At 40.0% G+C, this 72,089-nt stretch overlaps 1 protein-coding gene across 1 annotated transcript; it reads right to left on the bottom strand.

The window, feature by feature from the left end:
- Nucleotides 1-13,263: 13,263 nt before the first annotated feature.
- Nucleotides 13,264-70,036, bottom strand: STMN2 (stathmin 2). The gene is made up of 5 exons (XM_010588365.2): nt 69,961-70,036; nt 42,622-42,717; nt 38,422-38,594; nt 25,779-25,970; nt 13,264-14,692 (listed from the first exon to the last, which is right to left on the bottom strand). The coding sequence occupies exons 1-5, from the start codon at nt 69,977-69,979 to the stop codon at nt 14,633-14,635; spliced, it is 540 nt and encodes a 179-aa protein (XP_010586667.2). The 5' UTR covers nt 69,980-70,036; the 3' UTR covers nt 13,264-14,632.
- Nucleotides 70,037-72,089: the final 2,053 nt, after the last annotated feature.

Below are 72,089 nucleotides of genomic sequence, written 5' to 3'. Positions count from 1 at the left end.
TTGCTTACAGGTCTGACTTTCCTACCAGACTGTGAGTTCCTTGTGAGTGGGACTGTGGGTTATTCATATCCCTCTTGCTTAGCATGATGTCTCACACTTAGGTGGTTCGCTAATGTTCACTGATAAATTGGATAAACTCTTTACAACTGTACTGTAAAGTCCACAAGGGCAAGCACAATGTCTTTCATATACACTCTTGCATCCCATAGTGCTTGACACTTAGTAGGTGATCAACAAATATTCATTAACAATCTCTGTTGAACTCTGCCACACAGAAATATAATATGTCTTATATTATGATTTACAAATGTTTTTATGCATATATGCCATGTTCTCACAATTAGATTTAAGTTCCTTCAGGGTAAAGGAAATATTTTATACACTGTTATCTCCCAGAATGAGAAATGCTGTGCTGTTTAATGAATGCCAATTAATTGAATAAACAGATAGAAAGCCTGGATTATTTCTTTCCAACTTTTGTAGCATTTTATTTCCTAGAATATAGTACCTAATCTCTCCCACTATTAGTGCCTAGTGAAGATGTTGCTGAGGCCTGTGGAAACACCCTTCTTTGGGCCAAGTAAGGGCTCTGTGCTCTTCATACACGTCCTGAAGCACTCTGACAGGAATAAAATCTCTTGGTATGTCAAACAACGTGCTCCTGAAGGCACCTGGTCATTGACATTTGCCAAGAAATGGCAGTGTTAACAGGGCCTGTTCAGTGTGGCTGACAGGGGGCCTGAGCAAACACCAGGTATCCTGTCAAACTTGGGTGGCCATTTTCAATCCTGCCCCCAGCAGCAGAGAGCTCCTCTGTGTTTCCTTATCTGCCAAGCAAAAATGATAATTGCCCCTCATCTATCTCAATGAGTTATGATGAGGCTAACAAGGCTATTCAGTATGAAGGAAGCACTGGTGGGAAGTGCTTGAGCAGCATAAACGCTGAAGAGAAACCGGAAAGCTCCTTCTTATCCAATATTAATACCTGCTGTGACCTATAACTGAGTGATGAAAATTACCAATGACTAGGAAGTGGAGATTTGTTTCATTAGATAAAGATAATTATAGAATTATGAATACGAAACTCATCTTTTTTCTTCTGCTTTAATACATTTTCATCCAATTACGGTATTTGTCATCTTGGAGGACTATGCATGTTATTAGTAATATAAAAGGAATGAATAGCATTTTATATCTGGGTCCTCCATTTCTTAACATACGTAGCAAACAGAAGCGGCTTCCATGCCAAAGGATTGCTTGGGTCAAAACAGTTGTCGACACACGTAATTAGACATTGCCCCCTGGTGGTCAAAAGTGATCTCGTATGTCTTCCAGAAAGAAACAATTCAAATGAAATATCCTAGCCTTTTTTTTTTTTTTAACGCCTGAGGGTGCCTCAGGGTCTGGTGTATCTCCTCCCACCCCCTCCCTTTTTCTCTCATTCCTTTCCCCTTTCTCTTGTTCTTTCTCCTGGGCCCGCAACTTCTTTCCACGTTTTTCTTACTCTCCCCACCTGGGTATTTTACACCACCATTACTTCAAATTGGCAAACTACCTACCACATGTACTGTTATGGATTGAATTGTGGTCTCCCAAAATACGTGTTGAAATCCTAGCTCCTATATCTGTGATTGAAATCCTATTTTTTCATAAGGCCATATCCGTAATAAAATCTGTTAACATTCTGCATCCCACTTTGGAGAGTGGCTTCTGGGGTCCTGAACGCTAGCAAGCGGCCATCTAAGATGCATCAATGGGTCTCAACCCACCTGGAGAAAAGGGAAATGAAGAACACCTAAGACACAAGGTAATTATGAGCCCAAGAGACAGAAAGGACCACATAAACCAGAGACTACATCAGCCTGAGACCAGAAGAACTAGATGGTGCCCAGCTACAACTGATGACTGCCTGGAAAGGGAACACAACAGAGAACCCCTGAGGGAGCAGGAGAGCAGTGGGATGCAGACCCCAAATTCTCATAAAAAGACCAGACTTAATGGTCTGACTCAGACTAGAAGGACCCCAGAGGTCACAGTCCCCAGACTTTCTGTTAGCCCAAGACAGAAACCATTCCCAAAGCCAACTCTTCAGACAGGGATCGGACTGGACTATGGGATAGAAAATGATACTGGTGAAGAGTAAGCTTCTTGGATCAAACAAACACATGAGACTATGTCGGCATCTCCTGCCTGGAGGGGAGATGAGAGGGCAGAGGGGGTCAGAAGCTGGCTGAATGGACATGAAAAGAGAGAGTGGAGGGAAGGAGTGTGCTGTCTCATTAGGGTGAGAGCAATTAGGGGTATATAACAAGGTGTATATAAATTTTTGTATGAGAGACTGACTTGATTTGTAAACTTTCACTTAAAGCACAATAAAAATTAAAAAAAAAAAATGCCATATCAGTGTAGGGCATGTCCTAAACCTGATCACTTCTGAGTGATATAAGGGGCAGTGTTGACACACCCACAAACGAGCACAAACCGAGGAAGACGGAAGAACATGTGAGGGTCGCCAAGGAACTGAGGAACACAGGGGCTATAGAAGCTGAGACAAGGATCTTCCTCACAGAGACGACAGAGAGAGAAAGCCTTCCCCTATAGCCAGTTCCTTGAATTTGGACTTCTAGCTTCCTGGGCTGTGAGAAAATAAATGTCTGTTTTTCAAAGTCACCCACTTGTATTTCTGTTACAGCAGCATTAAGAAACTAAGACATACACTTTTGTCATTCCAGTGTGGGCTTAATAGTTCAGTTCAATGGTGAAGGAAACATTTATTGAGCATCTACTATGTGTCAGGCATTGCCGCCACCTCAGATGGGGGTTTTTAGACAACTCTGTCTTAGCACCCAGCCTCGTCTCCTGTCACGCCCATTTAGAATTTCACCCTCTGACAAACTGAACAGCTACTATACACCCCTTGTTCTCTCTGGGGTCCATACTTTCGCTCATGCTGTTACCTGCCTGGAATGCCTTTGATCTCTAGGCTTTGTTTGCCTACCTATGGCTCAAACATCCGACGGCCTCCTTTAGAAACCCACCTGGAACCTACACCTCCATCTCCTCCCGCTTCCCCAGGATGGGTGGCTCTCCTCTCTGCCCATGTTTGCACTGTCAATAATTACCACATTGTGATTGAAATGACTTCTTTACATTTTTTTTCCATTCACTCTACAAACTTTATGAAGAGATTAAGCGCCAAATTCTAAGCTAAGTGCCAAACATACAACAGTGAACAAAATGGACAGGTTCTATGCTTTCATGGAGCTTACGCGATTGTAGGAAAGACTGGCAACAAGTAAGTATAAACATATATATACACATTCATAAAGATTGAGAAAACTGCCATGAAAACGTTGAGTAACATGTTCTGCTAGAAACAGAGTCCCTGGGTGGTACAAATGGTTAAGAGGTTGACTAGTAGCCAAAAGGCTAGTGGTTCGAACCCATCCAGGAGCACCTCAGAAGACAGGTCTGGAGACTTGCTTCCAAAAGGTCACAGCCTTGAAAACCCTATGAAGCAGTTCTACTCTGCACACTTGGGCGGCCATGAGTTGGAATTGATTTGACAGCAACTATCAACAATACTTAAACACAGCAACGATTGTGAAGATGGCACAGGGCAGGGCAGTGTTTCGATATGAGTTGCTATCAGTGGGAACCAACTCAATGGCTCCTAACAACAGCAACAATAGGCATCTGCTGCTAGAGAATAAAGGGAGAGGTCCATTGTTGCCATCAAGTCAATTCCAACTCATGGCGACCCCACATGCTTCAGAATAGAACTGTGCACCACAGAGTTTTCTTGGCTGTAATCTTAAGGGCGCAGATCGCCAGGCCTTTCTTCTGAGGCCCTGCTGGATGGATGTCAACCTTCTGATTAGTAGCTGAATGCAGACTCTTTACACCACCCAGAGATCTTCCAGTAAGATAGAGTTGTCTCAAAATTCTTCCTGGCTGCTGTGTATAGGACGGATTGGAGATGGATAAAATTTTTTCTTTGCAAAAGACTGCCGGTTTCTAGCATTTTTTTTTTCTTATTGTTCACCTGCATTTGGTGCTAACTTCATTTCACAAAAACAAAAATCTGGCAGCAAAGAGAATATAAGCTAGTTTAATTAAATAGGTTGCATGTGATTCCATAATTATCAGTAGACAATGTTTACATTTAATAGATTTTTTGCACTCTTTTTATGAAAATAAATAACAATGCTTGGTTTATTATACCTCTGAACTAGAACTGATGTTTCATTTTCTGTAGCAACCTTTTCACATAGAACGTGCTAATATTAGCAGTTTTCCAGATGGATACTACTCAAAACGTTAAACTCTGGGGGGGTCCTTGAGTTACTCCATTACTCCCCATTATTTCTTTAAAGTGTATAATTTTCTCATTTGTTCATTTCCCAGTAGATAACGAAATAGGTTTATAAGCAAAAATAGCTGCTAAAGGAGTACTGGCTAAATGAGTAAGTAACGGAATTACAGGTGGAAAGCTGTTGGCAACTGCTTGAATATGTAACTAATTCATGTTGTTACATTGGGTGATGAGTTCCCTCATGGAGTTAAATGCCTGTGACTAATATGTTTGGGCTTTGTGGCTTCAAAAAAAGGTGAGTGGAGACATATTTATAATCCACTCTGTCCCCAAAATCATCCTTGATGGATGTATGTGAATATAGGCCCTTGTTGCAGGCGAGAGGGTACTGAAAAATGAAACCTCTAATAAGACTTCTATGAGAATCTTAAGTGGTCTCCCAAAAAAATCTTTTTTTTTTTTTTAAATAACTGTTTGGGATGAGACATAATATAAAACTCATGATAGAAGGCTTGCACTTCAGTTACACTAAAATAACCACCACCAAAAAAAAAAAAAAAAAATCTTTGCCAATCAAGTCAATTCCAACTCTTAGTGACCCTATAGGACAGAGTAGAACTGCCCCACAGGGTTTCCAAGGGGCACCTGCTGGATTTGAACTGCCGTCCTTTTGGTTAACATCTGTAGCTCTTAACCAGTACGCCACCAGGGTTTCCAAAATAACAACAGTAACTATAATTTATATTGTATTTACTAGGTATCAGGCATTGTTTTTAGTGTTTAAACCACTAATCATTTAATCTCATGACAACTTTATGAGATCAATATTAGTGTCATCTCCAATTCATAGATGAGGAAACCGAGGCAAAGGGTTGAGCAATTTCTTTATTGTCACATGACTGATAAGTGACAAAACTGGGATTTGAACCCAGGTACTGTACCTCCAAAGTCTGTATTATTGTTTAGTAAATCATATCGCTTCTGTAGAGTTGGGAGGCTAATTTAACAGTTCAGACAAGATATAATGGTGACTTAGACATGCATGGTAGCAGTGAAATTGTTGAGAAGTCACTTGATGTATTATTATTATTATGTATCTGTCAACCAATTGGTAGACAGATAAACTGGCATATTTTGAGGATAGAGCCAAAAAGATTATCTGATGTCTGTCTGTGGAGTGTAAGAGAAAGAGGAATCGAGACAACTGCAAGGTTTTTGGATGAACATTTAGAAGGATGGAGATGCAAGAGAATGGGGAACCAGGTTTGGAAGAGATTATTGGGAGTTCTACCTTGGACCTGCTAAGTTTGAAAAGTCTATTATATATACAAATGGTGATGTTGAATAATAAAGTTGGCTATATGAGTTTGAAGTTCAGGTGAGAAATCTAGAGATATAAATTTGGGAATTGTCAGCATATAAAGGATGTTTAAACTACAAAACTGGTGTAGATCACCAAGGGAGTAAGAGTAAGAATAGGCAGAGAAAAGAAGCCCAAAGATCATTCCCTGGGGCACTTCGATATTTATAATCTGGGTAGAAGATGAGCATCCAGCAAAGGAGGCAGAGAAGCAGCAAAGCCAAGGAAGTGTGGGGTAGTGAAAGCCACCTGAAGAAAGATACCAAGGAAGAGCAATTAGCAGATGTGTCAAATAATAGATCCCCTAAGATGACGGCTGGGAGTTTGCCATTGGATCTAGCAACATGAAGGTCATTGGTAACCTGACAAGAATAGTGTGGGTACAGTGGAGTGGGGTAAAAGCCTTACTGGACGATACAGTAATGTCGTTAACTGCTGTCAAGTCGGCTCTGACTTATAGCATAGTTATGTAAGTAGCCACGCGCCTCCCATCCCTGGTTCCGATTTCCTGGGTTTCAGTTATTCACTGTCAACCAAGGTCGGAAAACGAGTGGCTGATGAAACTTGGAGCTGTCTAGCTCCATCCTGCCTGGGGACTACATTCACATGACTTCTATTACAGTATATTATTATAATTGTTCTATTTTATTATTAATGTTATTAATCTCTTACTGCCCTAATGTATAAATTAAATTTTATCATAGGTATGTATGTATATGACAAACCATTGTATACATAGGGTTTTAGTTTGGACATGTTAGGAGGGATCACTACCTGGAGAAGGACATCACGCTTGGCAAAGTACAGGGTCAGCGGAAAAGAGGAAGACCCTCAACAATGTGGATTGACAGGGTGGCTGCAACAATGAGCTCAAACATAACGACGATTGTAAGGATGGCGCAGGACCGGGCAGTGTTTCGTTCTGTTGTGCGTAGGGTCGCTATGAATCGGAACCAACTCAATGGCACCTAACAACAACAACAGATAGGGTTTGGTACTATCTGCAGTTTCAGGTATCCAGGGGGGGCCTTGGAACATATCCCCCTCAGATAAGCGGGGACCACTGTACAACAGAACAAAATATTGCCTGATACTGAGTCACCCTCACAGTCATCAGTATGTTCAAGCCCATCATTGCAGCTGTTGTGCCAACCGTCTCACCTAGAGCCTCTCATGCCCTTGTTGGGCCTCTACCTCACCAAACATGATGTCCTCCTCTAGTGATTGATCCTCCTGGTGACATGTCTGCGATAACAGGAGGAGAGAAATAAAATACAGTGAGTGGAGACAGTACTTTAGGAGCTTATGTTGCAAAGGAGAGTAAAGGAATATTTAATAGCTGGGAGGGAAAAGAGAGTAAAAGAGGTTTTTTTTTTTTTTTTAAACATAAAAGAAATAATTAAAAAAACCTGATGCCTTCGAGTTGAAACCGATTCATAACGATCCTATAGGACAGAGTAGAACTGCCCCATAGAGTTTCCAAGGAGCTAATAGCATGTTTTTATCCTAGAATTGTAGAAAAAAAAATGAAATAAGGGAGAGAGGAGAGAATTCCTGGAGCTATGTATTTGAGACAGTGAGATGAGATGGGACCCAGTATAAAAACAGAAGGACTGGTTTTAGAAAATTCCTCTCTAGTAATAGCTGGGGAGGCACAGCCTACGGGTTCAGATGCTGGTAGGTGGATAGATGTCTTGGTGGGAGTCTATGGCAATTCTCTTCTAATTAATTTTCTTAGTGAAGTAGGAAGCAGAGTCAACAGCTGAATGTAAGGATAGGGGAGAAAAGTTTGGAAATTTTGAAGAGGAGGGAGAATTGGTCTGAGTATAAGAATAAGATTAGGGAAATGTAGTGTGATTATTGGGAAAAATTAAGGGTTTACTTGAAGTTGATGTTCATAAATTAAAAGACCAATCAGCATAGCTGTGTGATTTCTACAACTATGTTCATCTGCATGGGTACAGGCATGGACTAAATGGAGAGTTAATTTAGGCAGGGATGTGGGTTTGGCCACCTGAGAATTACACATTAAGAGAGGGAGTTGGAAGGGCATATAAGAGAGACATTACAATGATTGCCCGTGGAATTTAATCTGGGTAACGAGGGAAGTGATGACTAAGAAGGGTAAAGGACATACAACGGATTCTACTGCCTATATGTCAGTTTGTCATACAGTGGTGACTTGCATATTGCTATGATGTGCTAAACTATGTCACCAGTATTTCAAATACCAGCAGGGTCACCCATGATGGACAAGCTTCAGTGGAGCTTCCAGACTAAGACAGACAAGGAAGAAAGGCCTAGTGATCTACATCTGAAAATTAGCCAGTGAAAACCCTGTGGATCACAACAGAATATTGGTTGATATAGTGCTGGAAGGTAAGCGCCCTAGGATGGAAGGCACTCAAAACACACAGGGGATGCAACAATGAAAGGAAAGCATATCAACAACCATGAAGATGGTGCAGGATTGGGCAATGTTTCGTTCAGATGTACACGGATTTGCCATGAATCAGAGTTGCCCCAACAGCAACACCAACCAATGGACTGGAAGTCCCAGTGTGGGTGAAGGATAGTTGGGATCAGGGTACTTGAGGGATTTGTCTACAAAGACAGGGGGTGAAGGTCAGAGGGTGGGATGCATGGAACTGTGATATTGGAGGGATTATATTTATTGATAATGATAAGATCTAGGGAATGACCACAGACTAAATGTCTGAGGAAAAGTGGAGGAGCAAGATTGGTAGAAGAGGAGAGACTAAGGAACTCAGAGCAGGATGTGGAAAATTCACCTGTGTGGATTTTGAAATGGTCGGTCAATAATTAGGACAGAAAACACAGTTGAAGAGACAGTGAGCCAGGAACTAAAAATCATACAGAAATCATGGGACCTGACCTGCAGGTTGGTAGAGAACAGCAATCATGAAATGATAACATGGGATTCAAGATAGAATGATCTGGAAGTGGCAAACAAAAGCAAGGGAGATACTTAGCACATCTCCTTGATAAGCCTGCAGTGGGAGCAGTGCCTCAGGGATGAGGGTTCTGTTAGTGAAAGACGTTTACGGAGGGAATTTAAGGTTTAAAAGACGTAAATGAATGCACAGTGTTTAACACATAACAGCAATTTTTTCTCGTTATCAAACCATGAAGAGCTGTGTTGGTGTTTTGCTTTTCCATTTTCTGAAGATTAGTTCAGCTAGACTCCATTTCCTCAGGAACAAAAGGGAGTGTGAGGCTTCAAAACCGTGAAATCGCTGCTGCCGTAACTGTGTGGTCTGTTGGGATCAGAATTGCTTTGAAGGTATGTAGCTGAAAGGGTTGATACTAAATTCCTAGTCAATTTAGCTGTGCCAGGTAATTTTATTCTGTTGGTCTCCACGGATAGGTGTTAGAAAGTTTTATATTTTTCACAGAAGCATATTTTTCTGATCATGTAAATGGTCCTTTGTGTAATATAAAGCTTAATTTCAAGCTCAAATAATTTAAAAACAAGCAGATACTATCCAGACTGTAGAGGAAGAAGATGAAACTAATATTTATTAACTGCCTACACGTGCCAAACATTGTACTAAGTATTTTTCTCATTTGAACTCATTAATTGATTTTGTTCATTCATTTACTCAGCAAAAGTGTGTGGTGTGTATATTGAATGCTTGCTAAGTACTAGGGATTCAACACCAAATTGGACAGAGACGTGCCTTAGATCTAAACAAAACTTAAAATACAGTGTGATTCATGTTAATAATTAATAATTATTATGTGGGAAACCCTTGTGGAGTAGTGAATAAGAGCTACAGCTGCTAACCCAAAGGTCGGCAGTTTGATTCCACCAGCCGCTCCTTGGAAACCCTATGGGGCAGTTCTACTCTGTCCTGTAGGGTTGCTATGAGTCGGAATTGACTTGACAGCAGCGGGTTTGGTTTTTTTTGGTTTATGTACTATGTGCCAGGTGCTGTGCTAAGGCCTTTTATTTCATCTCTTTTAATCTTCTCAGCAATATTTTCAGATATTAATCAGCTATTGTCACAACGGAAACCCTGGTGGCATAGTCGTTAAGTGTTACCCCTGCTAACCAAAATGTGGGCAGTTCAAATCCACCAGGCACTCTTTGGAAACTCTATGGGGCAGTTCTACTCTGTCCTATAGGGTCACTGTGAGTCAGCATCGATTCAATGGCAACAAATTTTTTTTTTTTTTATTGTCACGATAATGTGGTGTACAAGCCATCCCACACTTGAAAGGTATCTTGCATATGGTAAGATAAGCCAAATATTTGGGGACCAGTAGGGTGGTATTCATTTGTGCTGTTTGCTAAATACTTCTGGCTTCCTTCTTTCTTAGCTCAGGACGGGATTTCATTTTCCTGCCCGTTTAAAGTTAAATGTGGCCATATCACTTGCCAATGAAACATGACATGTGTGTTACTTCTGGGCAGAAGCTTTTAAAAAGCCAGTGCATGGATTGCTCTGCTCTCACTTTCCCTCTTCCACAGTGGCCAGCGATGTTCTAGACTTAGGCAGCTCCACCAGTCATTGGCCCCAGAGTGAGGAATGACACAAAGCAGTGTCCACTGTGGCCCATGTTGGACTTGGCAGAAGTAGGAAATAAACCTTCCTGACCTTGATTCACTGAGATTTTGTGGCTTTTAATCACAGCCTGACCTAGCTTTTCCTGACTGATTTTGTCATGAAGATAATTCTAGACAGAGTATGACATGCGCTGGAGACCTGAAATTTCCTGTCACTGGCATGTCAGAGTGAATGGTTTTGTGTACAAGGAGCATAGTGTTCTCAAGGAAATACAGGGATGGTGCCATGTAGAGAATACAGATGTTATATTTCAGGTAAAGGGGAGGGGACAGTAGTGTTTGAGGAAGACTTGATCAGAGTGTGGAGGAGACTGTAGGTTAGAGAAAAGGAGACTTGTTAGGAGCTGTTGTAGGGGTTTAATAGGGCTGTGGTTGTGGAAGTAGAGAAGTAAGGAAGGAGGGACAACTTGAGGTCAAATTGATGCTGCTTGATGATCAATTGGAGGTGGGACTTTGTCTCACGTACTTTGGACATGTTATCAGGAGGGACTGGCCCCTGGAAAAGGACATCATGCTTGGTAGCAGGTCAGCAAAAAAGAAGATCCTCAACAAGACGGATTGGCACAATGGCTGTAACAAAGTGCTGAAGCATAGCAACAGTTGTCTGGACAGCGCTGGTATTGGGCAGTGTTTCGTTCTGTTGTATGTAGCGTCTCCGTGAGTCTGAACCTACTCAACGGCACCTAATAACACAACAACAAATCCTGGGGGCCCACTCTCCCCCTTCTCATTCTCAGTGGGAAGGGAGTGCATGGGGTGGAGAGTGGCTGTCAGCACATTTTTACCTTTGTTTTCTCCTCTTAAGTGTTGTGAAGGCTGGTGCCTCCACATCAAGGGTTCTCAGCAGAGAACTGAATTTGTCAACATTCAGTTGTTCATACATTTTGGGTGTAGAAGAGACAGGAGAGGAGGGTGAATCATCAAACCAATGTGATTTTGTGAATTTTCACTGAACTTTTCAGTCGTATATACAACTTAAACACAGCCCTGAAAAAATCAAGAATTTCTGTAAAAAAATCTTAAGGTAGAACCAGGTTAACAAACTGGATAATTCATGAAATGGCGTCACCCTTGCAAAGAGCTCTTTGCTCATCTCTTAGCAGGTCAGGAGCATCTTCAGATGTTTAAAGCTCTATTGAAATAATGTTGTGTGAGAGATGCCAAGCATTGGTTCTCTGACCATTTCTGAGCCCCAGTCCCTAGGTGCATTTTTCTATTATCTTAGCACCCTGCAATGTATAGTTGTTAATTTTTTCCTTCTTGGATTCCTTTGCACCCTGCCTCTACTTTTTGAGGAAGACTGAATGGGCTTCAATTCACCTCCCACCCACAGGAAACATAACCTGATTGAAACAGATACCCTCAGTGGGGAAAGGAATGAGAGTCCACACATCTGGATCCATTTCAATGTTTGTAGCAGGGCTTCTCAGGCAAGGTGTGTAGACAGCAACATCAGCATCCCCTGGGAACTTGTTAGAAATGTCCATTCTTGGGTTCAGGACTGATCTAAGGAATCAGAACCTGGGGCCGGGGCCCAGCAATCTCTTTCCCACAACCGCTGACTCTGAAGCATGCTAACATTTAAGGGCCACTGGTCTTATGAACGGAGCCCTGGTGGCACACTGGTTAAGAGCTTGGCTGCTAACCAAAAGGTTGGCAGTTTGAATCCACCAGGTGCTTCTTGGAAACCCTCTGGGGCAGTTCTACTCATCCTATAGGGTCACTATGAGTTAGAATTGACTCAGTGTCAGATTTTGGATTGGTTGGTCCTATGAAGCTAGGGAAACTTCACAGAAATAATCCATATTTACTCATGTGGTGAGATTTGGAGATGGCCTGCTGATGAGCTACTCATGAGAAGTCATGAGATGTGGATATTGTGACCTGAAACAAATCATGTCTGTGTACCTTAGTTTCTTTACTTTGAAATGAGGCAGTTAGACTAGTCAGCAGTTCCAATTTAGGGGCCCACAAAATAGTTTAAGAGGTTTGCTAACCACTTTTAATATTTTAGAAAGCATAATAGAAATTATATGTTTTCTATCAGTATGCTACATCCACCCACCACCACTGCCGTTGAATCGATTCCAACTCATAGTGACCCTATAGGACAGAGTAGGACTGCTGTATGCCACATAGGCTAATCAAAATATCCTGTTTGTTAGTTTGGTGCCAAAATTAGCTACTAGACTGTGAGGTTCCTGCAGTTATTCATTTTCAAGGGTCCAGGGCTTATCACAGGGTCTGGCCAATGAAAGTCACTCAAATAATGCTTTTTGAACTAAGTTTTGTAAAATTAGGATGAAACTACAGCTTTTTTTTTTTTGCCAACTAGGAGCTCTGAGGACCCCCAGAGGAATGTAGTAGAGTTCATGTGTTTGAGCAGGTATATAATTTGTTGCAGTGTTAGATTCCCACAGATAAAGGATATCAAGACAGAGACCAGGTGGCCTCCAACCTACACTTGGCTTGTTAGTGCTTCCGTGGATGACAGCCAATTACCTTACTCATAAATCTGTGTGGTTTCAATTATTTATGACTTTCTGCTCAAACTGGATGTGGTTCTTCTGGTCTTGTAGGATCCATCTGGGTCCTGACAGAGCCCTGCTGTGTCTATGTGTGCAGTATGTTCAGTATATTTATTGGCAGTGCAAAACTCAGCAGTGCGGCAGGGGGAATCACAGTTTAACAGACGGCCTAGGCTAGGGAAGGTGTCCTTTGGGCCACATGGGGGAACCTGAGGTCAAATGAGATGGTGCCAGGAACTTCCAAGTGGTTTGAAAAGGGCTCTCTTCCTCAGAATTATTGAAGCTATGGTACCTCATTCAGTCCTGAATGGGTTTAAGGAGAACAGGTTGATGACTTCTCCCACTGTGAGGGCCTATCAGAGGGAGAGAGAAGAGATGCCGCCCCCACCGTTCCAAAAGGGAGGCAAATCAGCGAGGCCTTGGTGTCCTTTGAACGCTATTGTCTCTTTGCTTCTTGGATCGTCTTATTCAATAGCTATCTTTTTAAAATCTGCTAACTCCAGGGCCAGACATATGAAGGAGCAAGAGAAGAGACCAAACCTTTATTAGTTCACAGAACTCCAATTCTTTATTAATCACAGCTTGCTCACAATGACATACAGGAAAATAGCACTAATGAAGAGTAATATGCAGGCAGCAACCTTCAGGAGTTGGGGGAGAAACGACTTCAAAACTGCGACTAGGTACTTAAGGTGGGTATCTGGTGAGTCTCTTAATTGGCACAAATGCCCTGCTAGCCCCCTTAACTGCATCGGCCCTCACAGATGGAATTATTATTTTTTGAAACAGGCAGGATTGCCTCACACTGGGGAAGAAAGACCAGCTTGAATGAAAGTCCACAGTGCTTTTGATTTTGTTTGTGCGCGTGCGTGTGTTTAAATGAAACAACCAGCTCACAGTTTCCAAGTGGAAAAATATTCAGTAGCATCATCAACTTGTACTATAGGTAAGAGCTTAAAATGAACATCATCAATCATGGCATCCACAAATAAGCCACCTGACACATTAATTAATTCATTCCATCAAAAGAACTTAAACTAGAGAATTAAGCCCACTTTATGAAGAACATTTTTGTGGCTGCTTTAACCATTTGGGTTTGGTCTTATGTTCAGCACTTTCAAAGGTTCAGCTTTTTGCTTCTACCCAGGTTGAGATCTGTCCTCTCATCCATCCCTTTCTAAAGTCAAAGCACATTTGTAGCACATAATCCAGTAGAAGCAGAAGTAAATGCTACGATTGGTGGTTTTTCTTAGCCTTGGTGGTTTTGTAGTTTCTAAGTGGTAAGTAGATTATGAGTAAACAAATGTGGAGGTTCATGTAGAGTTATAATACCTGTGATCTAGGCATGGTCTTGCTCAAACTCAGATTACAAAGCCGTTCAGGTCATTAGGCAATGGTGGGTTTCTAGCACCATAGACTGTCTACTGACCTCATTGTTCTGTTGGAATGAAAAGGGCAGGGAGTGGAGTCAGACATGGGGAGCTTCAAAAAGAACAGACCTAGCAAATCCATTTGAGTGGAAAGACACGACATCAAAAGCCTGTTACAGGACATGTAAGATTATGAAATAACTTGCATAATGCAATACTTGTATTTTTTAACAAAAATGTAAGTATTTACAAAATAAGATCCAAGGTATTTTTTAAACATCAAGCAAAACATTCTGCAAAGAGACCGCGTTGATTTTTTTTATTTTTGATTCTGTTTTTTCTTAATTTTTTCATAATGAGTTCTTTTTTTAAACCATGTCATACATTTCCCATACTGATATCGCATGATCCATTATAATATAGGCAGGGGGATTTACTAATGTGGGGCGTGCCATACCCTCCATCGCCTCAGCCAGACAGTTCAACCTGGAGCTCCTTGTTCCTGCGCACCTCCGCGGCATGCCGCTCCTAGAAAATATCAATGGGAGACATGTCACAGTGGCTCCTCGTCCGGTCACGCAGACAACCAGGAGAGCTGGCCCATTCCTTTGTAAGCCCTGTGCTTGACTGGAAGTAACTGCATTTGATTTCTACCTTTAGGAATTTTTCCCATGTTATAAGAAAGGAAAACATCCATTCATCTGTTTATGGACATTTAGGTTGATTCCACCTTTTGGCTATTGTGAACAATGCAGTTGTGTACAAGTATTTGTTTGTGTTCCTGCTTCCAATTCTTGGGTGTTACTTCTTGGGGGCACTGAACTTCTGTTAAGGGTGATGGAAAAATTTGGAAATAAATAGCGGTGATAGATGCACAACACGATGAATGTAGTTAATGTCACTGAATTGCATGTGTACAAATTGTTGAGATGGTGGCGTAGTGGTTAAGTGCTACGGCTGCCAAACAAAAGGTCAGCAGTTCGAATCCACCAGGAGCTCCTTGGAAACTCTATGGGGCAGTTCTACTCTGTCCTATAGGGTCGCTATGAGTTGAAATCAACTCAATGGCAGTGGGTTTTGGTATATGTATGTGTGCGTATATATATGTGTATATACATACACACAAACACACGTATATATATATATTCACCATAATACAAAAGATTTAAGAGCAGGGGGAGAACAAAAAGGAAAACATGAGATCAAAGAGGTATCATGTGTCATATTAAAGAAGATCTTACAAGGCTTCTATTGCCTTTAAAAAAAATTTAATGCTGTATTTATTTAAAACACATGAGATCATCATGAGTCAGAATCGACTCAAAGACAATGGGTTTAGTTTTTGTAAATGACCAAAGGTCATACGATTAAGAGAATTTTGAATGTTAATAATACTGTGTAAACCCAGAGGATAGCAATAAAATATCACATTGCTGTTTTCCTATCAGTTTTAATGTTGGTATTTTTCCTTTTCTATAATAATTTAAGGACTTTAGAATTGTTGAAAACAAAAATCCTCACTACTGGACCAATAAGCAATATCATGATAAATGGAGAAAATATTGAAGTTGTCAAGGATTTCATTTTACTTGCATCCACAATCAACAGCCACGAAAGCAGCAGTCAAGAAATCAAATGACATATTGCACTGAGCAAATTTGCTGTACAGGAACTTTTTAAAGTGTTAAAAAGCAAAGATGTCACTTTGAGGTCTAAGGAGTCCCTGGCCCAGGCCATAATATTTTCAATTGCCTCATATGCACAGGAAAGCTGGGCAACAAATAAGGAAAACCGAAGAGTTGATGCCTCTGAATTATGGTGTTGGCGAAAATATTGAATATACCGTGGACTGTGAGAAGAGCAAACAAATCTGTCTTGGAAGAAGTACAACAAGAATGCCTCTTAGAAGCGAGGGCAGCGAGATTTTGTCTCACGTGCTTTGGATGTATTATCAGGAGGGACTAGTCCTTGGAGAAGGACATCATGCTCGGTAAAGCAGAGGGTTGGCGAAAAAGAGGAAGACCATCAATGTGATGGATTGACACAGTGGCTGCAACCATGGGCTCAAGCATAGCAACAATTGTGAGATGGTGCAGGCCCGGGCAGTGTTTCATTCTGTTGTAAAATTGTTCTTCCTCCACGAACATTTTTGTGAAATAAAAAACTAGATAAGTCACATTTTCCATTTGAACACCTGTGTAAAAATCTTTTTTGTGGCAATCATTTTATTCTAACTTGCATTATGGACATTTCTGCTCTTGTCTCATCTGCTGTATTAGACTATAAGCTCACTGAAGGCCATGGCTGTGTTATTTCACTTTTGTTCTACTTGCAGTGAGTGCCTAGCACAGGGCTGTGCACATAGCAGGGAACTGCTGGATATTTACTTACACGAGGGTCTGAGGCTCTAACCTTCTGACTTGAGAACTGAACTTGCTGAGGAGGGAAAATGATGGGGGAAAGGTGGACCCAGTAGTTTTTGTCCAAGGTTCTACATCAGATGACTGTTAAGTACATTGCCTTGCATGTCACAGGTGCTAAATAACTTTTGTTAAGTTGAAATGGAGATTTTAAAATGTTATGTATTAGTAGTATTGTTTATTTTACTATGCGGAATATTGTTTATATTGCTTTTTTTTTTTGCCCCTGAAGCTCCAGAAATTTCCTAGGTATCTTAAGAGTCTTAGTTCAGGGGCAATGACTTTGACCATCTATAAATAAATCCTATTAATCTCAGGGAGTCTCTGCTTACAGAGCTCTTTATAATTTGTTGTTGTTTGTTGGTAGGTGCTGTCGAGTCAGTTCTGATGCATAGCGACCCTACGTACAACAGAACGAAACACTGCCTAGTCCTGCACCATCCTTAAAATCATTGTTATACTTGAGCCCGTTGTTAAATTACTGTGTCAGTCCATCTCGTTGACAGTCCTCCTGTTTTTTGCTGGCCCTCTATCTTACCAAGCACGATGTCCTTCTCCAGGGACGGATCCCTCCTGATAACATGTTCACAGTACATGACACTAAGTGTCACCATGCTCACTTTCAACAAGCATTCTGGCTGTATTTCCAAGACATACTTGTTTGTTATTCGAGCGGTCCATGGTATATTCAATATTCTTCGCCAGTACTATAATTCAAAAGCATCAAATTTTCTTCAGCCTTCCTTATTCATTGTCCAGCTTTCACATGCATATGAGGTGATTGAAAATACCATGGCTTGGGTCAGGTGCACCTTAGTCCTCAAAGTAATATCTTTGCTTTTCAACACTTTAAAGAGGTCTCTTGCAGATTTGCCCCATCTTTATAATGCGGAGCATTTATTAGGCACTTAGGATGTATCAGACATGCATAAATACAGATGTTCTCTTTATTAATTATTTTAATCCTCACAACAGTCCTATGGTGAAGGCTCTGTTATCATCCCCATTTTACAGACAAAGAAACTGAGGCAAAACACAGAAAGCTAATGAACGTGTGTAAGATCACATAACTAACAAATGGCAGAGCTGGAATTCAAACTCAAAGAACCTGGCTCCACAACCCACCCTTTTAATCATTGCTGTATAATCTCAATGTTAACGCGAGGAGAAAATTTTCCAGTTGTGTGAAAAATGTGTCTTTTCAAATGTAGGCTTTGAGAAAAAAGGCATATCCTTCTCTACACTTCCTTCTAAGATACAGAATTGGAGTAAAGAGGAAGTTGACTCCGATCAAAGAATTTACAAGTAATTTTCTTTAATTGGTTTAAATGAGCTTTTTGTATATGTTCGGAAGCCCTGAAGAGAGGAAAAAAAGACATGTGTAGAGAGAGAAATCACGTTCTGTTTGGGAATGGCAGGGGAAATTAGCATGGATGCAGCTGCTTCCTCTCTTTTTATTCTGCTATTATAAGGAAAAAGATGCAGAGAAATCTTTTTCTCAGACAGAAAGAAACTAATTACTGAGAGTGGAGCTCTGTTGAAAAGCGAGAAAAAGCCCAGACTGTCACGGTGCTAGGGAAAAAACAGCACCTCAAGTCTAAAGATTCATATAAACTCGAATTTATAACAGGAAACACTGTTGTTAGTATTACTAGGCTGCTTGAGTGATTTCTGACAGTTTTGGGGTACACTTTCTATTGAACTCCAAATTAGTTATAAATAAATGGAGTTTTCCACAAGGAAAGAAAAGATATAATCTGTGAGCTTGAAGTAGCAATGTTAGCAAAAGGAAATTTAAATGACTCATTCTTAGTTTTTGGGAAAAATATTGTTTGCTTTCAGGCATTTAGAACATCTACTATTGGAAAATTTTACATTCAAATAATCAAATATGTGCTGATGAAACCGTAATGTGACTTTATATCAAAATGTTGGAGAATCAAAGGCAGACAAGCAAGAAGCATGTAATTTTCAACACTGCTTTTCTTATCAGCAAACTGTTTGCAATTATCAGAAGATCTTGAATACGGAGGTTACAACGATGGTTGTGATGGTCTGAGAAATCTCATCAAGAAGTCAAGGCTATTCTTTGATAATACTCATTTCTCTGTTAAGCTCCTAATAGTTTCCCAGCACCGTCAGAGGCACTGGGCTAGAATTATAGTATGTTCTGCAGCTTACCCTCTACCTCCCATCAATATAATGAAAAACCCAAGTGTAATAAACAGTATATGCAACATTTGCTTGGATATGACAATATGTATACAAGGTGGTTTTAGACAAAATTCTGGTTCCCTAAGAAAGGGTGAAGGAGCCCTGGTGGTGCAACTGTTATTAAAGCAATTGGCCGCTAACTGAAAGACTGGTGGTTCGAACCCACCTAGCCGCTCCAAAGGAGAAAGACCTGGTGATCTGCTCCTGTAAAGATTAAAGCCAAGAAAATTCTATGGGGCAGTTTGCCCCTGTCACACGAGGTTTCTACTGGTTGAAACTGATTCAACACATCCAACAACAAGAAGTTGTGACTTAGTAGGGAGATTTCTGTGTTGGAAGCCAAGAAATATGAAGTCTTTTCTTTTTCCTTTACTTTTGAAGTGCCCTCAAATTCACTAGGTATCAAATGTAAACAAGGGGCTTGAACTAGATGAACTAGAACACCAATTCCTTCTATGAAATTCTGTTACATGAGTCTGTGTAAATGCAAGATGAGGTGAACATCATCAGAAACCCTTCTTTTTACTAACGACTATGCACTGGGAAACCCTGGAGGCATAGTGGTTGAGAGCTACGGCCGCTAACTAAAGGGTCGGCAGTTTGAATCCACCACGTGCTCCTTAGAAACCCTATGGGGGAGTTCTACTATGTCCTATAGGTCACTATGAGTCAGAATCAGCTTGATGGCAATGGGTTTGGTTTTGGTTTTGGGTTATACTACAAATGGGGGTCAGGAGTGAGTAGCCAGGGCCAAGAAAGCACATTTTCAGACTTCAAGGTGACAGTGGTCATGGTCAGCCACAACTTCCAATGCTCTTCCCATGGCTGCAATGTTTGTTGACTGACAAAGTATTGTCGCATAGCTTAGTGTGCAAACTTAGTATAAATGCTTGGTGTTAAAGAGACTTGGGTTCAAATTTTGACTCTACAGCCTACTTAGCTTTGTGATCTTGGCCAAATGGCTTAACCTCTCTAAGGACCAGGTTCCTTAGATGTGAAATGGGGATAATAACAGTATCTCCTTTTAGGGTTGTTGTTTGGATTAAGTGTGATGGTACATGCAAAATGCCTGGTCCATGGCAAGCATTCGATAAATGCTAGTTTTAACCTCCTTCTCTCTTTCATTATTCATTCACTAGACATGTTCAGTAGTAAGTATTTACACAAAGGACATTCATGAATGACAAGAAAAACAAATAATCACATAAGAGAAGGAAAGGTTAAAATAGATGTAAATTGAAATCCAGCTGAATAGGTACATATCATCAAAGTCATCTGAGGAAAGTAACCACTGAATCTTATTCCCTTAAGAAAATATATTTTTATTAATTTAAACTGCATCATATGTGATGCTATTACCACTAAGGAGTCCCTGGGTGGTACAAATGGTTAACACACTTGGCTGCTAACTGAAGGGTTAGAGGTTCATGTCTACCCAGAGGCACCTCAGAAGAAAGGTCTGGCCATCTACTTCTGAAAAATCAGCACTGAAAATCATATGGAGCAGACTTCTACACTGACGCACACAGGTTCCCCCGAGGCAGAGTCGGCTCGATGGTAACTGGCTTTTGTTATTATTACTAAAATAATGGCTATAATGTTTTCACTTGACATTTTCTGTATTATTAGAGGTAAACTTACCAATTACACTTTTATTTACTAAATGCTATACTTTGTGGTTGGATAGGGTAAAGCAGTTGTCAAGGCTGTCTGGGTTTCTTGCTTATCTCACTCCTGAATACCACTGAAAGCTACTTCAGTATTTATTACAATATTATGAGTTGGGCAATGCTGGCATTGATTAGTGGGTAATGCAGTCAAGGTTATAAAAGCAAGAAGACATGATACAATCTGGATTAGGTAGAGAATTCCGCAAGGTTCAGAAGTTCTCTTAAATGACTTACTTCGTTAATCAACCCTCTGCACTCTCAGTAAAACCTACTGACTATGCCTTCGAAATCATGAGTTCTTGAGGCTACCAAGCTCTTCCCAGTAGGTCCACATACTTCTCCTTACCCTCTTCCTGGCTGACTTACATGCTTGATAACTCAGTGGTATTTTCAACATATTTGGCTAGTTATGGTTGAAAATTTAAATAGGTTATTTGTTAAATATTATATAAATGGAAAAATGTGAGGGTAGAGAGAAAGGGGAGTCCCTGTGTAGTGCAAGCAGTTATAACATGCTCAGCTGCTAACCGAAAGGTTAGAGGTTTAAGTCCACCCAGAGGTGCCTTGGAAGAAAGGCCTGGTGATCTACTTTTGAAAAATCAGCCACTGAAAACCCTATGGAGTTCAAGTTCAACTCTGGAATACATGAGTTGGAACTGACTCCACGGCATCTGGTTTAGAGAAAGGTTTGGAAATACTTGGGAAAGTGAAACATTGGTGGATCAACTTAGCTAGGGAAAACTTATAAAAATTCTATATCCAGATTATTTTGTTGATGTCTGTAGTTCTTACTGAATTGTAAAGAAACTGAAACTATAAATCACAGCCAATATGATACTGGTGTGGATAATGCAAGAAAAAAAGACATTAGAATCCCAATTAACTGATCTGTTTCTCAAAAAGGCCTTGGCCTTCATAAAAAAATTACCACATGAATGTACATTTATATATTTGAAGTTAAAATTACATGTTTAATGAATCTATATATTTTAAAAATTATTATACTTCATTAACTGATTTTCTAAGATTTTAATCAGCGATCTCTTTACCATTTCCGGGTTGGGTGTGGTAAGAGAGTTGCTACTACTTAGGCTTCCTAAAAGGGCCAGGGGGTGAATTTTATGCAGGAGGTGGAGGAGGAAGGGACATGCCAGGGGAGAAAGTGTCCAATTTTTCCTGTATGGCAAGAACAGCTATTTTCCTCTCTCTTCCCCTTCCCACCTTTCCCTCTCTCGCTTTCTATTTATTACATCGTTTCAAGGCTAAGAAGAAATTTAAGTTCACTAGAGCAGGATGCAAAAGTGTCAGTCATAATCCACAGGTTGCAGTTCTGAGTCCTGGGGGTGACTATTTCTGTCACTCAACTTGACTGACGAATAGATCAGCCTAAAGCAGGTCTTTGTGACCCTCCTCCCACACCTCTGTCCACACTTGATTCTTTTCAATATAATGAGCTCAAGTGTTGGGATGAGGTGCTAAGGAAATAGGAAATTGAGATAATGAAAGAGTATAACATTTGTATTTGGAGTGAGGAAAGGCACTTTTCTGGAACAATGATGGTAAATACTTAAATATAATTTCTGGCTACTTAACAAGGTATACTCAACTCTGATTCTCAACACTGGCTAAATATTAGTTTCTTCTGGTGAGTTTCAAAAATAATACTGATTTCTGGGTCCCATCCAGACAATGAAATCAGAATCTCTTATTTTAAAAAGCTCCTCAGTAGCTTCTAAAGTACAGCCAGAGTCGCTTTTGCCATCAGCTTGAGCTAAAAGCTGGAGCTAACATGGCTGCGACTCCAAGGGGTTCCTGGGAATTGACACCAAGGACCACGGTGAGGATATGCTCTAATGACTCAAACCTCTGATTAAAGAGATGAGGAACTGAGGCTGGATGGTAGGCCAATAGCTGCAAAAACTCATGTGGCATTGTATCACATTTCTTGCCTAATTGATAGGTCTTGTGAGGGCCGTCAAAGTGGTCAGCATTTAATGTGCTCGCATTGGTATGGACTTAGTTCTACTGACATTCTTTAGTGCCTTTGCACTTACTGCCTGTATTGGATCATAATAAATGTTGTCTTATTCTCTAGTTGTTGATGCCATGTTATTTGTGGCTGGATTTTATATCGTAAGCATTGGGAAAGAGATCGTAAATGCCTTTTGATGTCACATCCCCTTCCGGGCTCCTAAGCATATAGAAAGTACTCAATAAATACTCATTGAATGATTAATTCACTGGTAGGTGTCATTTCAGTGGTAATCACCATTCGATGTAGAAGATTCCAGAAGAGTTTGTTATACTGGCAGTTTCATGCATTTTCAGCCTTACTATTATTATTGATTCTCTCTTCAATTTCTAATTTCTAAACAGTAATTTCATTCAAGCACTAGAAATTGATTCAACTACTAGATAATGATCATAGGAATGCACTTTGTCATATTTCAGGAAAAAGCAAAGTAATTTTGGTACACATAAACAGTATGCAAACAAAACATTTCTACCAAATCTACAACATATTTAAAATAAATCAAATGGAAGTGAACTTCATACTCCCTCAGAAGGCAGAATTCCACCTTATTGAGGAGATAATAGATCTTGGCTGACATTAGCTGAAGATGCGATTAGATTTGATAAGTGTCTCCCCAGCTGTGGAACACCAGGGAAAACACGGCCCTAGAAATAATCTCAGCTGCATCATTTAACACAAGACAGAATACTGTCAGCTGATATTTAAATCAGAACAGGCTACAAAACACTGATTCTCAAGCCTGGCTACATATCGGAAATATCTGGAGAGTTTTAAAAATATATGGATGTCTGGATCCTACCCCTTGAGATTCTGCAGCTTGGTGTTAGGAATTTTAAACACCCCACAGGTTAATTTATTTTCAGGAAAAGTGTGTGTCAGGGAATCAGCACACCACAGTTTTGGGAAATCTATGTATATATATTCTGTCTGTGGAAGCTAAATCTGGGTGGGAGTTGGGAAGAGTACAAAAATAAGATGGTGGTGGGTGAATGAATATAAAAAAAAGCACATAGAGAAAAAAAGTTGCTTATTAAAGGCCAACACTTCTAGAAATACTAGCTAAAGGTGTGAAATTTATTGAACTGTTTTACAACTGAAATCAAGAGGGATATGCTGTATGTGTGTTTTTGTATGTGTACTTTCAAAAACATTAATGTTCCCTTGCTGCCAAAGATCTAAATCTTGCACTGGATATTGAAACTCTAATTGAGAATCCTGAGATAAGATTGGCACGGCCCACTCCTAGCAACTCCGTGTGATTTTTTGGGCCTCGGGTGTAAGACAGAGGTCAAGTCATAATTATCTCAAACGGTACACAGCAGTTCTGTGCCATCCCTGGTACCAGCACTTGTCAAGCAAGGAACAACATCTCCTCAAAACCAGAAAACCAAACCTGCTGCCATCAAGTTGATTCCAACTCATAGTGACCCTATAGGACAGAGAAGAACTGCCCCATAGGGTTTCCAAGGAGCGGCTGGTAGACTCAAACTGCCAACGGTTTGGTTAGCAGCCAAGCTCTTAACCACTATGCCACCACACCTCCAACATCTCCTCAGTCTTCTAGAAATGTGTGAACTGAAGGCAAAGGGACGAAGACTGACTGACCAGGGGAGCACATTTTAGTCAATGGAACTTTGCTCTGCTGCATCTCAACAAAGCCCTTGTTATTGTATCGTCATATGCAACCTGCAGAGCGCTGAATTCTGCTGCATCCTCCAATCCTGACCTGATTCATTTAGGTGAAACACAGTGACGTAGCTCTGGGAGTATGAAAACACTAGCTTATAAATAAATTTAATCTCATCTTTAAGGTTTGGATAAAGTGTCCAGTGGCTATTCCGGCTCCTGCCAAGTGACTAAGTGCTTCTCTCCACACCTCTGAGAGCCTCGATGTCATACTGCTGTGTCTGAACCCACACAACTTTCCCCAGTGATGCTTTTGGAAATGCCTCAAGAGCACAAATGCCCATGAAAAATTTCCGGGTTTATTATATTGTTTTAGGTTTGGTATTTTTTTTCTTGTGTACCTTTTTTGGGGAGGTCTAGCCTGATATGGGGCCCTGGTGGTGCAGTGGTTAAGCATTCGGCTGCTAACCAAAAGGTCGGCAGTTTGAGTCTACCAGCTGCTCCTTGGAAACCCGATGAGGAAGTTCTACTCTGTCCTATAGGGTCGCTATGAGTTGGAATAGACTCATTGGCAATGGGTTTAGTTTTTTTAGTTTTAGTCTGATATTTGTAATCAGAGAATGGGTGTGAAAATAAAGTATTTCCAGTAATTCAGGATGAGGCTGCCTGAACCAACTCTAACAGAAAACAGGGAGTTCCTAAGAAATACTCAGAAAAGGGGGACTGATGTTGTCTAAAGTCTCAGTACCCTGATGACAGGGACGGTTCTGTCTCTGAATCTCCAGTGCCTAATGCACACAGACAAAGCTAAACTACTCTTATCTATGCTGCACTTTTTATAAGTGAATATTTTTTTGAGGGGGATAGACTGTATAGGGCTTACAAAGCAGAAAGAGGATATTTTCCAGAGAACTCTAGCACTGCTCATCCTGACTCATGGGAATGAGTCTATGTTGAGGTTGATGAAGATAAATGCACGAAGATATCAGAACTAGCTCCCCTTTCTTTGATTCCATGCAAGATTATTATTATACCCTAGTTTATATAAAAGAGCCCTGTTGGCGCAGTGGTTAAGAGCTCAGTTGCTAACTGAAAGGTTGGCGATTTGAACCCACCAGCTGCTCCACAGGGGAAGGATGTGATAGTCTATTTCTGTAAAGATTTCAACCTTGGAAGCCCTATGGGGCAGTCCTATACTCTGTCCTATAGGGTCACTATGAGTTGGAATTGGCTCGATGGCGATGGGTTTGGGTTTTTTTGGGGGGGGATTAGTTTTCCTAAATGGAGAGAATGGGCTTACAGGTAAGCATAAATATTCTGGTCTTTTCTGACAAATACATTTCCAATTTAAATAACAAGTTGGTCCTTAAAGTTTATATAAAAGTCTTTTATATATTTGAAAAGCATAAATCAACCTCTCTGAATCCATTTGCCACTGGAGAATTTGACAAAATTTCAGCTTAAATGTTGGATTCCTACTTCTCTACCATGTTGTTACCCCTCTCCACCAACCCCCGTGAGACCCACCCATGGGGGTTAGCTGACCTCTGCCTCTGCAGTAAAAAAAAAAATGCCCGGGCATATGAGAGATCACCCAGACAGGGTTGCATATGAACACACCCATCTGCTCAAGACTCTACTGTGGTTACCTTTTCCTGGAGACGTTCAATAATAGCAGCTAGATTAGCCTCACGGTTTTCCTTAATTTGTTCCATTTTCAGGATCAGCTTTTCCTCCGCCATTTTGCTGAAGTTGTTGTTCTCCTCCAGAGCCTTCTGAAGGACTTCTCGCTCATGTTCCCTCTTCTCTGCCAATTGTTTCAGCACCTGGGCCTCCTGAGACTGGAGAAGAAAAACATCTTATAATCACCCAAATGCAAATCTGGCAGAATAATGGCCCGCTACTTTCAGGAACCCTGGTGGTACAGTGGTTAAGTGCTTGGCTGCTGATGAAAGGTTGGCGGTTAGAACCCACCAGCTGTTCCTTGGGAGAAAGATATGGCAGTCTGCTTTCATAAAGATTTATAGCCTTGGAAAAGGTTTATGAGGCAGTCCTACTTTGTCCTACAGGGTAGCTAGGATTTGGAGCTGACTCAGTAGCAATCGGTTTGGTTTTGGTTTTTGGTTAATTTCAAATTGAGTTCTATTCGAATGAAAATTACTTCTGGCCGTGAGCACCATTGTCAATTCTGTACTCATCTGCGTGGCTTAGAGTTTTCCATAGAATGTGGTTAGTTGGGAAATGTGGTTAGCTGAATTTTCAGCTGCAAATTTTATTTTGGACAGACTGTTTTAGAAGAAGCAGCATTTAACCCTCATTGAGGAGTATTTTTTTTAAGTTGCTGCCCAGCATTTATGCCACATGAAATGCTGTAATTAATCACTGGATGGTAACATTCCATGGAAGCCTCGGGAAAACAGGCAAGGACTAGGGTGAGTTCTGTCTAGTTCTTGTCACGTTTTCTTATGTGTAGGCTGCACCCTACCATGAGATTTCAAATGTTGCCAATCAAATTATCAGCCAATTCATTACGTCCTTTTATTCCACTCCCCTTTTCTTCTCATGAGTCATATTCTCTTTGGAGACCTGAGAACAGGACAAACTTAATTTTCACTTGGCCACAGACAGGACAAAGTCCTTGTTCTGATCATTCTCCTGACCATGCTGAGGTCACCTGGGTAACCACTGAAACCCTGTGGTTTCTCAGTGGTTAGAGCAGAAACATCAGAGCCAGACTCACCCCCTCCCCCAACACTCCCACACTCAGCGCACTATTATTCTCCTGCAGCATCAGGAGACCACATGGCTTTGTACGGTGTATGCTAACCATCACCGGGGAGCTTGATAAAAAAGCAGATGTCTGGTCTCCACCCCCACAGGTTCTGTGGCCCATTCGTTGGTGAGGCCCAGGAATCTGTGTTTTTCACAAGCAGCCCCAGTGATTCTAACGCAGGTGGTTTGAAGCCTACCTTTTGAAAAACACACTGGCATGGGCTTTGGTGTCAAGCCTGTGTTAGCTCTGCTGGTGATCCTAGATGTGCTATTTAACTTCTTTGAGCAGTCATTTTCTCCTCCACAATATGCAGCAGAGAGATGTCTTACCCAGTACTGACCTACCGAGGTTTGAGATTAAATTATCATGCACTCATTGTTCCTAGGCAACTCTTTAGGATTAACTGATGCTCTGAGTTCAGCCTTCAAAGGAGTAGTTGTAAATATAAGTATCTAAACAATGGTAGATTAAAAAAAAAAAAATTCTGTGGCCTGTTAAGCATTGCTTATTTTTGAAAGCATTAATAGGAAAACATTTTAGTTGATGGTCGTGGTGGTGGGGTCTTACTGCAGAGACCCTGATGTATGAACAACATGGGGCCTGACAAGGCAAGAGACTTATCATCAGATAAATGCTACAGGAATGGTAAAATCCAACAGCTTCAACAGATTTTGTCGATATGTTTATAAGGAAGTTTGTCAGGAACAGGTCTACTGGTTCACTGGAGATTAGACAGAAAATCCTGGGAGCCAGTCCCATTTCTTGTATTAACCCTACAATGCTTCCATTGGCATCTTTAGTGGACCTATCACATTTCTGCTAGGTTTTAGCTTTCAGAAAAACTAATATAAATAAGGATAAAATATTATCATAAAATATGTTCCAAACCAAATAGAGCCTTTCTGGAAGAAACATGAATGAAATATTTTCTAGCTAGTTCATCCTCCTGCCTCTAGATGGGACTGTTGATAAACCATCCTAGATAGATTTTGCTTATTTTCTGTAATCAAGACTACTGAGTGTGTGTGTGAGAAAGTGAGCCAGAGAGAGACTGACTAAAAGTGTGTGCACGTTTAAAGTTTCTCTGGAAAAAGTCTTCATGGAATTATGTTTTGGATGGTACCGATCTCATAGGGTTATTTGTCAGGATCAAATGAAATAATACTTGCAAGGTATTCAGCACTGTTATCTAACATGGAGTGAGTATTGAGTAAATGGTAAAAAAATGGTAGCTATTATTATTTAAAGAGAAACTCTAGGAGATGATGTCAGTTGGGATCTACTGACACAGCTAAACTCAAATATAAGATTTTAGCTGTCTCATATGTCCATAGTATTTGTTCAAACTCCCTTACCTGTGGACAGTTAGTGCACTCATGGGCCCTCATGGCTGATGTCTGAGTCCCTCCCTAACTCTCTCATTCTACCCCACACATGTCCAGTGAATGGGCTGTAAACACCACAAAGTAAACAAACAAACAGATAGATAAATAAATAAATAAGAGGAAACGACTTTGATAGTTCATTTCAGAAAGTCGAATCTCAATCTGTATAACCTCCAGTCCGGAAAACCTTCTGCAGGGAGAAGCCTGCTTATCACTAAACAAGAATTAGGGATTAAATGGAGCTCTAGGTTTCTCTTGTTATGGACATAAACCCATGGGACGGCTTCAGAAAACAAATCAAAATAAAGCAAAACAAAATGTAACATCTCCAAAATTCTCTACAGCAGTGCTTTAAAATTGTTTTGCCACCTTAGCACACAGCTCATGTTCCTCTGTACGACACATGCCCGTAAGTCGCAGCCACTAAAGTCAGGTAATAAAAACCAGTTGTCATGGAGTTGACTCTGACTCATGGCGACCCCTTGTGTGTCAGAGGAAAACTGTGCCCCACAAGGTATTCAGTAGTTGATTTTTTAGAAGTAGATCACCAGTCCTTTATTACAGGGTGCCTCTGGGTAGACTCAAACCGTTAACCTTTCTGTTAGCAGCAAGGGCATTAAACATTCACAGCGCCCAGGACAGGTGTGAGATTTCTGCTCAGTGTGTTAGCACTTTCTCCCCTTCCCTCTCCTAAGTGTTTCTAATTCTGCCCCAGTAAGGATCCATCTAGATTGTTTACGGCCGTTCGTTTCAAGTGGCCCTTTTATAGAACTCATGTGGCACAGTGAAATAAGCCCCAACCTGTATGCAGAAAACCTGGGTTTGAGTCCTGCTTTGTTGAGTGTAGGGGAGCCTTGGTGCTTTGGAGGTGGGCTCCCTGGCAAAGCCATGTGTCCTCTGCTCTTCCCACTGTATCAGTTCACAGATCGTTCCCAAGAGGCCAGCTCAACGGCCTAATCTTTAATTTTCAGATGTTCAGATTAACTTTGGCATTCTGTTAAACTGAGTTCTGACTTGATGTTCATATTTGAATTCTTAATTTTCCACGGTGAAAGAGCCAGAAAGGAACACCTTGGAATTAAAAGGGTAACCTAACAACCTGTATCTTTTCAAATTTCTTGCCTTGGTGAGACACATTTGGTCTGTATGCACAAATGCTCCCACAGCTCCCATTATGAGTAATGGAAAGACGCCTATTGCATTTACTGGCGTGCAGCATTTGGCTCAGTCTGCCGTGCTTCACTGAATGGGGTTAATACTTTTGCCATCACTGGGGTTCAATGAGATTATATAGCATAGGTCTCAAGTGCATTTCTTTAGCATAGTTAATGGGGTGAAACAGAAACACAAGGCAGTATAGAACTTGATCGAGTGGGAGTCTGCTGCTAACCACAAAGTCCTGCGGAACGGGGTCGGACAGGGAAGCAGGAGAAGTGGATTTGCTGAGAAGTTATTAAAAATAAATTGTTCAAGGGAAACGTATCTGACCTTGGAAGGAACATTTCTGAAAAGCACGTACCTAACATAGAAAAAAAAAAAAAAAAACATAGAAGGTCATTAAAATACTGAAATGGAAAATCAGGGCAAGATAATTATCAGCTGATATAATACAAATGTCAAGGCTAAATATTTCTAGATCTGAGACACTCATCGTGACATTCTGGGAGGCCAAGGAACCTTCTCCGTCTTGATAGTGCAGAAACAAGGGCAAATTATTGGTGAAAGCCTTGTCGAGGCATAAATCTCACACTGGACTTAATTTCGCTGAAATAATTACATGAGCGATACGGGAAGGAGAAAATAATGAGACAAGAGAGAAAAGTTATTACACATTTAGGAACACTTTAGCATTTTCTGAAGAGGTTTACTACCGTTTGTTCTATTACTGAGTATAATAGTTTAATTACTGTAGAAATGAAATGGAAGATAAATTTGAGTTAAGTGGTATATAAAACTCATTCTACTTTATGTACACACATGAGATTTAAAGCCACATTTTAGATACCACTACCTCTCCACTTGTTTCTGAATTAAACACATTTCTACCACTTTATTTTCTTTTCTCTTGCCATCATTTAGAAGGTATGTTAAGTGCCATACTGAACCATTTATCAGGCGCTAAATCTGGTACTGAGGTCCCTTTACAATAGTAAATGAAATGATGTAAATGAAATAAGCACCAGCTTTACTTTTGATAATTAAAAAAGTATTATTAACCCAGCTAAAGTCACAAATAATGCTTTGGAAAAATATGGCAATTTAATTATCTAAAGTAAAAGGGTGCTATATTCAATTATGTCAAAAAGCTGGAGGTACAAAAAATTTAAATGCCAACTAAGCCAAAGACCTTTAGAACGAGCCCCTCTACTAAAGTCTGTAACGGGGCTACTACGGTTAAGTCCTAGGAAAAGAATCATGACGGTGCTATTCACTGAGGGCTAGTACACGGGAGGATTCTGTGGTCCATGTGACACATTCTCTAAAGAGCAAAATGATTCTTGCATGTCCAATTGTGAATAAGCCAGCAAGGTGTTACATAATCCATTGCTATGCAAACAACTCCTCCCCCCAACCAGCATCCTGGATTTGACATGGGTTGTCATTGGCGATGTGAGATGCCAGCACATGGAAAAGCAAAGTCTATTAGGTTCAGTGGCTAAGAATTCATTTTTACACCATTGTATTAAAAATAAACAGCACAATTTTCTTTCAAAGGTTAGGTGATTTTGGAGTTGATTCTGCCAGTAATGCCAGTATGCCAATTAAATCTCACTGGGCTGGTTTGAGTTAGGTGTTTTTTAATTTAACAAATTTTAGGGTATGATTTTATAAATGTCATTAAGATCCTTAAGCTGTCATCATTTTTTGTACTATTAATTCTGGTTGGGCTGACCTATTTATATGTCCTATATTATCTATTAGGAAACCCTGGGGGTGTAGTGGTTAAGAACTACAGCTACTAACCAAAATGTAAGCAGTACAGATCTACCAGGTGCTCCTTGGAAAACCTATAATTCTATTCTGTCCTATAGGGCTGCTATGAGTTGGAATCGACTCGACGGCAGCAGATATGGTTTGATTTTGGATATTATCTATTGGAGCCCTGGTGGTGCAGTCGTTAAGAGCTACGGCAAGCTATGGCTGCTAACCAAAAGGTCAGTAGTACCAATGCACCAGCCGCTCCTTGGAAACCTCATGGGGCAGTTCTACTCTGTCTTATAGGGTTGCTATGAGTCAGAATTGACTCGACGGCAACGGGTTTAGTTTTTTCTGGTTTGTATTATCTGTTACCTAGCAAACTATCATTTCTTGTAATTTTGATAGAAGAATATTTTATAATATTTCAAGATATTTGCAAAGTATATTGAGGTAACATTTCAGTATTTGCGGTAAAGAGATACTTCTTCATAAAATCATGAGGTTTTTTTGGATGCCTTTTTTACATAAAAATTGCTAACCCTTTCAGAGTGCTTGTTATAGATCTTGATGTAAAACAACTCTTCTAATTCTCATAATAACTTCATGATTTAAGTCCTATTACTAGTCTCATTTTACAGATGAGTAAAATAACACATAAAGAGACTAAGTGATTTGGCAGAGGTCACACAGCTGTTTAGTGGTGAAACAAGATTTGATCACAGGCATTCTCTTAATCTTATATTCCTAACCACCATGCTTTTAAAGATACTTTTAAACACTGTTTTCTGTTCTGGATGGCCATGTAGTTTATTGTCTAAACTGGGACATTATGAGAGTGTTAGGAGAAATCGTTAATAACGATATCAAAACAGCAAAAGTAAGCTGGGGTTTTCCTGGGTTATTCAGGAAATATGGTCAGCTTAGCTCTGCTGCTTCTCAGTGTTGTTATTGTTAGGTGCCATGGAGTTGGTTCCTATAGGACAGAGTAGAGCTGCCTCATAGGGTTTCTAAGGAATGGCAGGTGGATTTGAACTGCTGACCCCTTGGTTAGCAGCTGAGTTCTTAACCACTACACCATCAGGGCTCCACTGCTGAATAAATGTTTGTTGTATGAATGAATAAATGGATAGGTGGTGGATGGATGGATGGCTAAAGTGTTCATATCATTTCACCCATGTGAGTCAACTGTAGTATGGAAACTGTGACTTCATGAGCTTCAAGGTCTCATGGAGGTGAACACTGATTCTCAGAGATAATCAAAGAAGGGAGGAAAAGCAGGAAAACAGTGGATATACTTTATAACAAGCTTCTACCATGCAATCAGTGGAGCATTAATTCTATTTCAAAGGATACTGAGAGAGTATTGTTCAACCTAGTAACCAGATGGTCAGTGCTATAAAAATGTCAACAGATGGAGTGAGGAGCTGCCAAAACATTTACCACCAAGTGTATTCAAGCCCACGTGAAGATGGCTCTGTGGCGGCCTTCCAGGCAGAAATCCAGAAGGTCCCCAACCCAGCCCAGGTCACTGGTTCCCACCTGGGGTCTGTGAACATTCAGGAGCAGGTCTTGAAGGTACTAATGGGGGTGGGGGACGGTTCATAAACTTTTTTATGTTTTAAAAGTTCCAACAGAAATCATATTTCACATCTATATCTAACATCTGTCTTCATTTTGAGTTAGAGTTATGTCAATTTAGTGAGAAAAAGTTCATTATTTTATGATCATAAATATTGATAGGAAGTTATGGATTCTTTTGATTAATAATCATGGGAAAAGAAATTATTAAAACTTATTTAAATGTAATGTACTTGATAGGCAGAATTTTTAAAAGCTTATAACTTTTAAAGTTATATGTTCACGGCCACTGGGCTAGGTCGTACATCGTATATTTTTTAAAAACCTTTAGTGACCCCCATTTCTTTCCTAATTGAGTCTGAGTGACTAACTTGCCATTCAAAGCCCTCTACAATCTCATCTCACTATCCTCCAACTCTCTACCTACATCCTCTAGTCCAACCTGCTGGTCTACCCACTGTCTCAAGAACACAGTTCCTGCATTCTCACCTCTGTGTGTCCTTGGTTCTAGACCATTCCCTTAATCTAAAACACTTTCCTGTTCTCTCTATGTATCTAACATTATTTTTCTACTCACCCCTTTTTTAAAGCAAATATTTCTCTAAAAGGATGTAGTGACCCACATCAAATCCTGGGAAGACCTTATTTTCCTCAGTGACTTCCCATGTTACTTGACGTCAAAGGCCTTAAAATGCTGCTTTCTGACCTCAATTCTTACCAGTCTTCCCTTGCTCTCTCTGTTACAGCCACACTGGCCTCTTTATTATTTCTCACATACAGCTAGTACACTCCCACCTCAGGCCCTTTGTTCTGGCTATTCTCTTTACTAAGGAGCCGTGGTGACACTATGGTTAAGCACTCAGCTGCTAACCGAAAGATCGAAGGTTTGAACCCACTAGCTACTCTGCAGAAAAGACCTGGCTATCTGCTCCCATAAAGACGCTGGCCTAGGAAACCTTATGGGGCAGTTCTACTCTGTTCTATAAAGTTGCTATGGGTTGGAATCAACTGGATGGCACACAACAGAGTTCTCTTCACTTAGAATGTTGTGCCCCCAGAGAAGAGCTGCATGGCTTACTCCCTCACTACCTTCATGCTTCTTTCTTCTTTCCAAATGTCCTCTTATTCAAGGGGCCCTTCTTGACCACCCAATATAAACATCCCCTTTCACCCCAGAACCCTCAATTCCCTTTGCCTTGCTTTATTTACTATCATCAGAAATTTTATTTGTTCTATCAACTATCCATCTATCTACTATTTCTCCCCACTGGAATGTAAGGCCAATGTGGGTTTCCCTAACACCTAGAACAGTGCCTGGCAAATAGAAGGTACTTGATAAATATGTGTAGAACAACCAGTTTCCCTCAGACTAAGAATTCTCTGGACTGTATAGTTAGTTCACTTAGTGCAATTTCAGATGTCATTTGGAAACTTACTGACTATACTTTTTAGGATGGGAGGATAAAATAGAAAGTCAAAAGAAGTTACATATTGCTATGTTAACATTTGGCCTTAAAAGTTATAATTTATTTATTTACTTAAAAATATTTGTAGGGTACTAACTATTGCCAGGCACTAGTAAATAAAAAAAAGTCCCCGGGTGGCACAAGTGGTTTGCAGTTGGCTACTAACCTAGAGGCTGATGGTTCAGACCCACCTAGTGGCTGTATGGAAGAAAGGCCTGGTGATCTATTTCCTTAAAGATTAGAATCAAGAAACCACATGGAGCAGTTCTACTCTGTAACACATAGGGTCACCATGAATAGGAATCGACTCAAAGGCAACAGGTTTGGGTATGGTATTAAACAAAAGACATAATCCTAAATCCCCACCTTTGTGGATATTATAACGTAATGGAGGATATAACCCTGTTGCCATTGAGTCAATTCTGACTCATAGTGACCCCATAAGACAGATTAGAACTGCCCTATAAGGTTTCCAAGGCTGTGATTGTTGTAGGAACAGACTGACACATCTTTCTCCTGTGGAGCGGCTGGTAGGTTTGAACACCTGACCTTTCAGTTAGCAGCCTGAGCACTTAACCACTGCACCACCAGGGCTTCTACAGGGCTAGGCAAATAAATATGCAAACACGTGTCTACAAATTGTACTAAATTCTACAAAGGAAAAACAAACCTGGGTACCATGAGAGAGAATGACAGATGAAATCTGGGCTTGGAAAAGTCCCCCTCTGCACAGTGAAGGGTCAACATATATGCTGAGATCACAGGTGGTCGAACAAGGACGTGTGGGTCTGGGTTGGTTCTAATATAAAGACTGAAATCATAGCAGGGAAGTTTAGTTTTGACTTTTTGAGTTTTTAAAGGATTTATAAAAAAGCAAAGTTCAACCTGAATAATTATTTAGTACCAATTTGAAAAACCGAGGCCTAAAGTTTCCCCGTTGTTCACTAGAACTTTGCTGGTCTAATTGTGTGTATCTGTGCTGTCCAGTTTGGTAGCCACGCGCTGCATGCGGCTATGGAACACCTGAAATGTGGCTCGTCTGAATTGAAGTGAGCAGTAAGTATAAAAGGCACAGAAGATTTCAAAGACTTACTATGGATAAAAGTATATGAAATATCTTACTAATATTTTATATTGTTTACATGTTGAAATAGTGTTTGGTTAAATGAAATATATTATTAAAATTAATGTCATTTATTTCTTTTTATTTTTTAAAATGGTGACTGCCAGAAAAAATTTAAAAATCCATATGTGGCTCACATTATATTTCTTTTGGACAGAGCTGTTTTATACAGCTGTAAATATTACTTTTTTTCATTCTATTTATATGAAGGTACCATGGGCAAGGTAAAAAAAAAGAAAATTTCAAATTGAATAATGTATGAGATAAGTAATTATTGTAATTTCTATAGTAACACTGAACATTTGCAAATAAATATTGTGGACATCTGTTGGATTGCTTGGCAAAGATTCATTTTCCCATCTTCTAGGAAGAACAACTCAATTTTCTTTTGGAGAGCTACCGTTCCACATTTCTTCCTCCAGAGATTTTAGGGCAACTCCTACATATGCTAATGGGGAGTCTGTAATCCAAGCTAGCAAATCCAAGTACTGCATCATGTTGGCCACAGTGATTGGTTCAGAGATATGCATGTGATCTGAGCTAACAAATCAAAGTACTGCATTGTCTTGACCATAATGATTGGTTCAGGGATGGGCATGTGATCCAGGTTAGGCCCATGAAACTCAATTCCAGGATTTGTGTTAGAACTATTAGGAAAGGGAATTTATCTTTCTCCTGGAATTGCTAAGCCACCAGGAAAGTAATTTGGAACTGAGACTAAACTTTATTTAGTTTATTGGGAATGAAACTAATTAGAGTCAAGATGACATGATAGCAAAAAAAAAGATTTCTGACAATATTCCTTGAACACTTGGATCCAACTACTCCTGAAGCTGTACCCACTCATAGACATTTTAGTCACATAAGCTAATAAATCTTCCTTAATGTTTTTACTGGTTGAATTGGGTTTTAGTTATACGTACAGGAGGGTTCTCATTAAAAAATTACTGAGATATATGTACTTGCTGAAGGCTCTTTAAAAGGAATTAACAGCTTTTCAAATGAGCACTAATTACATCAGTATAATCTAATAGAATAAAATCAATGAATGATTCAGTTTGCACTTTCTATTAATTAGTTATGTTTTCTTCTAATTAAAACCCTGCCACTAGGGCAAGCCCTATATAGTGAGCTTTGCATTAAAATTTTAATAAATATCAGAAATATGAAGGAATGGTAATTTTAAAGAGTTTCAAAGAGCATTATTTCTGGATGACATTTAGTAATTAGTTACTTTAGGGAATTTTTATAAGAATGCCTACTTAGTTTTCATCATTTTTGTGTTCTTCTTTCCTTCTAATAATTTCCTTCAAATTAAATTCATCCCCTAGAAACAGCAGCAACATCCTGAACCATGATGTTGAATTTTAGTCTCTGAGTTTGAATTTCAGTTCAGTCACTGGCTCTGTATTTTAATCAAGTCATTGCATCTTTCTCTATCAATTTATAACCTACACCCATAGAAAGCCAAAGCTCAGGGGAGAACTAAAACCGCCTTGAGCGCAACACACTGTCTCCTGTTGTAGTTAGTTGGTTACATTTGTTGTCAACAAAGTCTTGATGGGCTGTAACTCCAGAAAGAAAGCTAAACATAACAAAACAAGCTGATAAATTTCTTTTAACGTACCTTGAAACTATATTCCTGTACATATCTGGGTTATGATCTGTTTACCTTCTCTTTAAATTTATATCTATAACAGCGGCAATTGGTAAAATACAATAAATGTACATACATAAATATTCATTAGACACTTGGAGAACCTCACTGTTTAATGAAAACTGAAATTGTAATCCGTATATTACTATCATAGGGAGACTTTTCTACCACGAAGTTTAAAACAAAAGTATTTTCTGTATTTCTGTGGAAATACACGCATACATGCACACATGCACTGTGTATACACCCACACACAAATTTGTGTTTGTCTTGCACTCCCTGTTAGAGAATTCAAATTTTAGGATAAAGACTATCTTCATTCTCTTTGTAACGACCAAAGGGGGGTTGATGTGTTGGCTGACTTTGTATATATATCTTTGTAAAAAAAAAAAAATTACTGAAGATGTAGAGTGCATGAAGAATATTCTTAGTGACCACAGGAGTCTAAAAACATAAGTGGTAGATATAATCCAGGGAAAAACACCAAAAATAATTCTAGTTTTGGATGATCAAGGGGATCTTAATGGAAACGCACTCCTATAACAATACAGCTGGTAGATATACTCAAATATAACTTCTGTCTCTATGTATAGAGTCCCTGGGATGTATGAGCGCCCCTGATTTTTTAATATCCTTGGCTTTTGTTAGCCGTCTAACTGTGGAAAATTCAAGATTTGGTAAAAGAAAACTTTTCTAATACAAACTGGAAGCACTGGCATAAAATAAAACAAAACAACCCCATCAGGGCTCAGAATTGGATAGAAGAAGATACCCAAAGATCCCAGGGAGGGTTCTGGTCTTGGAAGCATCAACCTCAAGGGCAGGCAATGAGGCCCTGAGAAGGAAAGGGGAAAACCCTCGGCCCTTATCCTGGAGGTAAGTTGCACGTGGGCAGGAAAGATCTTGGAAGGAGGATCTGATACTTTATAGTTTCAAGAAAAACCACGTGTGCAAACTTGGGGATGACACATGAGGGCATGACGGGGAGGAATCACTACTCCTGCCCTGCTCCCCCCTTCCCAGAGTTACCTAAGGCTGAGGTTTCTTGACAGTGTTTACGTATGATGGACTAGGGCCAGGGACACTTTTATGATAAGGGAATCCAAGGTAGGGGCGAGGGGTATTAGGATATTGAAGCTCTTTTAGGTTCTGAGATCCTTGGTTTCAGCCAGTTTAAAAGGAGTACTTACTACAATTGAGACCGTTTCACCTAACTAGCCTGGCTCTATCTATTGAAGACCTACTATGCATGTCGGGATGGTGTAGGTTCAGGGTGTCACTATCTCCCATGACTTCTGCTCCTCTGCTAGAAGTGTGTGTGCGTAGTGTGTGTGTGTAAGAGACAGTGTGTAAGGTAGGGGAAGAACTTAAAAACATATGGAAAAAGTTACCTTTCTTCTTTCCTCTGCAGCCTCCAGTTTTTTCTGGATCTCCTCCAGGGACAGATCTTTCTTCTTTGGAGAAGCTAAAGTTCGGGGGGCTTCTGAGATAGGAGATGGAGGCTTTAGGATCAGCTCAAAAGCCTGGCCAGAGGCACGTTTGTTGATTTGCTTCACTTCCATATCTGAGAAATGAACATTTGAGAATGTTAAGCACACAGACCATGAAACATGGGTTTATTTTAATAACCAAATTCCAGCATTTGAAAGAATCATTGTTATTTTGGCAAATAGGAATAAAATGCGGTATGTGATCCTTTCTTCTACGTTGTGTTGAATGTACAAGACCTCTCTTTAGTATAACTGGAAACCCTGGTGGCGTAGTGGTTAAGTGCTACGGCTGCTAACCAAAGGGTCAGCAGTTCGAATCCACCAGGTGCTCCTTGGAAACTCTATGGGGCAGCTCTGTTCTGTCCTATAGGATCGCTATGAGTCAGAATCAACTCAATGGCACTGGGTTTGGTTTGGTTTTGGTTAGTATAATTAGGGATCTATTTCAACTGAATACATATTTACAGTGTCAGAAAATTCAACAGTATCTATAGAGTTGAATAATGAGGGGCATACTTAGAAAGATAGTCTAAATTGAATTTTAAACTAAATTTTGTTTATTTTCCTTTCGAATAAAAATGAGTGTCAGATGAAAATCAAGTAGCACAGACTTGTTTTTTGGAAATTACCATAGCTGGAGGTATTTTCATGCTGACTTATGAGGAAAATAATACAGTTTTCCAGTTTTCAAACATAATCCTGTGGTTGGAAACTGCAGAATATGTTAGAACCAACCTAACTCCTTGAACAGTTGCAAATATTTGGCAAAGTTAACAGTGACTTGCAAAGCATCCTGTTGGTTCCTACTTTGCTCTTCCTAAAGCTTTCTGATTTGCATCATCAAGCATGTGTAGTGTCTACTCTAGGGAGGATGGTGTGGTGAGGGTCCCTGTATTCAAGATGCTTATAGTTGAATGGGGAAAAGAGACAAGATCCCATCTTTGGGGTCTTCGCTCCTACTTTGTAATATCTTTGTTCCTGTTTCTTCGCTACTTAGAACACCCTCCTTGAGTGTAACTCAGCAACAGACAGGAGCTACGGAACAAGACATTGTGGTAGAGGAAGGGAGGGGCAACATCCACTTAATTTATACCCTGTTTACATTTTTAAAATTTTATAATCAAAGAACTGAAGAATGGTTAACCATTTTTTTTTTCCTCATTGGTGGCTAAGGTGGTAAAGATAAGATTATCAGACAGTCAGGTTTGAACTCGGCGTAGTATAATATCATTTATTATATAAAATTAACACAATTTATAACACAAAATAGAGTGATAAGTCACCACCTGCTTGAACATTTATAATTACAGGAACTCACAACTTAGTAAAACATAATGATTATTTTTTAAGACTTCAGTAGACAAGCCTCATTTTTAGATGGGTGTTCTTTCGTTTGAGCCCAAAACGTCATTCCTTTGACCTCTGCCTTGTTTTGTCTCTGAAACTAAACAGTCACCATGTTTATTCTAAATTTCCTCTGCCAAGCTAAACTTGCCCAGTTCCCTAGAGTGACAGTGCTCCTTGACGTTCACCACATTGGTCACGAACCTCTAAGCGTTCTCTAATTTATTAAGGTTCCCTGTGCATTGTGACAGCCAGACTGGCCAGGTCTCCAGGAGAGTTCTGACGCAGGCAGAACGGGGGAGAAATATCACTTCTCTTGATGTGCACATTATGCTTCCCTCAATGCTTCAGCAACCTAGTTAGTACACCGATGTTGCCGTCAAGTGAAACTCCAGCTTTACAGTAAAAGACCTTAGGACCTTAAATGACAATACGGGCTAAGAGATGATATGGGCACAACAAATTCAATATATACAACACTGGGAAAAGCATTTTTTCACAAATGTAAAAATACTTTAAATTTGTCCTGAAAGCATCCAAGATTATATCTATATTTTGAATACAACTATAAAAATTATGTAAGCATATGGAAAATGATTACAAGAGAACATGGGCAAATAAAAAGATCTTATTGGATAAAGTGCTGGGATTCTGAATGGCTCTGGAATGAGAAAAAAAGCTACCTGTATTTGTATCCAAATAATAAGCCCCTCTTCCTAGCCTTGTGGTATTTGGAAAGTTAATTAACTTCTTTAAGCTTCCATTTCCTCATTTAAAAGATAGAGATAAAAACAGCACCTTCCTCATAAGACTGTTCTGAAGACACAAAGACAAAGGACGCAGAATGGAACGTACGAGCTGTAGCATTTAGTGTTTATAAATGTAAAGTATTATTATAATTAGTTCTTGTTATAATGTTTTATCTGTGATAAACACTTCAAATTATTATGTAATATAGAAATACAGGAGCCCTGGTGGCACAGTGGTTAAGAACTCTGCCGCTAACCAAAGGCTGGCAGTTCGAATCCACCAAGCAGCTCCTTGGAAACCCTATGGGGCAGTTCTACTCTGTCCCATAGGGTCGCTATGAGTTGGAATTGACGCAACAGCAGCAAGTTTTTTGTTTTTAACAGAAATACAGGGCAAGGTTGGAGACTTTAGAAATTTGAAATTCTCTACCAGCTCTTTTACATGGACAATGTGAACGTCTATTCATTGTCTAAGACTCAGCTATGATGTAACTTCTGAATTTTCCTTCCCTTCCTTTCTATTCCCAATCAGTCAAAATGGTCACTGCCTCCTCCGGCCTACCAGTATGCTCTGTATAAACCCGGGTCTCAGAACTTAGCCATACTGTGTTCTCATTACCGATCATTTGTACCTTATGTCTCTCCTACTAGGCCCTGGGTTCCTTGGAGGTGAGGACCGTGTTTTACTCATCTTTGGATTCTCAATGACCAACGCACAGTGAGAGACTCATGAGAAAGACAGCTGAGCTATTACTTGCAGTGGCATCTAGCAGATTAATAAGGATCTGGCTAGTATATTTGTGAATGAACTTATACAAAGTAGATATTGGGCCTGAATTCTTATTGAAGTATTCTAATGTAAGTTTCAGTTTGAAACAGAAACGCTTTCACATGGCAGGGCGTTTCCTGATGAAATAGGATAACGCTTATGATGCTTGGGCCATGTTATAGTAACTTTGAAAGAAAAAAGCCTTTGAATCCTTTTTAAAGGCACAGAAAGAGTTAATTGCCAGAGTCCCTTCACCTTAATGTATTTCTTTATGTGTGGCGAAAAAAAAAATTCTGAGCCAAATGGGCAGCACGTTATGCCTCAGGTCTGTCTACGCATGTAACAGTATCAAACATTTTGATTAAGTTGACTGAATTATGTGAGGATGATACTGTTAATAATGATAAAAACAAACAAACCAAAAAACCGAGAGTCAATTCTGACTCATAGCAGCCCTATAGGACAAAGTAGAACTGCCCCAAAGGGTTTCCAAGGAAAAGTTGGTGGATTCAAACCACCGACCTTTTGGTTAGCAGCCAAGCTTTTAACCACCGTGCTACCGGGGCTCCCAACTGAGGCTCAGAGAATCTAAGTAACTTGCCCAGGGTCATGTGGATGGTGATAGAGCCAGGAAGGAAACCAAATTAAGCATAAGAATCAGGAAGAATTAAACCTAAAGGGTACACTTCTAAAAAGTTAATTGCCATGCCAATTCTTTAGGATTTTCTTTTTAAATCTTTTTATCTGGGGTCTCCGCTGTGAGTCAGTTTTATTATTAACACTTATCAGCTGACTCATATTCATATATAAAATCTGGGAACTTTACAAAGACTACAATAAAGCAGAAACAGTGATAGTTGTTGATTTTCTTTCTCGAATTTTCTGACTATGAGGGTTTTTCCTGCAATTTATGATCTACTCTAATTACATTTTAGCATATTACATTATTTGTAAAGAAAGGCCCAAGGCGTATTATTGATGTTGATACGCTAGACACAGCTGCTAACAGCAATTCAGCCCTGTCTCTTAAAGGACATTGATGTGTTGTTATTAGGATGAAACCCAAACTGTTTTGAGCAATAGGCAATCAATAAGACCTAACAGCTAGATGCAGCAAGTCAACGGTGAAATCTAGAAAACACTGACTTAATGACACGAGGAGCTATGAGAGAAACCAGAATATCTGAGCTCTGCCAAACGATCTAGCCAGCAGGGGTACTTCTAATGCGGGCAACTCACCATCATAAGTATAGATGTTGACATTGCGAGGTTCCGGGTAGAAGCAAGAGCAGATCAGTGACAGCATGGACAGCTCCTTCATTTTTTCCTTGTAGGCTGAAACGAGAGACTGGAAATTAGTACCTTTCTTTTTCTGAATTTCCTCTGAGTGCTTCTTTTAATGCGGGTAAAATTATAGCCTCCAGCAGAATTAATTTTGCAGCTACACTGCTTCTTTGCTTTCTTTCACAAAACGTATTTGAAATCTGCAGTACACATTCCTTATTTTATCAGTAGCATAAAAAGACAGAAGACATAAATTCCCTGGTACAGTAGGTTGGGTAACAAGTGAGAGAAAAGGAGTTAGAGAAGGAAAGGAAAGGAGAAGAAATCAAGAGCCAGCAGCACAGGGAGGCAGAGAAAGGAGAGCTGTAGAGGAAGCAGAAACAGACAAAATTAGTAGGGAGATAAACCAGTCATTGCTGAGTCGACTGTAGATCATGCCGACCCCACGTGTGTATGAGTAAAACTGTGTTCAATAGGGTATCCAGTGGTTGATTTTTCAGATGTAGATTATCAGGCCTTTCTCCCAGGTGCCTCTGGGTGGAATCAAACCTCCAATCTTTCAGTTAGCAGCCAAGTGCATTAATTGTTTGCAGCACCCACGTACTCCAGCAGGAAGACAGGCCCATTCTAGTAAGTGTGCATGCAGGTCTATAGTATATAAGTAAAATTCAGTAAGTATCCTTTGGCTGGTTCAGCTTGACTGCCACATATCCACGTGGGAGACAGAGAACTCGTCAGGATAGATATTAAGCAAATACATCCTTCAGAGTCCTTCACTGCTGCTTTCTCTTTATTCCCAAGTGCATTTTGTTATTTCCATCTCTTTCTACACACGCCCAAAACCTGCATCCGAGACATAATAAGGATCTTACTCACTCTCTGCATAACCCAGTTTGGGTGCACACCTTCCCAAGGAGCTGCATAAATTCAGATTAGATCCCCAACTCCCCTGCCTTTATTCCTCCTTCTTCCTCTCATTTTTCCCTTTTCATTCAAGAGGACTCCTGCCCAGGGAAACTTGTTGGTCGTCACCAGGATTAAGTGTCTCCAGACCACCAGATGGGGATAAGGAGGTGGGATCTTCTCACTTCTGTTGATAATTCAACAAAATTAATAAATTAAGGAAAATGGGAAATAATTGTAGAGCTATTTTGCACTAATTTTGAGAAAGTATAAACAGACGATGACGGCCTAATGTATCGAACCTCACAGGTAACATTTGCTCTTTGGAAGGGTCTTCTGGTCATTACTTTAACCCAAGGGCAGGAATTCCTAGAAAATCAGTCTTGGGGTTATTTGCAAGTGCACCTTCTGGAGCCAGCAGAAAGTAGACTTAACATCTAGATGCTTTAGAACCACAGATGTTCAACTGGGAAAGCTCTCAGAGACTATCCAGTCAAATGACCAAGACTAACCACCTCACCCATTTTACAAATGAGGAAACCGCATCCCACAGTGGCCAAAGTTGTATCTGGCCAGGGACAAAGCTGGGACCTCTGGATAAAATGCAGTAAATCAACCTTTCTCAAGACTGCTGAAAGACTTTCGTCTACCTTACTTTCAAGGTAAGGTTCAGTGTGTTAACTGGCTGGGCATGTTTGCATATAGTTGAATATGCAAAAATTAGGAATTGTCAATGGCAATATAGCTCAACCTAACACTTCCACAAACCAAGAAACCAAACCTGCTGCAATTGAGCCTCATGGTGATCCCATGTGCCGTGAACTGAAGAGGGGAACTGCACTCCATAAGGTTTTCTATGGCTGGAATCTTAAGGAAGTAGATCACAGTCCTTTCTTCTGCAGCCCCACTTGGTGGATTCGAACTGCCCTAGGCACTGCTAAAGGAATTTTTCTCCCTATTTAACATATTTCCCTAAAATAAGCAAAATAACATTTTGCCTGGTACCAGGCAATACCCATTCTGAGCTGTTATTCAATGCCTTTGGAATTTTAGAAGGCCAAAGCCATATTTATTTGTCTTGTTTGTTTTATTCAATTAATTAATGAAATTATGTCACTTATAAAGGCCCAAGCAGATCTTTACAGGGCTGTTTAGTGTGAATCACAATTTCTGTCAGAGGATAGAAACATTTGGTGGTTTAATACATTTTTTTTCATGAACTGACTGAAAACAACAACAGCATGGTTTTGTTGGCTGTTGGGCCCTTGACGGTTCTCGCCTTCCATGCGGGAGACCTTGGATTGATTCCTGGCCAACGTACCTCATGAGCAGCTATCACCCATCTGTCAGTGGAGATCTGCGTGTTGCTATGATGCTGACCGGGTTTCAGCGGTGCTTTCAGATTAAGACAGAGTAGGATCTATTTCTGAAAAATCAGCCAATGAAAACCCTATGGCTCACAACAGTCTGTTCTATCGTGCATCGGTTGCCATTAGTTCGGGCCGACTCTAAGGCAGCTAAGAATAATCCTTTTTTGTAAGAGAATGCTGTATGGTATCCAGAATAAATTGCAAAATTAAGCACAAATTTGAAGCATACAATAAACACACCAATTTTATTAGGGAGCCAAAAATAACAACAAAAAACAAAAAAACCCATTGCCATCAAGTCATTTCTGACTTGATAGCGACCCTATAGGACAGAGTAGAACTGCCCCATAAGGTTTCCAAGGTTGAACATCTTTACGGAAGCAGACTGCCACATCTTTTACCTGTGGAGCCACTGGGAGGTTTGAACTGGCATCCTTTTGGTTGGCAGCCAAGCACTTAACCACTGTGCCACCAGGGCTCCTTTTATGAGGGAGGGCCAATAACATAAAAGAATCCCACCTCATAAAGTAATAGTAAAGTTGTAGACCACCATGACTCTCCACTGAGGGGGCTCCTCTTCAACATCTGTCCTCGGTTTCTTAGACATAAAATTTAGTGATTTTCAGCAAGCTAGTAGAGTCGGAATCAATTCGACAGCAACAGGTTTGCTTGTTTTTAATAGAGAAATGGAGGAACAAAGATCATCACGGACCAACATATTTAGGGTCCTGTGTGCAACATGTAACCATAACTGATAAAAAATGTTTGCTTTTTTCCTCTCCTAGGTCATCTGGGGACAAAACCCAGGTACCTCGGTGGGTGATTTCTTTAACAGAATCCTTCTTTGGTTACCTTCTTCATCAAGGACTATGACTCGACATGGCACGACCCCACCGGGAAACAGCCACTGTGTAGCTTCTCATGGACGTAATTGCTCTGAATCCTAAGTAGCTCTTTACAACCAAGTGCAATCACAGCCACGAGCGAATCCTGCTTATTTCCCTCTAGCAAAGGCGTACTCTCATGTGAAGAGCTTCCTCTCTACTTGGTGCTGTTGTCCAAACTTTCCTTCAAGCAACACTGCCCTCCCCGATTCTCTCCTTCCACCTAAATCTTCCCAAAATTTGATCACCAATTCAGGTTCCACCTCCTCAGTGCTTCCCTCTCTGAGGGTTACCAGGCTGTGTCTTAATCCTTAGTGGGCTGTACTATACAATCTTGGACTTGACTATACACTGTTTAGGGTCATTCGATACTGGCTTTTTGATGTACAATTTTTGTTAGCTAAACCAGAAGTTCTATTACATCGCAATCATTTATAATTCACAGCATAGTTTTGTACTGAACAGAAAGCAACTGCTCAATAGTTAACTGTCTTGCTCATTGATTTTAAATCAATTTCTCAGTTAAGTATATATGATCACCACCTATAGGCAGGAGTCTGAGAGGCATTATTGAATTACAAAGAGATATAAGAATGTCCCTGTCCTCAAGGAGTTTTCAAGTCAGGGTGGTAGAATATAGGGTACAAAGATGGATAAAAACAGATTCAAAATAAGGTAAGCGTCAAATGGGAGCAGAGATGACTTGTACTAGTTCAAAAGAACCCCAAAGCCCTGAAGTGTGGAGGAGGGGACCCACAGGTGAGGAATGGCTTCAGAGATAAGGTAGCCAGATTTAGCAAATAAAAATACAGGACACCCAGTTAAAATGGGATCTAAATATTGCATGGAACATGTTTATACTCAGATTTATTCGTTGTTTATCACAAATTCAAATTTAACCAGGTGTTTCATATTTTATCTGGCAGCCAGAGCGAATGGACTGGATAACCAAAAAACCAAAACCAAACTGTTGTCATTGAGTTGATTCTGACTCACAGTGTTGAGGAAATCAAGGAAGAGGGGAGAGGTATATTATTGTTGTTGACAAGGAAACGGAGTTCCGAATAGACTATGGAAGGCTTTTATGGGTTGGTCAGTGAGTTCCCATATGGAATGATCACTCAACTCCAGGGGACATCATTCACTTCATGGTCTATGTAGATGGTGTTCTCGCACACCAGGAGCCAGCAGTTTTGTAGAGGACAACTCAAGTGGGGTTTCCAGGAGTCATGTCCCGATAGTAAATCTTCCTGGGAATCAACTTTTCTACAAGATTTTGGGTAAGACATTTTTAATCTTTGCTCCTGTGAAAGGTTTGTGATTTAAGAACGTTTATGTTAAAGCAAAGATAGATGTATTATGTACTAGAACGTCAGAGTATCATGAATTTTAAACAGGTAAACTTAAACAAAATTTTAGGCTTGAGAGTTCACTTTTGAATTCATTCACCCTTAGGACTAATTCTGTGAGAGACTGTGTAGCACAGAGGTGGTATTGTTTGCCTGCAGTTATACCTATTAATAACATCCCCTTTCACTCTCAAAAATTTAGACATTATGATCATCCTTAGCAATAGGGAGCCACTGAACAATCTGAAAAGGGGAGTTACCTGATAAAAGCCTTTTCATAGAAAGATTTATCTGCCCATTTTATGCAGGAAAGACATGTCACAGGAGACACACTAAAGATACAACTGTATAAAGTTCAGGAGGTGATGTGGCATGGCTTAGGAAAATGGGAGTGCAAAGGAAAAAGAAATGGAAGATGCAAGAGACCTTATGAGAGAAGAATTGATAGGAAATAATGACTGCATGTTGGGGCCAAGGTGTTGAGCACACCAACAGAGTCCACAAGAGTGCAGACAGCAGAGAATAAGAGATCCTGGTGGATGGGGGGGTCAAGGGAAGTTTTGCAGAGGAAGCGTCACTAAAGCTGAGTCTAGTAGGATGGGCTGGATTTGCAGAAAATGTGGTGTGGGTTGAGGGTCCAGAAATACAAACAAGTTGGTATTTTCTTATAAGCAATAAAGAAAAACCCAGGCAAATGCGAGGTCTGTGAAAAACATGCTAATAAGGTCTCACTGTTAATACCCATGATTTGAATTGCTGATAGTTTCCTCATTGGTTTTTGGGAAACAGCATATATTAATCTTTTCTCTATATCCCAGCATCAAGCAGAGATGTATGGATGTTTGTAAGGATGTGGGAGGTGATAAGTAATTTCATATAATAATTTTCATTGTTGGTTGCATTTGCTATTAACTCTTAGTGTTTCCATTTCCCTAGCGAATTCATTTGAAATCCAACCCACAAAAAGCATAATGATTTTACAGCAGTATCCACTTAACCTAATGATGTATGAACTCTGTGATGGTTAAGGTTATGTGTCAATTTGGCTAGGCCATGGTTCTCAGTGGTTTGGCAAATATTATGTAATCACCCTCCATTTTGTGATCTGTTGTGAGCAGCCAGTCAGTTAAAAGGGGAGTTTCTTTGGGGGTGTGGTCCACATCCAATATATAAGGATGCTCTGGCAAAACTTGCCCTCTCTCAATCCTGTATCTGACTCATCATCCTCTGACCTCTGGGTGTTGGGACATGAGCCAGCAGCCTACCATCCGACCTGCAGATTTTGTGTTCATCAGCCCTTGCCACCACGAGTCCGGAGAAGCCGCCAACCTGATGCTTGACCCATGGATTTGGGACTTAACAGTCTCTACAACTGCATGAGCCATTTCTTTGAAATCAATCTCTCTCTACATATATATATATATTACATACATATATATACATACACACATCTCGGTGATTTTGCTGTAGAGAACCCAGCCTAAGACAAACACTAATTGTTTTCTTCCATTCTTCGAAATGATTACAAAGAACTATGAATAATGGTAACAGTTACCATTTTTTTTTTTGACAATAATCAGTGCACCAGGCACAGTGCTAAACCATTTGCATGTGTTTTCTTATTTAATCCTCTCAACAATGCTAAGAGAAAGGTACTATAATTAGTTCCACTTGTCAGATGAACAAAAAAGACTCAGAAAGGTTGAGTAACATGCTGAAGGTTCAATGGATCATAAAGTGTGGAGTTTAATTTTGAATGTAGATCTGTCTTGACTCTTAATGACGTTCATTTCCCTAATAATTTGCTCAGGCATTTTATACTCACCATCGCGGTCGACATACTGTTTCACTGATTTTTAAAGAGTCGGAAGCTTTTTCTTTTCCAATTTTTCTTTGGTATTTGTTCTGTAATTCTCACGTGTGAGTCACTGACTGTGTCTATAGATAATTACAGAGGTTTGTAGAAGTGTACTTTTTTGATATATACGGATTATACTTGGGTAATAAACATTGGTACAGAGATGGTTAGAACCCTCAGCAACTCTGAGTGTATCATATGACTAAAAATATTCTTGCACATTCATATCACAATTAAGTAGGCAAATGGAATTATGGTAATTATACATTTTAGGGAAAAAATGCTTTCGCATCAGCTATTTGGATATTTCAGGAATCACATTTTGGCAGGCAGTTACCTGAATTTATTCTACTTTTCTTTTTCCCGTATGGTGTAGTTTGTGTGCAAACACCTGGCAAGTTTTTTCCCCCCTCTGAGGAACACAGAATGATTGAGGAGAATAACACAATGTGTACTAGAAACTTAATAGATTAGGTCTTTGGAAAGATTAAAACAGTACAGAGATTTTGTTTACTTGGTAAAATATAGACACTTGGATATTTCTCCCATTCTTATAAAAATACAATATAAACTCTGAGCCCATTGCTTGTATTTTTCAAACGCATCTTAATTTTGTACCTATTGTGTTTTAACAGAAAATAATGTACATTATTCATAATATACTCCATTATTTTTGAAAGATTCAAATAATTAAAGAAATTAATGATTTAACATTTTTCAATTTTCTACTTCACTTGGCTTTTGTGGGAACAACCATCAGTGTGAGTGGCGTCATTGAAGACTCAACATTTAAGAAGGTTTGCCTTGAGCATTGTGCTCTTTTACGATCTATCTGGGATCAAACTGACAACAGCATTCCAGAAGATTAGACAGGAAACTTAGGGGGCAAGGAGTTTATGTGAATGGGGGAGGAAAAACTCAGAAAACGAGGGCGAGAAAGGTTGCACACCTTGAAGAATGTTACCAAATTATACATGTAGAAATTGTTGAATGGGGTATGTTCTGCTGTGTGTTCCATCAAAAACAACAAAAATAAGTTATAAAAATAGGAGAAAAATAAATAACTCATTTTTAAAGATCTATTTTAACATCTGAGAAGATCACTGATATGAGGTAATGTTCTAGATATTTCTTTCCTGATGATGTAATGCTAATTGGCTTAGTACAGAAATGGATTCAGTCTACATTTATTCTGCCCAACTTCCCCACCACAATTATGGTCTCCTAAGCTTTGAAAGATTAATATTTTGACCAGCCAAAGTAGCATACTTTTTCTGCAGGAATAGACACCAAATCAAATAAAGGGGCATTTAAAAAGGTCAGAGCAGTAGAGAAACATATGAGGCTCTTAAACTTCAATCCTCCATTCTTGGCACAGCAATTGTGACAAGAAAAGGAAATGAGATGACATGAATTAGTCTTTGTGATCAAAATCATAATGAGAGCAGTAAATTGTTCCAACCTGGGACCTCACCTGACTCTGGATTCCAGCTACAGCTCCTGCTGAGTTTAATGAGCGTTTCACTATATCATGCAGGGTCTTGTCCTTTTTTTCTTTGGCTCTTATAAAATTTTTTTTTAGTTCTTTATGGAGACTAAACTACACTGTGGATAACAGGAATAATCGAAGCACTTTATTCGGTTTATATTTCAAGATATTATTACCAAGCTTACATCTGGGTACCGAGAGATTTTAAGACCCCAAATAAACCTGAGATGACAGTTAGGTTGGTTGGGACTTAAATGAGACAACCAGTTACCAGTCGCCTTCAAATCGATCCTGACTCATGGCAACCACATGTGCTGCAGAGTAGAACTGTGCTGCATAAGGTTTTCATGGCTGTGATCTTTCAGAAGTAAATCGCCAGGCCTTTCTTCCAAGGCACCTCTGGGTGGGTTTGAACTGCCAACCTTTCGGCAAGTAGTTGAGTGCTTAACTGTCTGCACCACCCATGGCCTCCTAAGTCAGACAGGCAGAGTGAAAAAACCGACTCTGTTCATCTGGCTGTGTAATGTTCTCACATAGCAACGGCCCTCCTCTTCCCTCCCCTACAGTGCCCTGAGCAGGGATGCAGCTGCCATTTGAGGTTCCCATGGCACTGCCCCTACGGTGTCTCTCAAATGGCTGAATGCGGCACTGAAGGTATTTAAACCTTTCGCCGTTACTTTTAAATTTTTTGCTGGTGGGTAGAAAGATATTTTGTATCCATTCTTAATTCAGCAAAATCCATTCCATTTGTGGAATCAATTTCTAGAACCACAAATATTTTGGTCAACGATAAGGACGCTGGTTTCCTTGCTGACTTTGTCATAATGTGTAGCATTTCTCTTGAAAATAAGGCCTTGCTTCTATTTCATATGAATTCAATTCAGGGGTTGAAGAAAGTGATATAAGACTACATGCAAGGTGGATTAGAGAAAGCAGGAATTTTCAGAAATGGAAAATGCAAAGCTTTTCTCACAAGTGCAAAGTAAAAAAAATATTATGTAAGACTCAAATTACTTTATGTCAGTTAACTGGCCAGTTGATTTTTCCCCTAGAATTGACCAGTGGTTTGCATACTGAGGCTACAGACTTAATTAACTTAAATGAAATCCTACATACCACCTTGAGATGGGGGTGACTGCCTTCAGGTGATGGAATATGCTAATTTACATAGAACCTTGAGAAGAAACAGAATCAAATCAAGCAGGATCCTGTTACAAATTGTGCCACAAACCCCATTAGTTAATATCCTGATTTAATTCTTCTACCAATCTGGAAATTTGTTAAAAGTTCCATGCGTGTTTCTTCGAAGAGTTTGCAGCTAAACTTCTACTTCCTTGGAATTGTGTGAAGTTTCTGTGCATTTGAAGAGTGCCATATCCTTGTATTAGTTCTCAGTGTATCTTATAAAATCCCTATCTTTTATGCAAAAAAAAAAAAAAAAACCCAAACCTATTGCCATTGATTCACTTCAGACTCATGGCAACCCCAGGTGTTACGGAGTAGAACCGAGCTCCATAGTGTTTCCTTGGCTGCAATCTTTTACGGAAGCAGGTCACCAGGTCTTTCTTCCACAGAGCCTGTGGGTAAGTTTGAACCACCAGCCTTTTGGTTCGTAGTTGAGCACAAGCTGTCTGTGCCACCCAGGGACTTTAGTAGTCATAAATATCAATATTGAATAAACAAAGTATTTTAACTTGGTGTTATTGCCAAATATTTATCAAGGTTCCACTGAACAGAATCCTTATTTTAGTAACGTACACATTGTTACTTATAGAGGTCTCTCTAAAATGTTTTCTTAGGGGATATAATGTGTATAAATAATTAATAGGTGACAATTATTTCAGGCAAAAGCCACAAAAGTCTTATGTGCGAGCCTGCATTTTGCTTGCTCCCGCAAAATCTGAGAATTCCAGGGGCTCATTCAACTAAACTTTGTAAAACGCACGGTATGCAATTTACTTGATTGCACCCTAAAAGTTGGGTCTGCCATTCATATCTATCAGCATTTTCTTTTGGTCAGTCATTTAAAACCTGCGTATGGAATGCTTATGTAACTGGTGCAGTGAACAAATTAATCAGGCAAGTCACTTCTTTCCCTGGATGAAAACAAGCCCTGTGACTTTGCTAATCACGCTTAAGTAGCATGTCTTAAGGTTACTCTGTGTCAAAGCGAATAGAATGAGAAAAAAAAAATACATATATATATTTTAAAACAGGAAATAAACATACTGTCAAGGTTTAGAATCACCTGGTATTAAAAAAAAAAAAAGATTGTTGTGATTTTATTTTTGAGTAACGTTAGGAGTAGGTGAGAGTGATGGAGCCTTCGAAAAGAGTGTGAAGCATCTTACTATGGCACTCACAGTGTTAATTATCCTCAGCGCTCATTTAAAGGCAGCCAAATAGGGTGAAAGAAATCCTTCAGGTCAACCGAGATATGCCACTAAAAATCGCTTTTTTGTTTTGGAATTCAAATCATACTTCCTCAAGCTTTGCCATGTCAAGACTCATTTTCTAAGATGGACCAAACCGTATACTAGAACCTTACTTAGTATAATTTTCTGCAAGAAGCATAAAGTCACACACAAAGCAAGTCAGTAAGACCACCAAAGCCTCTGCATTCTGCAATCCATTTTGCACTGTCACTAAAAGGATAAATTCTCTAAATCTTCATTTTTTTTTTCCACATGCTTTTTTGTTTCTCTGGCTATTCTGAAATAAAAGTTCCTCTAAGAAATGGTCATTTTGGGAGGCACAGAGATCTGCACGCTTATGCTATGACTAAACTAATTTTGTTAAGTTGCTGTTCTTTCTATGCCGAAAGGTCATTTTGCCTTTTGTTGTAATGGAGCAAGTGTCTAAATAAAACAGAGCAACTGAAAATAGGGTCTGATTTACCTGAAATAAGCAAGTACACAGAACAGAAAAACTGGAAAGATTTCAAAAATAGCTGCATATTTCCTTGTAACATACTTAAGTTATATATTTCATAAATTACATAATTTATATATAAATAATACATGTATAATTTATATATAAAATAAATAAAATTAAGAATTTCTGTTAAGTTCATGATTTGAGGAAGTACATTGTGAAGGGCTGGTTTGTTTTGTTCATTGTATTTTTGTTTTTTCCCTTTTCTGAGACCTGATTGACTTGGATTGGTTAGCCCTATTTATCAAGAGTTACTTTAAGTTCAGTAAGTTTGGTGAGTACAGATATGCTTAGATTATTAATTAGTTTGTCTCATGCAATTAGAATCATTATCAGCCATTGCATCTTAGATCCGGAAAGAACAGTAGAAATCATCTAATGATATTCTCATTTTATACATGAAGAAATCAGACCTAATAAACTTCCTCTCTCTAAAGGCCTCCTTCTCTTTGAGGGTGGTAGGTGGTGGTGGCGGCAGAGAGAGGTAAAGTAAGTGGGAAGGGAGTGAATGAATGTGTGAGGAGTAAACCCTTTTCTTGGTTCCTCTCCCCCATGGCATCTTTAAGGCCTCAGAACCTGCCCCCCACCCCAGCTCCTCGACCTGATGTTTTATTAAAAAAAATATTAGCAGGGTTAAAAAGAAGATACAATTGGTCACTTAAGCGGGGGGTATAAAATAGCCGGAAGAGGAAGTTTTCTGAGTCTCCTTAGCTATGGTCCAGGTGGGGCACACACAGCCTGAGCTTACAGTCCACCTAAGTGGACCTACCTGGCCAAGGGAGGCCACCAGTAGCTAGGGCCCCACATTGAAACCCCTCGCCCATGGCACAAAGTCAGGTGTACAAGGAAGAGTTTTCATCTCTGCCCAGACAGCTTTCGAGGGAGGACTGCTTGTGATGGAACTTTCCTGGTTATATGCTGTCTGATTCTCGTAAGTAACAAAAGCTACTTTTCATCTGCTAACGTGTTCAGCCTCTGATCAGAAGGACGTGATGTCTTCGGAGCAATCCATGTTCGGTTATTGGTGCCCTTTTCCCAGTGGCCTCCTGGCTATCTAGAAATCAAGTACAACCTGTTAGCACCAGACTTGGAGTGTTGTCCCTTAGTCACGGTGTGGTCGAGCAGGACGTGTTGTCCAATAGAACGGAAGGCGATGGTAAGCTCTTTCAAAAAATCAATATCTTTCTTTGATATTTGACTCTTGCTCCTTCTTCTAAATCTGCTTGCACATTTTTGATGTTGGACAATAAAAAAAAAAATTTTGTATTATGTCAGTGATTTTTTTTCTTTTTCTGAGATCACTGAAACCTTCGATCTCTCTTCCAGAGCACTTGGGACAGCCCAAATACTTGTCTTTCAAAGGGGGTCATATGTTTTAGTCACTCTTGGGAAGCAAATTCCTCTGCACTGTGAATGCATCCAGAAGTGTGATACTTTTTGCTGCTTCTTATGACTGATGCAATATATGTGAACAAACTAAAAATCAAACCCTTTGTTGCTGAGTCTATTCTGACTCATAGTGAGCCTATATGACAGAGTAGAACTGCCCCATATGGTTTCTAATGAGTGGCTGGTAGATTCGAACTGCTGACCTTTTGACCACTGCACTACCAGGGCTCCAATATATGTGTACTCTTATTTTCAGAATTCCTCCAGTTACAGAATTTTCAAGAAAAATGTCATTTTCTTTTTACTTTACATAGTTATAGAATGTGTTGAGACTCTTTCAAGTGATGCTATGCTCTTGGATAGTAGAACAAATCTGAATTAATCCATTTTACAGATATGAAAGTATCAGATGCTGATTGGATTAAATGGCAAAGAGTACTGAATGTACCATGAGCTGCCAAAAGAAGGAACGAATCAGTTTTAGAAGAAATACATACAACCCAAATGCTCCTTAGGATGGTGAGACTTTGACTTGATTACTTTGGACATGTCATTGGGAAAGATCACTAGAAGAGTTCATGATGTTCGGTAAAGGGTCAGTGAAAACGAGGGGAGCCCTCAGTGAGAGGGACCAACACAGTAGCTACAACAATGGACTCAGACATACCAAGGATCACGAAGATGGCACAGGACCTGGCGATGCTTCCTTCTGTTGTATGGACATAAGGTCGTCATGAGTTGGAGATGATTCCACAGCAAACGACGGAGTCTTTTAAGAACCTTGGATTTTTTTTTAAGACCTTGAGCAAGTTACTTAACCTCTCTGGGTCTCTATTCTCATCTATAAAAGGTCTCTCCAAGCTTTGGGATTCTATGATGCTAAAAATATAGCAAATTTTGTCTTTAAATGGAGTATCTTGCCCACTGCATACAGGTTCGTCTTTATCAATTGGCCCTAAGGGCACTGTTTTTGTCAGTGAGGGTTTTCTTTACCTACCTTCATCTAATGAAATTATTTTATGACATCGTATTTTAAAGAAAATGAAAATTTCCTTTTCATGTCTGCTATGCAAATTTTTTCCTCTTTCTGAATGTTGGTATTTCGTAGTATTTACATTGTAGGCGTATTTTTAAAAATATTACAAATGTTTCTCAAAGCAACTCATGTCTTGAAAGTCAAATTATCAGGGCAAATTCCATGCTTCCATATACTACATATAAAATCTACTTGTGGCTTTAAATCTTTTTTTTTTTTTTTTTTTAGGCAGAGTAAGTGATGCATAAAATACAAGCTTTTTGGATGCCATCTGGAACTCCCTTTGAATTCCTGGTACCCAGTGAAGATGTGAGAATGAGTACATGCTGGTATAACTGGCTAAGTGAGATTGGAATAACCTTTGAGTTTTATTTTAGGCAGTACACAACTTGTTCAGAAACAGGCCCAATAAAAAATGGAAGGCAAAAATTCAATAGAAATAAATATGAATTGGAATTTGGCACAATAAGTTGCTGATATTTAGAAAAGCACAACTCGGTAATGCGTGAAGGCACAACGTTTGCTCTCTTTTATGTTCTCTATTTTCTTTAGACTTATTCTGTCTGGATAATGGACCTATGGTTTAGAATATTGCTGACATCTTCCACAGTGACAAATACTAACAGGTAGGGCAGGAGAGGAGCTTTGCACTGGGCTGTGGTCATGATTAAGCAGTGTCTCCAACGGTTGTGAGTTATGCAGTCTCATAGGGCTGGGCTCGTACCTCCCTAAAACCAGAAGTGAATCAAACTTAGTGGTTTCTTCCCATCACAAGGGGCTCTGAGTTTCTTCTTCAAGGACACAGTCATTTTCCTGACTTATTTCACATAGGTTAGCCCTGATTCCTCTACCGTTTTCTACTAGCTGTTTCTTGCTACTTTTAAGTTTTGGGGCCAGGGGTGATGTCTTATACATATATTTTTGTGCTTTTCCCAGCATGTAGGATTGTGTGCAGCAGTTAGCAGGTGTTCTATAAAAGCTTATTGGTTTACAAGTGTTCCGTAAATGCTTATACGGTTTATTTATCGAGGGTTGGGCAGGGGGGGCTGTCTATTAGCTGCATATGATTCCTGCTCTCCTTTTGTGGCCCAGCTGGCTTCCCCATTAAGACTAAGTGTGGGGTGGTGGTTAGGAGCACAGATGTTGGAGCCAGATTGAGTTCTGATCTTCCCTCCACTACTACCCTTATTTTGTGCTGCAGATTGGTATTTCTGTGTGTTTTGAAGTGGCTTGCTTCTCTTACTTAGCCCTTATCTCCTAGCTGTAGGTTTGTTGATAGTTTGAAACTTGTACTAGTTAGTGGTGCAACTGTAATTGCTTGGTTCCTAAGCAAAATGGAAGAAAACCCTCCCGCCTCTATCCTTCACAAGATGGATAAGATGACAGCAGGTAATGAACTCTATGAGGAGAAAGAGGAGACAGCTGGCTGTTTCCTCTGCACTGGTTCGAATGTTCTACTGCTTTTTTCTTTGGTCCCAATAATGAATGACTAGATGTGAGTAAATGTTGGAACATGGTATAACAAATGGAAGAATATGGACACTGGCTCAGGACCTATTCAAACCTTAAGACAGTTCACTAAGCATTCTGAACATGAGTTTATTTAAACACAAAATGAGGATAGGATATTGTTATAAGGACTGAATTAGATAATGCATTGAAAAACTGAAGTGTTATACTGATACCGTTAGAAATTAATCTTCTCCAAATTGATCTTTTTTCTTTGGGTGACCTTTTGAAATTTTAAAAAGCTTGGCTACAGCAAAGCATTATGGAACTTGTTTTCTATCATTCTACCTGCTTCTCTTTGCCCTTATTCTCATCCAATCATTAAACACAACCATAGCCCCATGTCCAAGGAAGACTGTGTGTGCAGTGGTTAGCCAAGTGGGCTCTGGAATCAGACTGACTTGTTTCAAAGCCTAGCCCTGCCACTTACTGGCTCCATGTGACCTCACCTCCCTCCCTTTCTCATCTGTAAAAATGGGGATGATAATAATACTTGCAAGAAGTTTGTTTGGCACAGTCGCCAATCCTGGCAGTGTTTAAGTGCTCAATACATGTTAGCCAATAGCATATTGCTGTACATGTAGGTGCTGTGAGGAGGATAAAGTAAGTGGAACATGTTTCTGGTTCAAAAGCCCACAGGATAGTTAGGTATAAGACACAAAAATGTCCATACCAGACAAAATATACAAATAGCTTAAGATATGGAAGCTGGAGTACAGTGGCGAGTGTGCTAGATTTGAAACCTGGCTCTTTCCTGAGCAATGTGTGAATGGGAAAAAGTGCACAGGGGCACTCGACTTGTACCTAGCTGACACATATAGGTGAACAATAAATGACAAGGGAAGATGATAACAAAGTTGCCACAAGACAGTATCTGGTTATTTGCCACACTTACTGTTATACAATAAATCTGTAAGCGTTCCCAGGAGGGAAAGATCAAGGGAAGGTAGATTCGAGGTTGATTTTGAAAGCCTGCTACTACTTGTCTCACAGTTAATGGTACGACTGTAATTACATGCCCTCTCAGAAGTCGTTCTGAGAAGTCCACTTGGACTTCTCGGCTGACTATCCTAACCCTGTGTATTCACCATTCACTTCTACAGTTCACCAAAAGTGATAAAACATAGTCTTCTGGATAAAATAACTTCTTGGCTATTTGTTATTTGTCAGGAGTGCCATCTTCCCTTTGAAATTCTTAAATTCTTTTCAGCTACCCAAGCAGGACACAAAGTTCAGTGTTTTCTCCCAAGTTACATTTTTCTTCATTTCTTGAGTAAGCTGTAATACTATCTGCTGCCATTCATAACCAGTACAGACCGCAGCTGTGTTGTTGTTGTTAATTCTGACTCATGGCGACCCCTTGCGTTATACAGTAGAACTGTTCCATAGGGTGTTCGGGGCTGTAATCTTAACAGAAGCAGATTGCCAGGCTTTTTCTTCTCCAGTAATACTGGGAGGGTTCGAACAGCCAACCCTTAGATTAGCCGCTGAGCACAAACGGTACACCTAGTGACCTTAACCAATACAGACTGCAATTGTGTACAAAAGTGTTTTTTTTCCCCACGTCAATTTCATGAAAAAGAAAAAAATTCAGCAGATGAAATTCAGTAATTCTGTATTTCTTCAATATTGGCTCTTAGAAAAAAACATTTTTTTTTAAAAAATACTGAATTTCAGTTGTTCCTACTACTAAACTTTTTTTTTTTTTTAACGGAATCTTTGGCTGACAGGAGATGCAATTCCTTAATCTCTGCCTTTGTGTTTCAGCTAGGCATTTCAGCAGCTCACTGTTCTTTTTTAAGTAAGAGAAATAGCTACGTTTTCTTCAAAGCTAAGCTCTGCCACCCATTAAAATAGAGTATGAGCTTGTAGGAATTTGAACTGTTTTTTTGCTTTCATATAAAACTCCTGTCATTATTCTGTATTTGTGAGAAAAGAGGAGTATAGCCTATCATCTGTATTTTATGGCTTATCAACGTCAAAATATATTGAGTACTTTTATATGCAGATTGTGATAATCACCAACCGTATATAATTGGAAAAAGGGCTATAACTGTACTTGTAAGCACATATTTCTATTAATATATCTGCAGTTGTGTCATAAATATAATTCCCAGTTTATGTACCATGTGTTTATACAAATCGATATTTTGGAGGCAAAACAGAATGCCCAGAACGCTTTTTTATGTGGGTAATGAATTATCCTCCCTTAAGCCTTTTTAGTCAGATGTCAAATGAATGCTAATTTGATTTCTCAAGGTACCTTACTCTAATAATTACACTCTGCCAACATGTTACAGATTTTTAAAAAATTATTGATTAGTACCTGAAACACTATGGATTGAAAAGGTGTTGCTTTCAAATATGACTGGGAGAAAAATACTAAACCCTAAGTATTCATATTCTTTTCTCAATTAGAGTCATCTAAGGAATATTCTGATTCCACTATTTGTCTCTAGTGTCTTTGCCGTGCTTATTTAGGAACTGATGTGGAGGGAAAGGCTAAATTGATCCACATAAGAAAGTACCTGGAGTTATCCCTTAAAGATCTAAAGGAGCTGTTGAAAATGGAAGGGGGAGAGTGAGATTGTACCGGGCAGGGTGAATTGAGAGACAATTATTATTGGGTTAATAAGACTTTAAGGAAGAGACTCGTGTGTATTTTGTGATACAATTTCCCTTTCCTGCCTCTCCAAGAGATCTCAATAACAACTTTCATAATTTAGTGTTTCTAGAATGAGTTTTCGTTTCTATTGGATGTGACATCTTATGTTGATACGCCTTACTGGGTAGACAGGCTCACTCTGATTGAACTTATATATGAATTCAAAGAGGAGGTATGAAATATGAGAGGGAAACATGAGATGAGAAATATACACAAAGGAAATGTTCTTTCACTTTAATTATCCTTCTTGACTACTGTGTTTCGACCTAGATAAAATGCTTGACTATTAAATTCTGGCACTACCCAAAATGGATTTAGTTGTCTTAAATATATACTGTATTGGCAGCTATGTTATAAAGATATTGGCTCTCTCTCTACCAAAAAGAATTATTAAGTAGTGGTCATTTCCATAGTTCCAAGTAATTTCTAGTGGGTTTGTTATGAGATGTAGAAATTCATGAAGTGTAACAATTTAAGTGTTTGCTTAAAATGATTATTTTTTCATATACTATTTCATTGTCCATCTAGGGGAGTCAGGGAAGGGGGTTAGTATTTTTAGCTGGTAATTCATTTTAGGTTTACTCCAAGTGTAATTCTGGACCAGCAACATCAGTGCTACCTGGGGACCTGTAATAAATGCAGAATCAGTAGTTCCCCAAATGCTGCCGATGGTCAGTAAAGTCTGAGAAGCATTTTTACTAAAGGATGCCCTGGCTGGAATGGTTGATGATAAGGGTTAGTTACTCATGTTTTATATGCTTTTGGGGTATCTCGGTACTTATGGTCTTAGCATATCTTCATTCATCATCTTGTAACATTAGAGAGTAGCATAAAGCTCTTAAAATTGGGAAGATTCTAGTTATACTTGTACATTACCATTACTGCTATTCACGTTTTCCCTACTTACAGGGTCTTGTTTCCTTTGAGAGACTAAATTTTCCAAGGGTGAGTACTGTGTTTATTTATATTCTCACAACAATTCCTCACATACGGTTAGGAGCACCATTGGTGCTCAGTTATCTGTTTTACTTTAATGACGTTAACTATTAATGAATTTTAAGTGAAGGCAAATATGCCCACTGTGTGGGTTTCCTCTTTTGCCCATGTCTGATTACCCTCTGTGAGGAAACTCTTTATTGTAAATAAAGACAGTGAAGTGGGTGCTGAGCTGTGTTCCAGCCCTTGCTCTGAGGTTTACCACAGGAACTCCAACCAGTAAATCCTCTGAGTTTGAATTTATTCATTTTTAAATAGAGGAACTAGTATACCATGATCATCCCATATAGATAGGTCATAATATTTTCCTTCTGAACATTTTTCAGTCTATTATGTCTGTCTGCCTGTTTTTTTTTTAACCACAAAAGGAAAAAGTAGATCTTAAGTAAAATGAAAAGGTCTGTAATTTTAAAGTGACAGAAGTGCTGGATTATGTGACCCAGGCATCAGAAGACGTGATTTACAAAGAATTAACTTTGGTATTTTTCTTGTGTTTAAACAATTATCATGAGGATGCTAACTGGTATCTCTCCGATCAAGCTATATGACTTAAATAACACCAATAGATATTTGTGTTGGGAATAAAAAAGACCAAAGATAGCAATGTTCTGAAGCAAAGTTTCAAGGGAGGCTGCAGTAACTCTCCTTGTTTCTTGTTCAACTGCCTGAGGTGGCTAGGGGCCCTTCTTGTTGGAGTCTGGAAGAGATAACAAGTGACATTTTGATGGGATTTTCTGATCCCAGTTTTGCAACAGTCAGTATAAGGTAAACTAAGCACAGTTGTGTGGGTTACCCACTAGGAAGCCCAAACTGGAACACTGTTATTAATGAGGTTTACTGTGAGCAGTTTTATTGAGTAGAAATTAAACTTTATGGCTGCAGTTCATAGGAACAAAATCTTCCAAAAGAGGGAACAGAATGCCAATAAAATTTTAATTTAAACATTAAAAAGCTCCCTTGTAAAAGTATTTGTGGTACTAGGTTTAGATAAATTTCATTCTTTTTATCCTAATGTAAAGACATAAAACTGAAAGCTTGACAGTTCACATTACTAAGAATCTATTGTTATACTAAGTACTTGTACTAATGGATAATGTACACATTCTGACATCCAAAGTACAATTATTCCAGGAGAGCTACTGCTAAGTAAGCAATTCATGAAGGCAGTGCTTTACAATATTAACAACAACAAAAAAAAGTCAGTTGCAGACAATATCCTTGCTCTATAAAAATAAATTACTTTTAACATGCTTTTTGAGCAATGTAATCCACTATTTCTTTTCATAAAAAAATCTGGAACCTATAAAGTTTTCAAAGCATTCAATATTTTAATCTGGAGGTCAATAAAATCACAAATGTTCAAAAACTTAAAATATTTTCGTGATAGTCTGATAGTATCATGTGTGGCTTCTTCCCACAAGTACGATTCCTAGAGAAGCTGTATTTCCAGATGACTAGCAAAATGATTGCTGAAATGCATTAATTAACCTTTATGTTCACATAAAAGTGTTTTGTGAGAACAAATGTACACTAAATGTTATCTTTAATCGTGACTAATAAAAATGGGTTATATAAACACAGATTTTACTACTGCAAATGTCTCCTTGACAAATGACAGGGCCCGATTCCTTTATTAAAAGATAATTAAAAATGTTTCACAGGGGATTTGGAGACTTCCCACAGACCTCTCTTGCTTGCCTGCCTGCTTTGGAGGTAAGACGATGAAGAAAATCGTAAAGTAATACTCCATAGTTGTATTAAGTGTGGATGTCTGGGCTGCTGTATTCCTTTTACGCTAAGCTTATTTCTTCAAATAAAACATTAAGTATCTAGAGTCTATGGAAGGAGTTAAAGATCCATTTTGAAGTACACTAGGCAGGATGAGGCTGATGAGATTAAGTCAACATATTTTGTCCCCAGAGCTAGTCATCATAGTGTGTCCACACTAGGAGTCACTGCTGTGTTCTTAGCTGAGGTGTCAGCCAAGTGTTCCATACCTTAGAAACCCCAAGGTCTCTTTACCCCCAAAGCTTTATCACAACATTTTAATAAGCCCCAGGACAGTGATGAAAACTACTCATCAATTTGAAGCTACTTCCTCTTCAACGTTTCAGTTGGAGCTCAGAAAGGGCTAGACCATCTCAGGCCTGTTAAACAAAATGGCGTTATCATTGGAAAGACATCCACAGTGGGTTGAAAGCAGACAAACGAGCAGCAACCACTCCTTAAGGGCACAGATTTTGGAGTCAGATGGTCTGGGTCAAAATTCTAGATCTGATTAACTGTGTGACCTTGGGCAAGTCACTTTACCTCACAGTGCCTCAGTTTCCTTACCTGTAATAGTACCTACCTTTTAGGACTGTTGGATGATTAAAATAGTTAATATATGCAAAGTGTTTAGAACAGTGCTTAGCATGTTATATGTGCTGTGTAAGAGTTAAAAGAGTTAAATCAGTAAATAAAAATCACTTCTTACAGAGAGCCTGAAATTTGTGTCTCTGCCAGAAACATGATTCTTGAAAGGAAGAACAACCCAGTAGAATTACTTATTAAAGGATCAGTCAGGAATACTTTTTGGCTCAGTCTTCAAATTTAGATTTTGATTACCTTCAAATGAGGTTATATGTGAAGTCGTGACTGACTGCTAGTATTTAATGTTTAAAACATACAGCACTTCTGAAATGGCTCCTTTTTTAAAAAATGTACTAGGAATTGCAAAAATGAAACTTTCCCAGTTTCTGAGAGACCCTGAAATGAACAGTTAAAAACCACCACCACCACCAAAGGAATGGATAACCTTAAGGCTTAATTCAACTTCATGCTGAGTAACTGTATACCCTTCATCAGTTTTATTTGGCACCACGCTTTAGTACCCTCTTTGGAAGATGCTGTATTTCTAATTTGAAATATTTTACGTAGAGTATCATTTCTGCAGGACAGCACTTCCAGAAACCGTTAGCCACCCACAAGAAGCACCGTGAGAGGACTGACATTTGATATCTTTGATGATATTTCTTAAAGACCCATTTTTTTCCCCTAGGCTGAGTTTCTTAGAAAGTTAGTATCAAGGTCCTTTATTGGCTCAAGTAAGAAAATTACATATGTAATTTGTTCTTCAGTATACAGCCATATTCAATAAATTCTTAGTATTTTTCTCATTTGGTATCCAGAAAGAAATGCTGCATTAGAATAGTTGGGGTATATAACTGGGTATATAAAGAGACAAAAAAATAAATAAAATAGGTATTGGGTATACAAAGAGACAACTTCAGTCTGCTCAAACCTCGTTTTAATTCCTTTGCACATTACCCCACATCTCAATGGTTCTGGTTCTGGGCTGAACTCCTCGTTCTGCACATTGTTTTGTAAACAACAGTAGGCAAGCATTACTGATTTATCATTCTTCTCAACTAACCATATTCATTTCTTCTTACACACACAGAGCCAAATTCTCATTTTCATATCATGCTCAAAGGTCTTCTGCCGAGTCTTGCAATATGAATATATTTTTAAAAATGCCATTAACAAAGTGTGGTGGCACAGAACACATCACTCCCAGAAGAATAAAATCCCTAAGTATATGAGTTTGGAAATGAAATAGTATGTAAAGATCGCCATGGAATTAAAAACATTAAGACATAATGCTAGATCTTATTATTAGAGATACACAGGTATTACAGTTTTCTATTTCCGTACTTGATAGGTTTGGTGGTCAGCAGAAGCAACGCAGCTTTGGAATATCCTGCTTCAGCCCAGCCCTCAGAATTTGCATTTTAATGAAAATCTGAGGTGATTCATATGCACATTAAAGTTTGAGCGACACCGTAATATGACAATTAAATATTTTACAATGGATTAAAGTCACATGAAATATAACAAAGAAGAAATTACCCTGCCAAAGCGAACATGAAAAAAATCCATTTTGATAATCCTAAAAATTAGTCTATGCTTATGTTTCTTTTTCATTAAAAATAAACCCGATTTCCTACTAAACTACTAAAACTATTACAAGGAAATGCTCAATGTTGAAAGCTGGTAAAAATTAGATTCAATTGTCCAAGTTGAAATCACACTGAATTTGGCTGGAAAAGTGTCCTTTGAATGGAAAAGAAAAATAAACGTAGATTGTTGGAAAAAATAGTAACAGCTAGTTTTTGGTACCCCTCCTCAGCACCACAATGTGTCCACCTGTTTTACCTACCAGCCTGCAAGCTCCCTAAGGGCAAGGATTCTGACTTTCAGGTGTGTCTCCAGCGCTAGGCAAATAATAAAAAAATGAGAAAGCAAACAATTCATTTAATTTATTCCTTTAAATGTTAAACATTTTGTCCCTATGTAATTTTGCTATTAGTACCGACCATTTTCTACCATTTATCCACTATAAAACCAAAAAATAACATAAATGGTTAATATCATAACAATGCAATTAAACTAGAAAGTAAAATAATAAAAAAAATAATAATAAGGAAATGATTAATCAGGACCTAAACCTACTTCCGGATTATGAAAATCACTCATTTTGTCTTGCCTCCTTGAAAAGTTGCTCAAGCCCTTTTAGTCAACTAGGGTAAAGCATGACACTAACGTATTGAAAAAGCAATGGAATGTTCTAGATAAAAAAATTTTTTAAAAGTAGCTAACATTCGGAAGTAGGTCTAGAATAATCATGCACTTCTTTAGAGAACTTGATTGCCCTCTAGTGGGGTGAAACATTAATGCACACTCCAAGGTTTTCCAATTTGAAGAACCAGGATGCTCTGGAAACATCTGGGTCACTGGCTAATTTCGTATTCACTTTTTGTCTTGGCAAGTTTCTCGCAGTTTTCATTCAAGGCCACAGATCTGGTGACAAGAGAATAGCTTTCTTTTTCCGAGACCCAAGAAGGAACTGTTAGACAGCCGCTTGGGTGGCCACGCCCAGGTTTGTGTTGTGAGGTCTCACCTGCTCCGAGACCAATTCTACTCAGTCTTGTGTGAGCCGTCTACCTAGTGGGGTGGCGTGAGGGCATACAGTTAAGTCTTGAATGACTGGGAGCCCAAAAACAGTGGTGGGTGATAAATCAGGACCCTTCCTTCAAATGGTATGGATTTATCAGTGACAAAAATCCTCAAATACGTAATTGGTTCATCTATTATTTTAATTGTACATAAAAATTTAACTTAAAAATCCTGCTTGTTAGCTTCTATGAACTACTCAAATATAAGAAACTTTTCTGATCCTTAATTATTGGCAGGGAAACTATTTTCTTGTGTGGATCTTCTTCATAGCACTCTGGGAGATCACTCCCTGAATCTGAGTGAAATACAGCCTGCTGCGGGATTTTTAGTGCTGAGAATGAGCTATTTGATGGAAGTCACAATGGGGTAAATGGTCAAATGCTTGTTCCGCAACCTACCCATTAGTAATTTAAAATTGTTCCGCAACCTACCCATTAGTAATTTAAAAATTTGAAACAACTGAAAGTAATTAAAACTTTTTTAAAATGTAACAAAGAAAATTCTGCTAAGAATATTAATAAGTAAAGCAGAGTTAATTGCTGTAATAAAAATGTCCCCTCCCTTAAAATAATTGCCACATATATCTGTAACTCATACCACAAATACACTCTGAATTTTGTTCATTAAATAAAATTCTTGATTTTAGTATCACAAACCATCCAATCTTGTCATAAAAAACAAACCTACCTTCAGGAAATTTTAACATGCATAGATGAACACTACCAGGTGTATTAATTTATACCATCTACTAGTTACCTGCAACTGCCTATAGTGAGTCCCATAATGCTTATTACAGACTCATTTACTCACCTGGTATGAACTAAACACATGAGATTAATTGGTAAGTTACCGCTGTTTCTCATTCCGTTCATCCTGAAATCCTGCCCCAATTCTCAGCATTTTCACTTCTAGTTACTTCTCTATCCACTTAGAGGTGCCCAGTTCATTAAAGAAGATAATGGGAAATATTATATGCAACTAGTACAATCGTGCTGAATACAATAACTGTTTAAGGAATCAAGAAAAAAGTATCCTCCCAAATGATTAATTGCTTATACTTTGTACCTAGCATGATTTTTAAAATCTATTATTTTAGTATGGCAGAAGTTGTGCTTCTTTTCATGATTTACAAATGCAGCTTATTTGTGGCAGAAAGGATCCTTGTCTTTGTCATGTTTTGGTTGGGATTTTTGTGAACGCGATGGTGGCTACCATTTCACGATCAGTGTTTCTCTGCACAATTGAGACCTTAACAAGGATCAGCAGTTGGAAGAACAGCCTTGAAAACACAGTTCTAATTTTGTGCATAACCTATATTTATATTTTAAGATAGAACTTTATGGAATATATGCTGGAAATCACAAAATCTCAGTAATGGATTTGCGTATTTTCACCCACTGCAGCCACAAACAATTCTCTGCGGAGAACTGTCCACCAATCATCGGCACGTATACCCTGCCCTTAGCAAGCCCCTGCACATATATCCCACCCACATGACCATACACAATCCCAACAGGAACCCAAAATGTATTTGTTTTATAATGTAAAATGCACAACCTGAGAGAATTCCTTTCTGGGGAAGGGGGTAGGAGACAGAAAGGTGACTGCACCAAGGCTTAATCCTTAACCAAACGCATTCAACGTTCCTTTTTGGTAAGAACAAGTAAGGTCACCGAGTAATGCAATAATAATGGTTTGAAATAATAATACTGATGATGATGGTGACGAGGAGTTTGTAGCTGCCCTGCTGCAGCAAAAATCTCTCCGTGAGGGTGCAGAGCCCGGAGTGAGATCGCGCCCCAGCCCCATTCTCAGAACCGTCTTGTACAGGCGGGTAAACCGCGAATTGTGGGAAATGGGGGGTAGCTCAGGACACTGCGCAGAAACCGGTCCCCCAGGCTGCACCCCCAAGGGGCGAGCGCCTGGCTGCGGGGAGGGGAGCGCAGTGCGCGACGCGGGGCACTGCAGGGTTGGCCGCGCTCCACACGCCTGCCCGCCACGTGCGCCGATACCCGGGCGGCGGCTGCAGAGTTTGGGCCTCATCTGGGAAGGGGTGGGGCCCAGCCGCGCCCCGCTCTAGCAGAAAGAGTTTTTTACTAGGGAGACCATCAGCGGGGTCTCCATCCCCAGGAATCCGAGAATAGAGCGTCCTAGGCTTCGCGGGGAGGGAGGGGGAGGCGGGGAAAGGCTTCGAGCTCCGCGGGCGGTGGATGGGAGGCCCTCCCAGCGCCTCGGAGAAAGGGTCACCTCTACCATCTCGCGGCCGAGTGGGTGGGGGCCGCGCCTTTGTGTGCCTGGGTGGGGCTCCAGCCAGCCTTTCTGCAGAGCCGCCCACTTGGCTGGGAGGGGCTCGGTGCAGGGACTGAGAGCAACGCACGGTCTGCGCACACCGAAGGGTGCCCGGGCGCTTCCAGGCACAGGGCTGGAAAAAATAGGGCTCCAGGACCCCAAAACCTCTTCACAGCCCTGTCCTAGCCCCCTCCCATGCCAAGTTTTACAGCTCCGCGAGGAGGGCGGGGTGGGGCAGGGCGGAGCCGCCCAGAGCGAGCCTTCCAGGCTGCTGGAGGCGCAGACTGGTTGGGGACTGGAGACCCTGGACCCGGAATCTCGTTTTGTCTCCATTATCTGTCTCACTGTGCAATTGTCGCTATTTGGCCCTTTCTGACCTCCAAAACCGAAATTTCATGTGGCTCAACTTAAGTTGACCTCTTTTGCTTTATATTACGTTTACCTATCTTTGTCTTTATAATTAATTTGTATCTAAGTTCCAGAAGCGTTTCCCCAAAACCATCGTACGAGTTCAAAGAAGCCTTTATATGCGTCTATGTCTAATCACCATGTAATGTGTTCTGAAAGAAAAATGTTAACCTACTTTCCCCCCTCCCCCAAAAAGGAACAATGGGGCTGCGAGGGAGGGCGAGGGCAGTGGTCGGATCCTTCTCGGAAGCCACAGCGAGAAGTCAGGAGCATGGGGTGTGGCGCCGTCGTCCCCGCAGGGCTGGGCTACTGGGTGTCGAGCACCGCTCCCCGCCCGGCCCCCTCTCGGCTGAAGATGCTGCACCTAGCTGCGGGGGGTGGGGATGGGGGGAGGGCCATGGCGCGGCTCCGCAAAGGGTGGGGCAGCCCGCATTCTGCGCCTAGTGCTGCAGGTGCCTCCTCCCCCCACCCCCCCGGGACCGCCCGTCCGCACACAAAGAAACCCCACCCCAGCGCCTTCGAAACCGAGGACCCATTACCCCTCCCACTGCGCGCCTCCCCGCCCCTGCAGCTGCCCACCCGCGCCCTCCACGCCCTCCCCTACTTCCTCCCTCCTTCCCCTCCCTCTCCCTAAAACAAAGGCGCGGCGCCCCCCGCCCCCTGCACCGCGCCCCAGGACTAGCGTTTTCTCCAACGAGACAATAAGATAAAATTTGCCCCGTTCTCCCCCTCTTCACTCGTCTCCACCCATCTTTCCAACAGCCTGAATGGGACCGCTTTGACTTTGCATTCTTCTTCCTTCCTCCCTATCCCCCCAACCTTCTTCCCCATTTTTTAAACTAGAGAAGAAATAAAGGACGTTACAAAGCACTTTTCAAAATGTCCCTTAACCCCATTTAAGACAAACAATTAAGATCACCCCCTCCCCCCACGACTGAACCCTAATTTTAAATATGGACACAGAACAAATCCCCTACACTGGGGAAGGCAACTTACCTGCTTCTACCTTTTAAAGAAAATTCTTCGCTTTAAATTTCCAGGGACCCCCTTTTTGCCCTCCCACCACCCCCAGAGCTGCTTCCCTCCTTCCTGGCTCCTGTGTTACTATGAACGCTTTTTTTCTTTATAAAATATCTCCGAAAGCCTTCTAAGCTTAGAAAGAACGTGAGAGGTGGGCTCCAGGGCAAGCCGTAGGAGAACGAAGCGCGATGCCTTACCCATTGCTGTTTTAGCCATTGTAGGGATGTGCAGATGCCGAGCGGCGGAGAAGGCGCAGGGTCCGGCTACAGCAGCGGAGAGAGCGAGAGAGAAGACTGAATAAGGCACTGAGTCTGCAGAGTGGGACCGTGTGAGAGAAAGAGCAAGAGGCAGGAGCCCATGAATAATTATCACGCAGAAGCTCAAGCAGATTGGCTCCCAAGGTCCCCTGACATGACTCCCGCAGAGTCAGAATCTCCAAGCATTAAATATTGATCGGCCAATGGTGCTAGAGTACAAAGTACCAGAATGCAGTTTGAAATGGAAATTAGTCCTTCCCTGGCAGCTCCCCCCATTTTGGGGGCCTAATAGTACAGTCCAAGTAGAGTGGCGCCTCAGCCCAGAAGCCTGCAAGGAGCTAAGATTTGGGCTGTGCCTACCTGGGAGCCAGGAGGCTTGATTTTGTTCACATATGTTTCATTGCACAAACAGATAAAAAGAAAAAAGGAAGAAGAAGAAAGGGACTCAGAGGCCTGAGAAGTCCTCACAACATGCTGGATGTTGAAAATATTTGTTTAAACACTGTTTTTACTTTTTCATGTTTTCTCTTGCACCTTTGACCCTGTCCTTGGTAAGTTCTAGTCTTCCAAGGCAACCCTACATTTGGCTATGGTGGCAACTCAGAACAGGCCAGCATTATTGTCCTTTATCGCCTAGCGCACCTGGACTCGGTGTTGCTGGACTCTTGAGGATCTGCCACTCAGCAGAGGGAGGCCTGATGTTTTCTCCTCTTGGCGCAGAAGGAAGGGGCTGCCTGGGCTGTTTGGGAATAGGGACAAGTAATTATGATTCACCTGGGGACTTGGTGGAAGAGGATGACAGCCTCCTGTGCCTGTTTTCTGCCATCTGGTAACAGCACAAAACCAGGTCCTCAGGCCATGGTGGGCTTAGGTGTCTGGGGAGACACAGGTGAGAATGCCATGCTTCCCGGGAGGCATAAGATTACATGGATCGGATCTTCAGTGACTTCTCCAGGTTCTAAGGAGAACTATTTACACCACAAGCTCAGTAGAGGTAAAGGTGCACTCTGGGCATTATTTTTCTCAGATCCAGAGACTCCATTGGTCTAGGTGAAGGACAGATGTGTTCAGATTTCAGGCTGAGCAAAGTGGTATGTGAGGATCTCTGAGACCAGTTGCAAAAAGTGACTTTTCATTTCAAGCAAGACATTCATTAATTCATTCCTTCTCACTTAGTGAATGTCATTCATTAATTCATTCTTGCTCTCTTAGTGAATGCAATTCATTAACTTATTCTTTCTCACTTGACTCATAAATATTCATTGAGCATTTACCATGTGCCTGCTTTATCTGAGGATAAAGCAGTGAGCAAGACAGGGGACTTGCTCTCATGGAGCTTTTACTCACTGTTAGTTTAATATTTCTGTGACTTCACTGAGCCCTTCCTATGCATAAACTGTGGTTTTGACATAAAAAAAAATAGGCAAAGAACCACTAATTTCAATGTAACTTAAAAGCTGTATAGTACTTTGTTGCAATGCAGATATGTACAAAATCCTTTCAACCTGGCAAGGTTTTATTTTTACAAAAATGATTAGGGCTTTTCTCATGAAAGAAGTATGTTCTTAGCCGCCTTCTATCAACATACATTTCAAAATTTCTTTCTAGTCTCATGAAAGGTACGTAGTTTTGAACGTTAAACCATTTGAAAATAGGAGGGTACTCTCCTTGGTGCTGAAATTTTCTCACCTCCTATTAAGTTTTAAGACGTTTTAACCTCATGCACATCTTCCTGAATGATAGGAAGCTACTGAAACTGAAGCGATCCTAACTTGCTGAATCACGAAAATAAAAGACAAAGTGGGGATCAATAAAATTATTTCTTAAGCAGGAAGATTAGAAATTATGGTTCCTGTCATTGTACAGATCTGTGACCATGACGCAGCAAAGGAGCAATATGGAAGTTGGCAGGGTCTGGGAATAAATAACCATTTTCTCCCTTTCTATAGTCATTTCCACTTTAAATGTGAGAGTAATTCTCTCTCAGTGGAGTACTTACCAGCCATGAAATGAGGGATCTTCAGCTTGTCTGTATGACTAATATCTTTAAAGTATTTCTCTTCTTCCCA

The sequence above is a fragment of the Loxodonta africana genome, chromosome 14 (genome assembly GCF_030014295.1).
Source record: "Loxodonta africana isolate mLoxAfr1 chromosome 14, mLoxAfr1.hap2, whole genome shotgun sequence".
Classification (NCBI taxonomy): Eukaryota; Metazoa; Chordata; class Mammalia; order Proboscidea; family Elephantidae; genus Loxodonta; species Loxodonta africana.
The sequence above is the reverse complement of the archived record's forward strand: the minus strand, read 5'-3'. Positions and strand labels throughout refer to the sequence as shown.

What these genes read in the sequence shown, in the direction of transcription:
- STMN2 (XM_010588365.2), bottom strand. An exon ending in CAACATCTATACTTATGATG is followed by an intron (nt 38,595 to 42,621) that starts GTGAGTTGCCCG and finishes TTCATTTCTCAG; the next exon opens with ATATGGAAGTGAAGCAAATC. An exon ending in TTGAACGTCTCCAGGAAAAG is followed by an intron (nt 14,693 to 25,778) that starts GTAACCACAGTA and finishes GATATTTTCTAG; the next exon opens with GAGCGGCATGCCGCGGAGGT.